At 48.0% G+C, this 71,771-nt stretch overlaps 1 protein-coding gene across 1 annotated transcript; it reads left to right on the top strand.

The window, feature by feature from the left end:
* The first annotated feature begins 13,095 nt into the window (after window positions 1–13,095).
* Window positions 13,096–55,020, top strand: IL2RA (interleukin 2 receptor subunit alpha). The gene is made up of 8 exons (XM_052651242.1): window positions 13,096–13,189; window positions 41,939–42,121; window positions 46,150–46,263; window positions 48,362–48,583; window positions 49,932–50,012; window positions 50,341–50,412; window positions 51,539–51,605; window positions 54,921–55,020. Exons 1-8 carry the CDS (start codon window positions 13,096–13,098, stop codon window positions 54,943–54,945), a joined length of 858 nt encoding a protein of 285 aa, XP_052507202.1. The 3' UTR covers window positions 54,946–55,020.
* The last annotated feature ends 16,751 nt before the right edge of the window (window positions 55,021–71,771 follow it).

Below are 71,771 nucleotides of genomic sequence, written 5' to 3'. Positions count from 1 at the left end.
TAAAGGTCTAGACAAAAAAATGATACACGTCTACGCACCCTCCGAATACCCCCAGCCCCTGAGCCCAGACGCAGCCCAGAACCTGCTCCAGGCAACTATTGGTAATTGATCATCACTGCCTTGAGAGAGAAAATGCATTATTATCCATCCCTGAACTAGAGCCACAGTGGAAGAGGTGAGGGGGCTTTTACTGAACTCTGTATAGCAAACACATCCTGCTCTCAAACAGAAAGGGAGAAAAGGAACCTCACTTTTGGACAACCTTGGTGGAATCCCACTGGAAAAGTCCTCAATAGCTGCAAAATGACAGCAAAGTCCCTTTTTAACCTTTTGAAATGGAGGACTTGGTTTTTGGTTCATGCAAACCAGCTATTCACTCCCTGTACTTTATGGGTGGGGCAAGTCACAGCTCCTTGGATACCATATGTGTGAGTTGGGGAGAGGAATCTGATGCATAGTGGGTTTTGTTTTTTCCATGGTACCCTTTGACTAGTGAGATCTGGTGGAAATTATAAACTGCAGAAATTCAACTCAGCGTCTCAATAACAGGATGCACCTGTAGATTTCGCAGAATTTGCAGCAGAATTCTCTCAACATGAGTTTGAGAGAAATAAGACTGTTTTCATAGTAACAACTGGGGCGAAATCTGAGGTTCTGTTATGTCCCTCTCAGTGACAGCAGGCATCAGCCATGGCAGATACCATCCACCGTCTAACAAGCATGGTTTGAAGACCTCCACACTGCAGCCTCTCTTGCGTGGATTGATTCAGTTTGGGGGATTATCAAGATGACAGATGTGTCTGCAGTTAGCTGGGGCTTTTCTAATCCACAACCCCCATGATTAGACTGCGGGCTCTTTGAGAGCAGGGGCCCTTGTAAATTTCCTTTTGCCTCTCCCAGTCCTCACCGAATTGAATTATACTGAAGAATGCTCGCCAGAGTGCACGAACTACAGGAGAGAGTAAATTGTGGGACTTCTACTGGAGATTTCAAGTCCATAACTAAGAGGTCAAAGGCAGAAATACCTGGGACACCACGCCACAGACCTGGGAAAACCACCTGTTTTTTCAGCTGGATAAGGCCTGTGTGTGCTCAGTTGCTTAGTTGTGTCTGACTATGAGGCCCCATAGTCTGTAGACCTCCAGGCCTCTCTGTCCATGGGATTTCCCAGGGAAGAATACTGGAGTAGGTTGCCATTTCCTCCTCCAGGGGATCTTCCCGACCCAGGAATCGAACCCAAGTCTTTCATGTCTCATTGTCATTGGCAGGCGGGTTCTTTACCACTAGCCCTACCTGGGAAACCTATATCTGCTATCTAAACAGCAGGCTCCCTGCACGACCTCTGCACTGCCTCTATCCAGGAGAGCAAAGTTTCTCTTCTCTTGGATTCTGACTCTGAGACCACAGCTCAGCACATTGCTCTGCTAGAGAAAGGAGGTACAAGATGAGAGAGCAAGGCTGCTTTTATGTGGTATGGCTGGGTGAGGCAGGGCAGCCCTGGTGGCTAAGCCGCCCTGCAACTCAAGTCATTCCCCTTGTGGAGGGCGCATCTCTTTCACCTTTGAGGAGACCCTGAGCAGGGCTGCGCCCTCATTTCTCAGATCCCCCCGGGTCCTGGCACAGTGCATGTTAAACTGTAGGTACTGTCAACTTCTGTTGACGCAGGACTTGACAAAGGTGAAATCCTTTTTATCCAAGTCTCACCTTTCCTCTTTCTTGAACTTCCCTTGAAGATGCTAGAAAAGAATAAAATGGTTAAAAACAAAACAAAACAAAACAAAGGCAGAGGCAGGAAAGATCAGAGAGAAATCATGAAGCTCTGAGCTAAACAGCTGTCTCTCTTGTCCCAATCTGTTGAAGAAAGCTCGGCATCGGTGCTCGGCATTTGCACCCATTCTCCAAGAGAAATCAACTCCAAAAGGCATAAGCAAGAAATGGGCACCAGAACCAAGATTTTCATAGAATGTTGGGGGGAAAGGGTTAATATTGCAAAGCGAATTGCAAAATCTTCCAGTGATTTTAAATTCCCCTTAATTTTTCACTTTATCCCAATCCCTTCTCTGCCACTTTCTCTCAACCCTACTTCCTCTTTGTCCAGCATTTCTTTTTTTTAATGGAGCACTTTTTCTGGGCCTTGACTTCTCTAATGCGCATGCTCATGCCCATTTTGCAAGCACACCTTAGAGAAGCGGCATTTTAATACCTGAAAACAGTAGTAGGTGGACTCAGTAGAGAGCTCACCTTAGCAACCTTTCATCTGCGGGAGGACAGCAACTCCAGGGATCAGGGGTTGGCCTCCCCAGGTGGGACTCTGCCTCACTGCAGTCACTTCTTTCTTATCTCTCTCTTCCTTGTCCTACCCTTTCTCTTACTTCATCCTTTTATTTCTGCGTTCAGTCTTTCATGATCCACTTCTTTCTTATGAAAGGCATGATCACTTGCCTTTCATAGGAGAATCTGTGCAACTTGGGACTAGGGGCACTGTTGAAATGACCTTTGACAAAGCCGTAACGGCAAGTAAAGGAAAAGTAAAAGAGAAGGGTTGATTTCTCACCATCTCTTCTTCTTTTGCCTGCTGCTCCTTTATCCCCCCTCCCCAGTCTAGATTCTGATAAACAGAAGCAGTTTGTTGTAATGCGTTCATTATAAGGGGTGCAGGGAAAGATTGGAGAGCCAAGGCTTAGGATAGTCTGGGTGATAAATGACGAAGTTCGTGTCTTCAAGGATGGAACAAGAGAGCAAGGATAACAGACAACCACGAGTGAACAACCAACTCCTCCCTATTGATCCAGCAGAACTCAGCCTTTTTGGCACCAGGGGCTGGTTTCAAGGAACGCAATTTTTCCACGGACTGGGTCGGGGGGGAGATGGTTTGGGGATGATTCAAGCGCATTACATTTATTGTGCACTTTATTTCCTTGTTGTTACATCAGCTCCACCTCTGACCATCAGGTACTAGATCCTGGAGCCTGGGGACCCCTGCATTAACCCACCTGTCTGCCACTCACCTAGCCTCAGCCTCATGCACCCGGGTCTGAACATCCTCGGTCTTCTTCCACCTCCTCCCTTGCTGCACCACTTCCCACTGGTGTCTTCATTACACACTTATTAGCATCTTTGCCTGGGAATGTTCAAGGGAAGGAAAAGGTGAAACTCAAATCAATGAATTTCACCTCTGCCAAAGTTCACAATGTCCATCCCCTACCTCTTGCCTCCAAATACCAGGATTACAAGCTGTGGTCATATATTCTGACCGTAACCCTTCTGCCATTCCAATTTGCATCATCCTCTCATTCAGGTCCTGTTATTTCCTGCCTAAAGAGCATCTCAGGATCTCTGTCCCTGCCAGCTCAGGCTAACTATGATGTCACTTGAATATGTCCCCCTCTGTTTAGACTTCGTCAGTGGCTGAAGTCCATACATCTCATTCTGTCCTTTGAGGTCCACCTCAGTCTAAATCCAGCTGACATTTCCACTCTTGGCTCCCACCCCCTGGTCTGTGTTGTTGTGTGTTAGTTTCTCAGTCATGTCTGACTCTTTGCGACCCCATGGACTGTAACCCGCCAGACTCCCCTGTCAATGAATTCCTCAGGCAAGAATACTGCAGTGGGTACCATTCTGTTTTCTAGGGGATCTTCCCAACCCAGGGATTGAACCCAGGTCTCACACATCGCAGGCAGATTCTTTAGCATCTGAGCCACTAGGGAAGTCCATCCTCTGTCTACCTACCTCTATTTCTATTCGACCATAGACCACGCCTTCTTACCCCCGTATCCACCTGCCATTCATCCTTCAAGGACAGTTCTGAGACGTTCCTGATCATATCAGTCTTCCTGAGTTTTTCTCTTCCTGAACTTCTATGTCTCTTATCATTATCACTAGTATTTATCACCTTTACTGCTACAAAATTGTCACAAACCTCAAAAAAGGCAGTCTGGGTCAGAAATGTGTTGTCTGATGCAATGAATGGTCTCTTCTGGGAAGTACTAAGTGTTTCTGATAACAGAATTGAGCAACTTCCTGAAAAATTAAGATTCAACTTGAACAGTTGACCGCCTCTCCTGGGAGGAACTTAGTTACCTTTAACCAAACTTTCCTTTCTTGAACATAATCTGTCTGTGTAATCTTTTCTTCCAAAAAGAATCTCCACCAGGAAGGAGATCTTTGACCTGGACTGATTGGAAATGATCTGGCAATAGGCTTGAAACAAACCTTCAATGTGTGCTCATGAAGAATGTGTCTGAAGTTGCTTTAATAGACACCAGTTGTATTCTTATAGGTATGTGTTTTAACAAATAGCCATTGGATACCCACGTGTCACACTCTGGGTTGGGTCGTGTGAATTCAGCTGCCCAGAGGCCTAGTAACTTGGCATGAAAATCTTTTCATCTAAGTCCTCAAAGTGACGGAGACTCTTCTGAAATGGACTCCTAACTTCCTGGGGATGTGTTGATGTATATTTTTTTCCAAGGGAAGAAATTAGAGATTCTATCAAATTCTCAAAAGTGTAACCACATCCCCCCAAAACAAAGATTAACCACCAGACCAGAGGAAGAAAAGGCCTATGAAGGTGGGGATGACACCGTCTCCCAGAGTAATGGAAATAAAAACAAAAATGAATAAACAGGACCTACTTAAACACAGCAAACGAAACAACAAACAGAATGACGACAACCCACAGGTTGGGAGGAAATATCTGTAAATGATGTGACCAATAAGCGACTAGTCTCCAAAATTTACAAATAGCTCATGACACTTAACAGCATCAAAACAAACAACCCACTCAAAAAATGGGCACAAGACCTAAAAAGACATTTCTCCAAAGAAGACATACAGATGGCCAAGAGGCACATGAAAAGATGCTCAGCATCACTCATTATTATAGATATGCGCATCAAAACTACAATGATATATCACCTCACAACAGCCAGAATGGCTATCATAGAAAAAAATCACAAACAATAAATGCTGGAGAGGGTGTGGAGAGAAGGGAAACCTCCTACACTGTTGGCAGGAACGTAAATTGGCACAGCCACTGTGGAGAACGGTGTGGAGGGTCCTTAAAAGCTAATAATAGAGACACCATAGGACCCTGCAATCCCACTCCTGGGCAGATGGAGAAAAACATGATTCAAAAGGATATATGCACCCCAGTGTTCATTGCGGCACTGTTTACAATAGCTAAGACATGCAAGCAACCTAAATGTCCATCCGCAGAGGAGCGGATAAAGGAGATGGGGTGCATATATGCCACAGGATATTACTCAGCCATTAAAAAGAATGAATTAATGCCGTTTGCAGCAACACGCATGGACCGGGAGAGTGTCTTACTGAGTGAAGGAAGTCAGACAGAGAAGGAGAAATGTCATATGACATCCTTTCTATGGGGAATCTAAAGTGACAGGATCCAGATGAACTTACAAAGCAGAGAGAGACTCACAGACTTAGAGAACTTACGGTGGCCGGGGGAAGGATGAGGGGAAAGGGATAGTTAGGGAGTTTGGGATGGACACTGTTCTATTTAAAATGGATAACTACAAGGACCTGTCGTACAGCACATGGAACTCTGCTACATGTTATGTGGCAGCCTGGATGGGAGGGGGCTTTGGAGAAGAATAAATACATGTATATGTATGGCTGAGTCCCTTTGCTGTTCACCTGAAACTATCACAAGATTGTTAAGCAGCTACACCTCAATGCAAAATAAAACGATCAAAAGTTGAAAGTTCATCTTGCTCAACACAGCAAAACCAAATGCTAGGACACTGAGGTTTGAAGCAGAGAGGGGTTATTCACAAGGCAGCCAGGTGAGGAGACGGAAAAGCAGATCTCAAGTTAGACACCCCAACGGCAATGGCAAGGGGCTGGAGCATTTCTGGGATGAAGACTGAAGGAGCAGGATGGTCTGAGGCATGGGGAGTGTGGGGAAAGACAACTGGAAAAAGGTGCCATGATTATCTTTCTGTGCAGGAGTGACTAAGTTACCTTCAAAAGGTCACCACTCTGACACTCACGCCTGCCCAGCTGAAGGGTCATTGGTTCCATCCAGTCTTAACCACATCAGCTTGAACTGGGCGCAGCAAACTCCAAATTCCTAGCCGACAACTTGGGCAAACATCTTATTGTTCAGGCTACATGCCACTTAGATGACACGCAAGTCTTAAAATGACCTTGATGAGGGAAGGCAGGTAAAATGAAATTCGACACAGGGTTTTGAGTCTGAGGATTAGAAAGTGATAGTCTAGCGTCTTTCCTTTGCAGTCATGAATCCACTATGGGGAGCAGCTCTGCTCTATGGAGCCTCGGTACAATATATACACAACTCACAACAGGGGTCTGCCCTCTTCTCCTGTCTCTGCCTCCAGCCGGTGCTGTCAAGGTCAGGAGACTAATACTGAAAGTTCAGCTCAGTGCAAACTGTGAAACTTGACCAAGTCATTTGTCTTGTATGAGTCCACCTTAGCGCCAGGAGCTGGTCTCCTTATCTTGTCAGAAAAATTCTGTGGACTTTGTGACTTTTACTCATATGAATGTAGATATTTCATCATCACAATCCATTAAGTACTTCGAGACTCTTTTTTTCCCTGCTGCTTTACTAGTGGACTAGGTGCTGCTTAGCTGCTTGAACTTCACCAAAGTCTTGGTTTGAAGGTCAGGGTGTGTTTACGTGAAACATTAATATTAGGAAGAAACCTCGATTAAATAACATGGCAAATAAATGAATCATTTACCTAGATTTAATGTTTAGAGTCCCACATTTTGAAAGGGTAAGGGAAAACATTTTTGGTTAGAAGCTCACAAAATGCTGGGGTTTTTTTTTCCATTTATGGTGAGTCAGATTGAGACTATTATGACAGCTCTTATGGGATTTGAGAACGGTTGAGTCCTCCCTAAGCCAACCTGTCGTCCCAAGGGAAGTCATTGATCCAGGTGCACATGATTGATCTGTCTGTGGGAACCAATGCTATCAGTCAGGGTAAGCTAAGTTGCTGAAACAAAACCTAACAAGAAAGCGACTTAGTATACTGCCGGGAGCCAGCGTGAGGAATTCCACCCGTGACAAGGTCATGCGGCAGAGCTCTGATGGCAAGGCTAATCAGACCTCAGGTTTTCCCCCTGGAATTTCCTGAGCATCCACCCCCCAAAAAATAAGAATCTGCCTGCTTTTCCACTCTTCTGACATTCTCTGGAAAAAGTCAATTCAGGGCTTTAGTCTTCTGCATTTGAAAGAGTGTTCAATCCAAAAGCCCCTCTGGTGGCTTTCTAGCCTGCCTGCAGGACTCGTACAGCTGCGTGTGTGATCGTTTGAGGCCTCCTGACCGCAGGAGGCACAGGAAGCTTAAAACATCCTAGGAATGTAGGGGCTTCCGAGGAGTCAAAGTCACTAGAATAGGACTGATTAAAGGTTTCATTTGTTGAGCCAATACTTGGTGCCAAATTTTCATATCCTTTATTTGTAGATATAGTTGGTATATAGAAAAACAAGTAGTAGACCTGGTATTAGCAACATTAGATCTTTGAGTTAAGTACCTTCTTTGTTATAAGCCACTTTTGTGCACCTTTGTTCTATAGAGATGTAACTTTAGCGCTTTAAGGAGATGCAGATTAAAGAAAAACACTTCAGGGGAAACGAGATTAACATTCATTAAGAAAGAGAGCCAAAAAAGTGTTAGCAAGCCTCTTGGCCAGAAGATAATGTAAATCACCTGAGACCTTTTGTATACAAAAAGATATACAGAAAGAGTCTGGGCTGCTAACGCTACATAATTTTGTATTACCCATTGATCTCTATGTATAATCAAAAGTATAAAAGGCCTTGAAGGACAATAGAAGGAGAGCCAGTTGCTGGACTGGTTTCCCCCGTGTCTCCTCTTTACTCTAATTTCAGGCTGAATTCCCATCTGGGGCGTGGAGGCTCACTATGTCTACTTACTTGTCCAGGCTTCTAAGATCCGTAAGAGAGAGAGCCCAAGGCGGGGCACTCTCCGATATTCAAACGGGCGCCGGCGGCCTAACGAAGATGGTGCAAGCTCTTTGTCTGCAGCTTTACTGGTTTTCCACGTAACCCAAGTTAATCAGCCTCTTCTCTCCACTTAATCTTTCTATTGCACTATTTCTTCCTAATCTAATCTTATATTAATAATTTATAATTATATAAATTTATAAGTTATATTAATTTATAAGTTTTTCTCGCCGACTCCATCCACCCTTCAAATTCCCTGGATCCACCGGGGCTGGACCCCGGCAGTATACCAGAAAATCCACTGGTTTCCTAAATGACAATTCTTGGGTAGCTGTGCTCCGGGCATTCAGAAACCCAGGGGGAGCACTCAGCTTCCAGGATGACTCTGGTCACTGCTTTCCAGCCACGGAATGAAGGGAGAGAAGGGAAACAGGCAGGGGTGCTGAACGCCACTTCTGCTAACGTTTCTTGGCAAGAACATCGCCACTGAACCACACTTAGCTCCAGGGGGCTAGGGAACGCGCTCTGATCATTCACTGGAGAAGAAGGGAAGGGTGGCCCGGGGGACCTGCTGGCTGTCTCCACCCTACCAAGGCACGTCGTCTCCATGACAACAGTCATGATGCGGTCGTCAGCCTACTGGTCTCTGGTGCCTGTCCGTAATTTCATCATGTGTTTATGATATTATTCAGTTTAATGAACCCCTACATGTATATCATGTTGACTAAGCTCTGTGACTTAAAAGAGTTTTACATGGTTGTCCCAGGAAGACTGACTTAAAAAGAATTTTTCATGGTTTTCCAACTTGGATTGACTTAAACAACACATCCTAACATTTCAAAGTGAAAATGAAAAGTTCCAACCTGAAATTTCTTACAAATGGAGAAGTGAGTGTCCCAAGGTAAACCACCTGATGTTTTTGGGAGCAGTGTGCAATTTCTACACCCTACCTTTTCCCTAACATTCCAGTGCAAACTAGAATCTTAAATGTGGCTTTCTTTCAAGGCTCTAATTCAGCAACACCACTCAGAAAAAATACAGTTATTTGATTAAAAAGAATCCCCAACCAGGCAACTGTAGGAAGAAAACTTCTAGTTGAACTAAAATAAAACCCACCTACTAATTGTGGGGTGAAATAAAGCTTTTACATTATTTAAAAAAGGCCCCATTTCACTATTTTTGTTTCCACAATAATGTATAATGTTTATACATCATTTTAAATAATAAGATAAAAGCCACTATGGAGAACAGTGTGGAGATTCCTTTAAAAAATTGCAAATAGAACTGCCTTATGACCCAGCAATCCCACTGCTGGGCATACAAACCAAGGAAACCAGAATTGAAAGAGACACGTGTACCCCAGTGTTCATCGCAGCACTGTTTACAATAGCCAGGACATGGAAACAACCTAGATGCCCATCAGCAGATGAATGGATAAGAAAGCTGTGGTACATATACACAATGGAGTATTACTCAGCCGTTAAAAAGAACACATTTGAATCAGTTCTAATGAGATGGATGAAACAGGAGCCTATGATACAAAGTGAAGTAAGCCAGAAAGAAAAACACCAATACAGTATACTAACACATACATATGGAATTTAGAAAGATGGTCACGATAACCCTGTATGCGAGACAGCAAAAGAGACACAGATGTGTAGAACAGACTTTTGGACTCAGAGGGAGAGGGAGAGGGTGGGATGATTTGGGAGAATGGCATGGAAACATGTATACTATCATGTAAGAAATGAATCGCCAGTCTATGTTCGATGCAGAATACAGGATGCTTGGGGCTGGTGCATGGGTATGATCCAGAGAGATGATATGGGATGGGAGGTGGGAGGGGGTTCAGGAGTGGGAACTCATGCACACCCGTGGTGGATTCATGTGAATGTATGGCAAAACCAATACAGAATTGTAAAGTAAAATAAAGTAAAAATAAAACTGTATTAAAAAATAAATTAATTTTAAAAAGATGTTTAACTATTTTGCTATTATTTTCTTATTGTGTTGCTAATAAAATAAAATGGATTTAACTTTTTTTATAATTATGAGAAGGGGTTGAGGGAAGTTCTGTTGTAAAGCAAAGAAAAAAATTACAACTTGCTAAAATATAACACAAATGAACCTATCTATAAAACAGAAATAGAGTCATAGACATAGAGAACAGACTTGGGGTTTTTACGGGGGAGGGAAGGATTGGGAGCTTGGCATTATCAGATGTAAACTAATATGTACAAGGTGGGTAAACAATAAGGTCCTACTGTACAGCACAGGAAACTATATTTCAAATCCTGTGATAAACCACAATGGAAAAGAATATGAAAAAGAATAGATACATACATAACTTTGCTGCACAGCTGAAACTTAACACAGCATTATAAATTAACTATGTGCTAGTAAAATTATAAAAATGACAATTCAAATTTTGATTATTTTATATAACAGTGAATTAATCTGTGAAATTAATGTTGCCTACCTACTTCAGTCCAAGTATATCTTTCAAATCCTGGTTAATATTTCCTTGGCCCTCACAAATTTTGTAAATAAATATCATTAAATTTAATTTTAAATTCACAGAAGAAAACTGATATAAAACTGAAGGTATTAGTAAACTTTAGGTAATTGTTACTTTCCAAGGAGAAATATTAATTCCAAAGACCCTCTAGAGTTAAAAAAAATACGAAACGCCTTCAAAGCTTGCATGTCAGGACTTTCCTGGTGATCCAGTGGCTAAGACGCCACACTCCCAATTCAGGGGATCCAGGCCCAATTCCTGATCCACATGCCGAACTAAAGATCCTACATGTTGCAATGAAGATGGAAGGTCCTATGTGCCATAGCTAAGACCTGGCACAGCCAAATAAAGAAATTAATTTTAAAAAAGTGTGGAGGTCATTCTGGTTTGTTTGCTTCTTCATTACCAATGTGCTCACTGAGCCTGGCTGGATTTCACATTTTGGCCTCATTTTCCTTTCATTGCTTTACTCTTGAATGTCAGGCACTAACCATTCTCTGCGCCTTCCCTTTCTGAATAATTCAGCCCTAAGTATCACATTGGCAGCCACTCTTCAATGCTTTGGGGGAGGGGATGTTATTTGGATTATATTTCCAATTTTTCTGTGTTTGTTTCAAAACTATACTTAGACATCTGTAGCCAGGAAAAATCTCCAGCTTAATAACTGGGACAGCCCTACAGACAACAGGAACTGCTGCTCTCATTCTGCGGGGTGAGAATGTTTCCAGCAGTAACGTTTCCAGGACAGGCGATCCTGTCACATTCTGACAAGTATTGCACTCCCAGAAAGAGAGCAGTTCATGCTTCTCTCTGCAAACTCTGGTATTTAGTCTGGAAACCACTTTTAGTTCATCTGCAGGTGGCTGCGGCTCAGTGGTAAAGAATCTGCCTGCCGAAGTAGGAACTGCAAAAGAAGCGGGTTTGATTCCTGCCTGGGTCAGGAGGATCCCCTGGAGTAGGAAATGGCAACCCAGTCCAGTATTCTTGCCTGGAAAATTCCAGGGACAGAGGAGCCTGGTGGCCTACAGCCCATGGGGTCACAGAGTTGGACAGGACTGCGCACTCACACACTCATGCACAAGGCTCTTTTCAGAGACGGTAATTGCTTTTCTTCCTTCCCTCCCTCGCTCCTTCTTTCCTTCCTTTCCTTTTCTTTCTTTCTTCTTCCCTGGGGCTCAGACGGTAAAGAATCTGCCTGCAATGAGGGAGACCTGGGTTTGATCTCTGGGTTCAGAAGATCCCCTGGAGAAAGGAATGGCAACCCACTCCAGCATTTTTTTCCACGTATTCCACATAGGGAGGAACCTGGAGAGTACAGTCCATGGGGTTGCAAAGAGTCAGACAGGACTGAGCTACTAAGACACACGCACCTTTTTTTTAAGTCTTTATTGAATTTGTTACAATGTTGCCTCTGTTTCATGTTTTGGGTGTTTGGTCCTTGGACCTGTGATTGAATCTCCACCCTCTGCATTGGAAGGTGAAGTCTTAGCCAGGGAAGTCCCAGTGATTGTCTTTCTTAGAGAATGTCAGAATATTCTTAGAGCTTATCAATAACACATATTGGAACTATGAACTGCTTTGGCATGCCTGGATAGTCTTCCTTTTGTCAATGTTTCTGCTTACTTGCTAATATTTTTTAAATTTTATTTTACTATAAATACATGATGACATGAATTTCTAGAGGGCAAAACATAGTCAACTATTCTGTGAAAATCAGAAGATAGCTCTGATCATTAAACAGGAAAGCAAGATTCAATTTTCCGGAAAAAAAGAAAGGAAAAAGTCCAACGTTGAAAACCAAAATCTGCTTTTAGTAATGATCTTTCAAGAGGAAAACACACCTGGTGGCAAAATGTCTTATAAAATGACAACTCATATTCAGGACCCAGGGCATCATGGTGAGAGAATTATGGCTAGTACTGATTGTAAGTCTTGGGAGAGTATTCAGGAGCTCTGAGCGTGGGGCAGTCTGTGCTTCGTCTTCAATTATCTGAGTATTGGAGGCCCTACCCGGAGACTCAGGGAACTTCTTCAAGGGCTCTGTGGTCAGACAGCTTTAGGAAATTCCCATCTAGGGCCAAGATTGCTTGGCATGACCTTGCGCCTCTCCATCTCGAGTGGCACCTGCCAACTCCCCAGGGAGCTGCGAGTCTAGGACCTCAGTTACACAGTGACATCAGCTTATGAAACTCTAGTTGAGACCACTGCCAAGAAGCACTTGCTCACCCTGCTTTAACGGCAGTGGGAATCTCCCTGTCCTTTTCAGGGGTAAGCCGAAGAACGGATTCATAAACGAACCCCAATCCTTCTCACCAACCCCAGCCCACACCTCCCAGCAACTGAACTTGAGAAAGAAATAAAAAAAAACCTGGTTAAAACCACTTCCTATATTTGAGACTAGAGAAGAGAGTGGTACGCACAATTTCCTGGCTGAGGAACCCAGGCTAATACTTATACAGAGCAAGCATTGACTGCCCTAGAGGCTGACGGACCGGCAAGGATGACAACCTGAGCGGACTCACCCTTCATTCCCCAGTCTCCCAGTGCGATGCCAGCAAGAGGCTGAAAGGAAACCCGGCACTCTGCAGAGCGACACTCTCTCTTCCCGGCCCCGATGTCGGCAGTGGTCCCAGGGGCCAGGAGGATGGCGCCAAGCTTGCTGATGTGGAGGTTCTTCGTACTCATCGTGGTACCTGGCTGCATGACAGGTAAGGGGTCACTGGTGCCTCTGCAGTCCTGGGAAGGCTAAGGATGTAGACCCTTCCCAATCACACAATACGAGGGGCATCTAAGTAGAAAGTACGGGGAGGGGACGGGACCCTGGGTTCTGCCCCTGTGTCCATGGCCCACCGGGGCCCCATTCTTTGCCTCAATCATCACCGACTTATAAAGAGAACTCGGAATGGGGAGTTCTTGTCACTCAAGGTCTTTGACAGTTGATTCTGGGAAGAACATAGCGGTGTGATATTTGACTGTTAACTGGATACTAATGAGCAGATTCCTCAAGAGATTTTATTTTCCAATGAATTTAGTTTTCCACTGCATCCACTGGCCGTAAGGATAATACTAGAAATCTGATAGAAATCTCTCTAATACCAGGTGAATGTGTCTCAGATGTCAGTAACTCATATATGAAGCACTGGGATCACTTAGGATCTCAGAAAAGTTAAGCTTCAAGGATGTGTACTTTTTTTATTACTGCCTAAGGAAATGATACCTAGGAAGCTCCTTGTATGTGCAACTTTATAGAAGTTTTTTAAAAAATATAAGCATATCATTTTGAGAACATTAATTCTTATCTTATGTGTCTGCTGCTGCTACTATGCATGTCTATATATGTGTGTGTATGTGTACATATATGAAAGTTTTGCATTTCATTCACCCTTTCAGAAAGATATTGTCAGTTTCTGTTTTTGTTTTTTTTTAAGAAATAAGAAACCACCAATTTCAGCTTCAAACCTCCTTCCTAATGGCATGTGAATTTTCTAAAAATGTCCTCCCTTGCTTATGCAGGAAAACATATCAGCATCTATAATTTAATATCTTTCATTTCTAGACATATAACAATGCCAAGTGGCCACAGAAAGATGTGCTAAGAAGTGAAATACAATGATGTCTAAGGGGTCTTTTTGGCCTGTTGAGGGGAAGTGACCAGTCACTGGGCTATGAACTGACCCAGGGGTAGGATCTTCATTACTTTAAAGTGAAAAGTGGACATGATTTTAGGAAGACTTATAATGTGACTTCTGCCTCCGCCGGGTCTTTGCAAAGTGAGAGGCAGGCCAAGGGAACAGAAAAGTCTTTACAGTTGACTGGGCCTCATCTCTAGGGAGCACATTTCGAGTAAGCACGTGTTACTGACAGGTGTTGGTGACTTATCTGAGAATGTGAGTGGTCTGATCGCAGTGCTCTGCCATACACTCACATCTTCAAAAATCTATCCAATGCCTCTTGGTCCCCTTTTCAACAGTACAGGAAATACAAACGTGAACAAAACGTAGCCTCACCTTAAAAGGGGTATAACCTGGTGAGGAGAAGAGAGTTATGACCCAGCGTGGGTGGGGTGGGATAAGATCTATGGGAGTGGGGGCCGAGAGTTATGACCCAGCGTGGGTGGGGTGGGATAAGATCTATGGGAGCGGGGGCCGAGAGTTATGACCCAGCGTGGGTGGGGTGGGATAAGATCTATGGGAGCGGGGGCCGTCTGGGAAGGCTTCACAAAAGCGCCAGCACAAAGAGTCCCGAGGGGCCAGTGAATTTCCCTCCACGGGGATTCCAGAGGGAGAGACCACGGGCGCAGGGGCGCGGCAGAGCGCCAGGGAAAGCCCTCGGCCTCGGGTGGAGAGGTGGGGCTACTGGGGATTCAGACTGGATGGCCCCAAGCTGAGGATTTTAAATTTCATTTGAGAGTCAATCAAAGACAATGAGAAAGTAAAATTTACCATTTATAGGGTACTTTATGGGGCTTCCCAGGTGGAGCAGTGGTAAGGAAGCTATCAGCCAAAGCAGGAGACACAAGAGGCATGCATCCGATCCCCGGGTTGGAAAGATCCGCAGAGGAGGGCATGGCAACCCACTCCAGTATTCTTGCCTGGAGAATCCCCATGGACAGAGGAGCCTGGCGGGCTACAGGCCATGGGCTCCCAAAGAATCGGACACAGCTGAGCAACTGAGCACAAAGTACCTTGTATAGGCCAGACACATGTCTTCCTTCCACCTTCATAGTCCTTTTGCAAAGTGGATGTCACCAACCCACGAGATGAAGAAGACCCCAAGACTCAGAGGCCACAGAGCCAGTGACATGGCCGGGACTCAAACCCGGTTCTTTCCGCTGAGTGCTCTTTCTGTTCACTGTTGGACAGGGCCCAAGCTCTATGGAGGTGACTCCACAGAGAAAGGTGGGCAGACAGGGCGTGCAACAGCCTCTTCCAGAGACCAGTAGGACTCAGCAGCCAAAGAGAATGACAAGGGCTCAATTTCTGGGATCCACGCATGGCTTAGGAACCTCTCCAGGGTCAGAAATAATCTCCTCTCAGACTTTTTCCTCTCAGAGGAGCCCAGTCTTAAAATAAACAAATCTTATTCCTAGGAAGGGAGAGGTCACTGACAAAATCAATCAGACTGTCAACAGATGCAATTTCTAGCTGATTCATAAGGCTGATTTTCATTCTGAAAATTTCCAAAGCCACCATTTAAAACTGTGAGGGCTGCTGACAGGGAGTGTATTGGTCAACGTGGGTGTTTTTAGTCTCTGTATTACTGGGTCTTGGGATGTGGTTGAAAAGAGACTTCTCCTGATGTTGCCAACAGGCACGTTATTGATGGTGCCTTTCTCAGCACTGTGGAAATTCTGAGAGTTTATCTGTGCCTTCATCATCTTTCTTTCATTCTAGGAATTCTGTGATCAAATCTGCATGCCCTAGTCTCAAAAACACACACACACAGTGTGGAAACCCATGAAGATGATATTTTCGTCTAATTATCCCTTCTTGTAAAGATGACTGCCCACACTGGAATTTCCATCTTCACATTTGTCATTAAAACACAAACGCTTAACCCTTCACATTCAATCATTCAGTTTCTCTAGATCCCAAAGTGTTATTACCACATGTTCCTTGCTTATCTTTAAGATATGCCTTGGAGAAGGTTGCGTATATAGATAGATGGATAGATCATAACCGTGTGTGTGTGTGTGTGTGTGTGTGTGTGTGTGTGTGTGTGTGTGTGTGTGTGTGTGTATGGATTTGGTAAACTTAGGGAGTATCTCATAAAACAGCTGCTACTTTCTTTAAAAACAGCATTTCTTAAATAGGCGGTGCTGCTTACCACCTGTACCTCTGCTCCTGTTGAGATCTGAGAGCATCGAGGCACCAGGAAGAGCTGGCTTCGCTGACAGTCAGCTGCTGTAAAGAATGGCCGATGTGCAAGGAGAAGAGTTCCTAGCTTCTTTGAGCAAAGCCTTGAGTGATCTGGAGGCGCCTGTGCCACCTCTTGCTGAGATCGTTCTCATCAGAGCGACAGTCACCCTCAAGTCGGGCTAGCCCTCCCCCCAGCCCTTCCTCACTCCCTGCCCCCCTCACCGCCTCATGACCAGCAGAGAGTTCCTTTGGGAAGTGGGGCCATGTCCCCCGAGGCCAGGGCAGAGAAATGTTAGGAGGAAGCTGAATTTTGCGGAGGGGTGAAGGGCGTGATTTGGGGGCAAACTGCTGGATCTCCGTGGGCCTCAGTTTCTCTGTAAAATGAGAAGGTTGATGGGGCTGATCCTGAGACTGCCTTCTGGTTCTCTTGCTGTATGTCAAGAATTCTGAACAGGAAATAAAATAAGCTCTGTCAAAAAGCCTTTGCAAGCTGGGGTACTTTCAGATGAAAAAGTTTCCAAACCGAAGACATATACAGCAGGGTCCGGGTTGAGAGGACTTCGGAGGCCCAAGTGCCAAGGCTGACGTGTCATCTGGGTTATTTCCAGCCTCTGGGAGGTTCCGCCCTGCGCTCAGGCCAGGCTTCGGGGAGGGTGACGGCTGTAATACCGCTCCCTGCTGGGGAGGCTTCTGCTGTTTGCTCTTGGGGCCTTTTTGCCCTCAGTCGATGTCCTTGCTTCTCGTAAGGGAGGGCTTACGTGAGCGGGAACTTTTTTCTCTTCTCTTCATCCCAGGCCATTCCCTGGGAGGAGAGGAAAGAGGATCTTCATTCAGTCAATTGCTTCAAAAAGCTATAAGCCCTTGCATCCTTGAAAGCGGTTAAATTGAGGCTTCCTAATCACTTCGGGGGAGCCGCAGAGGGGCACGCGTGCTGGCCAGGAAGGCAGTCAGGCAGAATTTTGGCTCTTCTCTGCTCCCCTCCAGCCTCTGTTTCTCTTAATACTGATTTTCGTTCACGTGTTTGGCTGCACAGGTCTTAGTCGTGGCACGTGGGCTCTTTGATCTGTGCTGAGTTCTGCGGCGTCTTTAGCTGTGGCTGTGAAGTCTCAGCTGCAGCATGTGAGATGGTTACCTGCGGCACGTGGGAGCTTAGTCCTGACCTGGGAGGGAACCTGGGCCCCCAGCATGGGGAGCACGCAGTCATAGCTACTGGGCCACCAGGGAAGCCCCTCCAATTCCTGTTTTTTAACTTCCCCTCTGAGAAAATGAACATATGCATATGGGATGATACTCGTACTTTTCGCACGTCAGAGCACCCAAGCGCGTACCCGTGGGTCCTTGGCCTTATGAGTGATTCTCGACTTTCGTTCCTCGTCTGCTCCCTGCCCCAGTCTTTGGGTGGCAGCGAGAAACCGAGAAGGAAGGACACTTGAGCAGGAAGGGGGTTGAGGCTGGGTGGGGGAGGTTGGCACTGAAGAGGTAAGACCTGGGCCGTGGATTTTCTCTGGTGAGCGCCCTGGAGCTCAACAGTCAGAGGAAAGGGCCCCTCCACCCTTTCCTCCCCAGACAGTCCTGGGCGCCCTTTCTCCGGAAGTATCTGAGCAGAGCCTAGAAGAACATTGGTCACAAGTGGTATGAAGAGCTGGGCAGGGGGGCTCAAGGGATGGCCTCTGAGCCCTTTGGACTCAGGACCTAGAATTCCTGTCTCCAGGCTAACAGTGTGCATCACCACAGCCCAGCGGGGCCCTCTGAAGTCACAGTATTGCTAGCTGCTCAGTTGTGTCCGACTCTGTGTGACCCCGTGGACTGCAGTCCACCAGGCTCCTCTGTCTGTGGGATTCTCCGGGCAAAAACACTGGAGTGGGTTGCCATGCCCTCCTCCAAGGGATCTTCCTGACTCAGGGATCAAACCCACGTCTCTTGCATTGCAGGTAGATTCTTTCACCATCTGAGCCGCCAGAGAAGCCCCTGAAGCTATAGCTGGGGGGTTCCCTAAACTTCCTGCGACCCTGCTGTCTGTTGCTCTTCATCCAGGCATGTATCAGGGGAGGAGAGATTGGAGGCCACTAATGAGCACCCTCATCCGCCTCTTTTGCTACCTTTTCTAGTAAGTTCTTCAGGAAGTTCTGCTTAGGTGGAGTCAGCTGCTGTCCCAGGTATTATCAAGGGCAGGGGCTGGGGAGGAGGTGGTGGTGGGAAACAGCCCAGAGATGGCCTTACCACGTAAAGATGGCCCTCATTTGTTACTTCTGTACACGTCCTGAAACTCCCAACAGGAAGAGCAATGTGATAGACACACTCTATCTAGCTCCATCTTTCTTGAGTAGCGAGTCCTTGAGCAAATCTGGGGAGTGCTGCTACATGTTTCCTTAGAAAACTTTCTTATGCACAAAATTTTGAGAGTAATATTTGGGGTAATAACCTCCCTGTCAACCAGGGTCTCCAGGTAAGACCTCCCATGAGGTTCTTTAATATCTGAATAGCCATACTCCGAGCACAGAGAATGAGACACAGGATGTTACCCTCACTAGTAAGGGAGATGTAGCTGGCTTGGCTAAAGTAACCTAAAAGGCTTGGGTGCCTGGACAAGATTGGAAGCAAGGGTTGCCAAGGAAAAACCAAAGACACCAGGGAAGCAAGAGAAGTGGAGATCTAGGACTAGAATCCAGGCCTGTCCTATTCCAGCACAATATTCCCCATATGTCTTCACATCAACTCTCAGTGACATCCATCCATCCACTTCCCATCCATCCCCCCATCCTTCCTTTCCTCCTTCCTTCTTCCATCCATCCATCCATCCATCTCTCCATTCATTCATCCTTCATTTCTTTCATCTATCTATCCATCATCCATCCATCCATCCATCCATCCAGCAATCTATCCATGCATCAGGATTACTGAGAAGGAAAAGGTCTTTGCTCTCAAACTGCTCCTGGCCTAAGACTGGAGATAAGACGTCTGCTGAGCAACTCCCACCTTGAAGACTTGCCAAGGGAGACAGCAGTATTTGACAATGACTCAACAGCCGTCACTGAATCCCCCCTTTCCCCAGGCTTTCAAATAAGTCACCCATTTCGGGGAAAACAATACTAGAATCATCTCTGGGCCTTTTAGGTATTTTCCGCTCTAAGATTACTTAGGAATTTTCCGGCTTTTGACTTGTTTGGAGCTTACTCTGGGATTTGCTTCCATCAGTGAGAAAACACAAGTCTAACTGGGAAATGTATTTAGAGCAGCGCTTTCTGGCATGAATTACACATTAAATGTGCATCTGGGGAACTTTCACAAATGATGTCCAAGTCCCACCCAAGACCAGTTAGGTCAGACTCTCTGGGGATTAGAACTGGACATAGGCCAGCATTATTTTTAAGCTTCTCAAATGATTCAAGATGCAGTTAGGATTGAAATCCACAGAATAGTGATTTCATGGTTGGTCCGAGTCCATTGTTTTATTCCTATTCACTGGGAATAAATGCCCTAGCATAGTACTTCCTGAAGTTCAATGTATTACAGATCACCTGTAATACAGGTGAGGCAGGGGGCTTGTTGTGAGACAGATTCTGATTCAGGATATCTGGGGTGAGGGAGGAGATTCTGGTGCAAACAAGCTCCTCCATGAGATCCAAGTGCCTGGTGCCTGAACCCCATTTTAAGTAGCAAAGCTGTCATGGGACAGAAGAAGCGGGTGCTGTGTCCACCCCACAAGAACTTCCAACAAAAATGGGAAAACCAGTCTGGGAAAGACACAAGATTGAACATAGCAGCGTGGTAGGTGGCAGAGTTGATGACACCATGGCATCCAGAGGTGCTTCCCGGGGCATTCAGAAAGCCTTCTTGGAGAAGGTGTCTCTGAGCTTGCACTTGTAAACCTCAGGAGCTGGCTGAGGGGTGGTGTTTCCCAATGAGGTGGCTAACGCTGTATATGTGAGTCATGATCCTTGAGCAACAAACTGAAAATTGAGGCGTTCATGAGGGCAAAGAAACAAATGCCCCACGTTTCAAATATTTCCTACTCCATGTTGGTCGCTTGCTGAACAAAAATGAAGCTCAAATGCCTAGTGATCCTATAAAAACTAGTACTTCTGTTCTGACAAGAGGCATCTGGGTTCTTGCCCTCTCACTTTGATCCTCTAGTAACACACGTCATTGGGGTCTGGAGTCTGTACTCTCACAATGGGCCACCGAGTCAGCATCACTAGGACCTCATGACACCTCTGGGTAACAGTCAAGAAGTCCGGGGTCTTATTTCCCCACATTCAAATTTTGCCCCGACCTCTGTCGAGCGCCAGGGCTTCCATCCTGACTGCCCAGGTGACCTTCTGCCCCTAACCCATCCTGTCCACACGGCTTTCCATCAGCCACGGTGCCTGCAACGGCTCAGCTCAGGGTCAGGGACCCAGGAGGATTTCAGGCAGCAGAAACTCTAAGGCACCAAGGTGTGGCTGCCCCCGGGTGGGGTGACCAGAAGGCCACTGAGAATGGGCGGGGTGGCCGGCGCAGGCCAGTGGAGTCGGGCCTCCGGCTGCCCTCTTCCCCACCCACCACTCCGGACACAACGAAAGGGCCAGGTGGATCAGGAGACTAGGAAAAGTGAAATGCTTCTTTCTGAAAAGAAGAAAGAGAAGCAGGTTTTTAAAGAACACAAAGTGCGTGTGCTAAGGAGGTGATGGGTCCCTTTACTCTAAAGAGCATGGAAAGCCCGCTGGGCTCCAGGAGGCCCTCGGGAGAGAGGGAGAGGAGGAAGGTGGGCAGAGCTGTGAACTGCAGAATGGCTGGCTGGTTGGCCCCGCACAAACCCTGATCCCAGCACCCACTTTTCCCTTTGAGGTTTATTTTGCCTTCAGCCTTGTGCCAGGAAACACTTTTGGAGGGTGCTGCACTACAAAGGCTTGTGGAATCTTAGTTCCCCAAACAGGGACTGAACCTGGGTCCAGGCAGTAAAAGCACCAAGTTCTAACCCCTGACCCCCAGGAACGTCCCCAAGAAACGTCGGAAACACAAGTGATAACGAGAAGAGCTCATACTTACAGCTCTCTCACAGGCACTACGTGAAAACGTTGTGTTGCCTCTGTTAATCCTCAAAATCAGGTCCACTTTGTTCTCACCCCCTTCTCGTACCCAGTAAACTGAGGCTCATGGAGGTGAATCACTTATCGCATGGAATGCAACTGGGAGTGTTGGGGTGCCGGATGGGAGCAAGGCTGGCTCCATGCAGGACCTGCATTGTTGATGATTCTCGTAAACTGCTGTTAATAAAGAAGTTTAGTTTCTCCTTTTGAAAGTCTGCTCTGAGTAGGCCCCACTGCCCCTGTGGTTGTCGATAAATGAAAAGACTGTTCCGACCGCATCCAACCCCAGACACCCAGTAGCTGCCTGCCGTCTTCTCGAGCGGCTGGCTTTTCAGTCCCATAGAATCCCTGAAGTTTAAATTCTCTAAATCCTGCTCTCCCCTCCTCCTACCTGCCAAACAGTAGCTCAGGGTGTCTTTCCTGCATTTGACTGGGCTTCAAAGAAAGCACTCGATTCAAGCCACGTCTGCCCCAGCCGCCCACGAAGCAAGGAAATTCTGAGCACCTTCAGGCATGAGTCAACATCACCATGTTCAGGAATCTCTGCCCACAGAATCACCCACTCTTCTGTTTGGGCCGAAAATAGATACCTCCTTCAGAAGCCTCCCTGCTTCTGTAGCCTTAGCAATAAGAAAACAAAGGCCAGGGTAGGTGTGCGTCCAAGGCATGATGGAGGGAGTTCTCTCTGCTGTGAAGTTCTCTGGAGTGAAAATACTGTTGCTGAGCCGGACACGCAGGACAGGTGTGGCAGGTGGAGGGGGGACGCAGGAGGGTGGCTGGAGAGGGTCATTCCTTTGTTCATTCATTCACTTGGCAAACATTTACTAAGCAAATACTATGTATCAGATACAGGGTTGGGAGATGGGTGCAACCCAGCCCTGGGTCTCCAGGAACCCTCCATCCAGCAGGAGAAAAAATATATCACACAGACAGTGCCAACCGAGCTGAGACTCAGAATGCAAATACAAAGAAAGAGTGGATGGCCACACAGACAGGCATTTGTTCCTATGCAAGTCCGTGACATTGTCACTCAAGAACTGCCTCACTGTCCTAATACCTGGGACAGAAACAAGGGCTGAAAGCATTGCTCTGTCGTTACTAATTACTAAAGCTACTGAAATCAAACACTGTGGATTTTGAGTTTAGAACAGCATAGTGAGAAAATGTGCAGAAGCTTTCCTTTGCTCAAGAAACTCCCTGAGCAAGAAAATACGAACATTTTTGGTGGGAGCAGTTCCTTTCCTTAAAGGAGAAACAGATGGCTCCCACAGCCCACGGGTGTTGTAGACACACCATTAACATGCAGAGCTGACAGACGGCACCTCCTCACCAGTGTGTGAGCCACTTTCCAGTTTCAAACACCCAGGAAGGACCTGCCTCTCCAAGAAAGGGATGAAGGGAACCCAGTCAGTCTGGTTGTGCTAGGTATTTAAAAGGAAGAGTGTTTTTTTAAACTATATATGTGTATATATATATATACACACATACACACACATAGACACACACATATATATATTGGGTTCATAAAAAAGTTTGTGTTTTTCTGTAACATCTTTCAGAAAAACCTGAATGAAATTTTTGGCCAATCTGATATATACAGGTTGTATACACATGCTACGTATAGTGTATACATGTATACACATACATATATGTACTATGGATACATACGTGTATGTGTGTGTTTATGTACATATACGTGTCTCTCTATATCTATGTTTGTTTAGTCGCTAAGTTGTGACCAACTCTGCAACCCCATGGACTGTAGCCCCCCAGGCTCCTCTGTCTATAGAATTCTCCAGGCAAGAGCCCTGGAGTGGGTTGCTATTTTCTTCTCCAGGGGATCTTCCTGACCCAGGGATTAAGTCCGTATGCCTTGCATTGGCAGGCAGAGCCTTTACCACTGAGCCACCGGGAAAGCCCATGTGTATACATACATATACACAAATATGCATATATACACCATGTGTATACATACATATACACAAATATGCATATATACACTATGTGTATATACATACACACATGATATATACAGGTACATGTGTGTGTGCGCGCACTGTATACATGTATACATATATGTGAGTCTAACTATACACATGTATACAATGCGTATATTTCAGTTCAGTTCAGTCACTCAGTCCTGTCTGACTCTTTGCGACCCCATGAATCGCAGCACGCCAGGCCTCCCTAAGTTCACCCAAACTCCTGGAGTTTACCCAAACTCATGTGCATAGAGTCGGTGATGCCATCCAGCCATCTCATCCTCTGTAGTTCCCTTCTCCTCCTGCCCCCAATCCCTCCCAGCATCAGGGTCTTTTCCAATGAGTCAGTTCTCATGAGGTGGCCAAAGTACTGGAGTTTCAGCCTCAGCATCAATCCTTCCAATGAACACCCAGGACTGGTCTCCTTTAGGATGGACTGGCTGGATCTCCTTGCAGTCCAAGGGACTCTCAAGAGTCTTCTCCAGCACCACAGTTCAAAAGCATCAATTCTTCGGCAGTCAGCTTTCTTCACAGTCTAACACTCACATCCATCCATGACCACTGGAAAAACCATAGCCTTGACTAGATAGACCTTTGTTAGCAAAGTAATGTCTCTGCTTTCTAATATGCTATCTAGGTTGGTCATAACTTTCCTTCCAAGGAGTAAGCGTCTTTTAATTTCATGCTGCAATCACCATCTGCAGTGATTTTGGAGCCCCCCAAAATAAAGTCTGACACTGTTTCCACTGTTTCCCCATCTATTTCCCATGAAGTGATGGGACCGGATGCCATGATCTTAGTACATATGTATACAATGTGTACATATATATGTGTATAACTATATATACATAGTTTCATGAAATGAGGGCCTTAGAGTGAATCGGTCTATCTCCTCAGAGAAAGACTGTGACACAGTTAAAGGGCAGAGGAGCCGTTTTTACAAGTTTTGCTTGAAATCCCCGTGGCCTGGGCTGACGTCAGCCTCTTCCTGCCCAGGGCCCTGTGAGTTTCCCGGGAGTTTCGGGGAGGCTGTGCTGCGGGCGCCGGTCCTGGCTGTGGCAGGCTGGCGGCTTCCCCAGTGGGTGAAACCAGTAGCGCCTGCAGACCCAGCTGAGTGTGGTATCTGTTTCCGGCCCCTGCGGTAGTGACACCTCTGCTCAGCGTCTGATTTAGAATAAAAGGATCTTCGTGAAGAGAAAACTCCTTATTTCAAGTGGAAAGCAAAACAAACAACTACCAAAAAAGTTACAAACCCCAACACCTTTTAACAATACGAGGGCAGTTTCCGCTGACATCCTGCTGACACCCAGGAGAGTGCGGGGGACCGCAAAGGGTGAGCGTTTTCAGCTCAGATGTGCTAACAGGCCTTTTATTTCACTTTTGACTTTCAACGCCTTTCACTCACCAGGCCATCAAGTTTCACTTTCCCTCTCCCAGGGTTTCCTGTCTCGCTCCTCCACCCTGAGTTTGCAGTGGGCTCCTGCGGAGGGACTCCCACCCTCCTGCTCCTCCCGTTCCTCCTGGGAGAGGAGCTGTGGGCCAGCCAGGCACCCGGCTGTGCCTTCTACACCTGTGATCTTACCGAAGTCTCACAACAACCCTGGGAGTCAGGTACCACTGGGATCATTGCCGTTTTACAGACGAGGAAACTGAAGTTGCTAGGCTTTCATTCACACACCCCAGAAAGTGACGGAGCCAGGCTACCTGCTCCATCCTTGTACAGAGGAAGAAGGCAGTTAACCGGTCTCATCAATTTCCCCTGGGCTTCCTAGGCAAGTTTTCTGTCTCTTATTTTAAGTCACTCTTTGATTCACTCCCAAGTTAATTCTCTTGAAAGCAACTTTCACAATGCCTCGTCCCTGATCAAAGACCTCATGTTGTTCCCCCACCACCTGTGGGGCATGCGTCCTCTGCCTGGCATCTCGTTTCTTCTGACCGGGTCCATCTGAATGTCCCCTGCACATTGGACCCCCCACAGCTCCGCCCACTCCAGCAGGCAGAGCTCCTGTTGTGCAAACATAGCTTCCTCACCTACAGTTTCAAAGCCTGGCACCTAGGGACACCTCCCCTTTTATAATCTACCACATCTCATCTGCCTACTTGGAATTATTCCCAACTGGGAAGCACCTGGGGAGAGTAGAAAGGGCTCAGGAACTTGGGATTTCACAGGGCTTGGATTCAGAACCTGGCTTGAACTTGCGTAATCCTGTTTTCCTGTAAAACCATCAGTGGGTACCATTCTCTGCCAGCACTAGCAGGGTGGGGACAGCTGATGGACAGGTGTGGCGAGTGCAGGTGGTCCGGGAAGGCAGAGTCATGCCCAGCCCCAGAGAAAAGGGGCAAGGAGGCTTCCCAGAGCAAAGTGACAGGGAAGGGTCCTGCAGGTCAGGCAGGAAGGGGGAAGCAAAGTCTAGAGCGAGTTAATGACAGAGGACACAGCACGGTCCTGCTGGCTGGGGAGCACCGGTGGGGTGGAGCTGTGAGCTGGCCACGGAGCCGGGCCAAGTGCAGGGGCATGGGCTGTACCTGGGGAGGAGCCGGCGCCACAGAGCAGCTGCAGGGATGGGGGCCATCTGGGCTTGAGGGCATCAGCCCTGTTATCTGTGTGTATGACTGATGGCAGGTGGCACGGGGGAAGGGGTGTAGCCCCTGAGGGTGCTGAGTGACCTGGGGGTGAGCCGGGAGTGGGCCGGTCCTTCAAGCCTCCAGGGGCCTCAGCTGCCGTGGGACGAGGCAGCCTGCCTAAGGTAATCAGGATGCAGTAGGTGCTCAGTCAGCATGGCTTGCTGGGCCTGCGATCTGCACGGCCGAGAGCCAGAGCACCTCTCCACAGGCTTCCCAAGTTCAGCACAGCCAGCGCTGGGCGCCCCGCCCCCCGCCCCGCCGGCCTGCTCGTCCTCCGTTATCTCCAGTTTTAATGAAAGATGCCGCCACCACCACCACCTCCAGCTGCCCAGGGAACATGCCCCGAATCCCGGCCCCTTTCGCCTCACTGGCCCCACACTCCTTACAAAGGCCCAGTCCCTGGGGAGTCCAGTCTGAACCATCTCTGCATATTAGCGCCCACTCTCCACTCTCCAAGCTCCAGCCCCCCGAACCCCAGCCCGAGGTGCCCGAGACGGCCTTCCTGCCTCACAGGACACACGGGGGACGGGGCGGAAGGAGGTCAGAGGCTACCGTGGCCACAGGGACAGGAAGTAGCTGAGACATGGGAGGAAAGGTGGGCGCACGCGGTCATGGGTGCCTCCCCCTGAGAGGCTGCGGATCTTGACCTCGCGGAACTGGCTGTGTGACGCTGGGCAGGACACTGACGCTGCCGGCTCACTGCATCGTGTATAACACGGAGCAGCAGGGATGGCCATCCAGTCATTAATCACACTGAAATGCTTCTTATTTACAGATGAGAATATCAATAACACTGTAGCATTCTGTATACGTCAGTTTATTGCATATTCAATGTCTTGCTCATAGTAATGGACTATAAAGTAGTCGTAGTATTAATTATCATGAATGTTCATAACAGCCTACTACTGAGGGGACCGGGGAAGCCAACTGTGTGCCTGGGTCAGTGGCCAGCATGCAGTGACTGCCATGTCTTGGATGGAGCGGGCACTTTCTCGGTGCATCGGAGATGACAGAGAGGCTAAGTCCCTTTCAGTTCTGCCATTCTGTGGTTAATAAACGCCCCAGAGCAGGGTGAAACCCCATCCCTTCCACCCTGTGCTGATCGAGCCGGTCAGGCTCCCCGCCAGCCAGCCTTCTCCCCTACTGCGTCCCGTCCGTTCACCAGCAGGACTGAAGGCATCGCTCATGCCACGGGAGGAACTCTATGCAGTTCACGCTGCAATGACTACATCCTTGACGGCTCCCATCTGTTCTTTTCAGCACAAAGCAATTCCCCTTGAATCATGGTTAACAGGTCTTAGTTCCCACGTCCTTAGAAAATGCTGCCACCTTGGATTTAAATTCAATAAGAGGAAGCCCAACATGAAAACCCCTTATAAATTCATCACCTGTGGTCAAACCTAAGTTGGGTGTCCCTTGAAAGGAACAGTACTCGCCTATGGCTTTGATCAGAGACCACGATTTGCAGGTGCTGCCTATGCGAGTTTAGGGAAGGCAGGAATTTAAAAATATTTGTATTTATTTATTTTGCTGTACTGGGTCTTAGTTGCAGCATACAAACTCTTAGTTGTGACCTGTGGGGTCCAGTTCCCTGCCCAGGGATTGAACCTGCACCCCCTGCCCTGGCAGTTTGGAGTCTTAGCCACTGGACCAGAAGTCCCTAGAGCTGATACTTTAAAAGGTGCTCTGCAGAACTTGGCTCAGACAGTAAAGAACCTGCCTCCCAATGCAGGAGATGCAGGTTTGATCCCTGGGATGGGAAGGACCCCTGGAGAAGGGAATGGGCAACCCATGCCAGTGTTCTTGCCTGGAAAATCCCGTGGACCGAGGAATTTTGTGGGCTGCAGGCCGTAGCGTCCCAGAGTCACACATTCACTTCACTTTCTGGGGGTCTTGGAATCTGTTTCCTTCAGTGCTGGCCTATAGTGGGGGACAGCCCAGACTGAGTCCACAGAGTAAACTCATCAAAAGCCTTTCAGTCGAGGCTGCCTTTCTGAGGCCAGTTCCTGGAGTACTGGAGAGGGCTCTGGGCCTCATCTACGCCAGGCCTCGTCTACGCGACAATCTTAAACACCCTCCTCCCGACTGTGTGGCCACCCCCATCATCAGTTCACTCTGACACAGCCTTACCCTCCCCTTCTCTGTGGGGCCTCGCCTACTGATGTGTGGATTTGGGGAACACGCTCCGGCTGCTGTTGGTCTACGCTGAACCGGTCTTAGGCTAGTCACAGTAGACAAGCAGTCAGGGCTGCCTCCAAAGCACCCAGAACCTCAGAACCTAAATCAGTACCTTCCCTACAGCTGGCCTGTGGCCTCCGTTTCCGTAGTGGGGCTGACGTTCTCCATGGAAAGGCTGGTCGCCATCCAAGACACACAATGACGTCTTCGTCTGAGCAGGCTGTCCTAGCAGAATACCACGGCCTGGAGGCCTTAGAAAAACACACTTTATTTTACCCCTCACTTTATTGCTGGGGGCTGAGATCTGAGATGGGGGTGGGGGGTGGCGTGATGGGGTTTGGGCGAGGGCTATGGTTTCCCCCCAGAGGATTTCTCGTGACTCTCCTAGGGGACCCAGACCCACCTAGGAGGGTCCAACCTCACGGCCTCAAGTCACCTGATGCCTCACCTCCTGACACCATTTCACCCGGCAGGAAGGTTTCTTCATATGAATGTGAATCCAAACACTTGTTTGAAGCGGAGTGTATTCTTGAGAGCAGGCAGGAAGAAGCGTGCCCAGAGTGAGGGGTATGGGAGGCACCCTGGGAGGTGGGGGTGGCTACTGGCAAACCTGACCCTCATCTTCCCAGGACACATGGATTTGGGGCGCCTGACCCACTCCGGGCCCACGCTGGCGCGGCCAGCCCCTACACGCGGCCTGAATGGGGTGTCGGTTCTGACGAGTGACTCTTCCTTTTGGATGCCTCCATGTTCTCCTTTGACTTTCTTCTTCTTTCCTATCTTTCCCCCTGGGTCTTGAGTTTCTACCCAGCATCGCACCTTTGTGCCTGGCATTCTTTAAAATAGTGGAAACTGTGGCTACGGAGTTGAAAATCTCCGTGACTCCGTGGTCTAAATTCTCTGAAGGCTCCCCTTGGGGAAGACGGTGGGTAGGATTCACCAGCGTAGCACATTTCTGCTAAAACCATTATTTCGTCCCAAGAAACAGCTTTCAAAGGTTTGAAGGAAAACTGATTTTCGATTTCAGAGAAAGAACATGGGTATATTTCTACACCCCTTGTTTTTCTTATCTGACAACGTTTTAATTTTCATCGGGTTGACATTCTGCGGTAAATGTGTGGTTAACTCTTTCACATACAGAAGTTCGTTATCAGCTAGGCCTCCCAGGGACAAAACCACCCCCCTCAACATTTCATTCGCAGAGCATTTGAGACCCCCCAAACGCGACGGCTTTGACTTAGGGACAGGAATACTGCTGCTTCTGTCTCCTTTCTTCTCTTCTAACATAAAGAGAAGAGAACTCTTTTCCCACCCAGCCCCCCGTTTTTCTTGGTCACAAGTGTTGATTAAGGCAGAAGGTGTTCTCATTCTTAAGTTGTGGAAACTCTGACTCTTTGGTCTGAGAGGCCCCGCCGGGGTCTCAGAAACTGTGGGTCAGATACAGAACTCACGAGCGAAGGATGCTCAGTACCAGAGAACCAGCTCAGCCGCACTGAGTGCCCCCTCTCCCCCCACAGAGCACACAGCACCCCCGCTTATCTTATTCCCACCTGGGGAGTCGGGCGACCTTTTCTTTGACGCTGTTAACCTACCTTAACCCCATCCGCACCCCCAGCCCACAGCCTGGTGACCCTGAACTTGGTTTTGCCACATTTCCCTCAGCATGTGGGGGATTCCCAGGTGGTGCAGTGGTAAAGCATTGTCTACCTGCAATGCAGGAGACATTAAGAGACACAGGTTCAAGCCCTGGGTCGGGAAGATCCCCTGGAGAAGGAAATGGCAACCCGCTCCAGTATTTCTTGCCTGGAGAATCCCATGGACAGAGGAGCCTGACGGGCTACAGTCCACGGGGTTGCAAAGAGTTGGACATGACTGAGTGACTGGGCGTGCATGCCTCCGCATTTACGCTGAGTGAAGATGGATCTGTGTTGACTGAATGAATTAATGGACCATATTATCAATGTGATTGCTGATACACTCAAGCATTCATTCAGGGCCTATGGCTGCCCGCATTGAGGAAGTAGTTTAAACAAACAATAGGTGACATGGACGGCCCCAGCAACAATCAGAAATGACCAGAAGTTTCGAAACTCAACAGTGGTGAGCCAGTGGGCAGGGGTCAGGAAGTTGACCGTACTTTATTAGACATGTAGGCCATTGTGAACGCAGGTGAGAGGAAGGAAACAGATCCAGAATTCTCACAAATAGTCTTAGAAGATAAAAATCGAAAGAATCTCCATTGCCTACGGTGCTAGTAGTCACTCTGTGCTCTGGGATGCTAGGATGCTTGACTTTTCAATGCTTTTTAATTTTTAAAAGGTATTTATTTATTTGAGCATGTTGGGTCTTAGTTGCATCATGCGGGATCTTCTGTTGCAGCACACAGATTCTCTAGCTGTGGCACACAGGCTTGGATGCTCCTTGAGAGCCCAGTTGTCCCACAGCATGTGGGATCTTAGTTCCCTGATCAGGGATCTAACTCTGGCATTGTAAGGAGGATTCTTAACTACTGGACAGCCAGTCAACTCCCTGACTTGATGGTCTTTTTCCCTTTTCAGCTAGCTCGGATAAGCCTCATTGGCCATGATACTGCCACTGTGCAAAACTGGTGACATTTGAAAACACATATTGGAAGCAGGGAAAGTTGGGAGGTGGAAGGAAATGATAAGATGCTCTGGCAGGTCTGCATTCGGGAGGGCTGGAGGTGAGGGTGGACGATACAGGAGATGGAGGGGGCTACGTATGCCAGGGTCCTGGAGAGGTCCAAGCAATAACTCCTGGGGAGGGATTCCACCCGATGGCAAAGGTGCGGGGAACCGAAGGGACTGAAGTGTTGCCTCATGGGCACAAGAGGGCCGTTAAAAGAAACAAGGACAAGAAGGACTGAAGGTTGTTTGAGTGCATGTTTGTTTTTAACTTTTTATTTTGGGAGAATTATAGATTTTCATGCAGTTGTAAATGACAAGAGATCCAGTACAGCCTTCATTCAGCCCTCCCCACAATTATAGCATGGTATCACAACCAGGAAGTTGACCTCACTGCAATCTCTCAGTCTTGCTGACCTAACAATCTGACATGTTCTCATTCATGCATGTGTGTCTTTATTTCCATGCGACCTTCCCACGTGCGTAGATTTCTGAGACCGTGAGCAGAGCCAATGTACACAAAAGTTCCTATCCCAAGATCCCTCCCACTGCCTTTCTGTGACCACAGGCCACCATCCTCCCTGACCCCTGGCAGACACTGAGCCACTCTCCATCTCTATGATTTTTGTCATTTTAAGACTACGAGATAAATGGAATCACATGATATGTAACCTTTGAAACTGGCTTTTTTTTCACTCAACCTAATTCCTTTGCGATCTACCTTTCTGCACATAATTCCTTTTCCAATCCATCTTTCTGCGTTCCTTAGCTGGCATTGTCCAAACATTATCCAAAAAAAGTGCTTCTCCTCCTCACTCCATGCCATGCTTTTTCCGTATCACTATCGATGGCAACCCACTCCAGTATTCTTGCCTGGAGAACCCCATAGACAGAGGAGCCTGGCAGGCTATAATCCATGGGGTCACAAAGAGTCAGACACGACTGAGCAGCTGGAACACACGCAGATTGTTTGCTAGCTTTTTAAATCATTTCATTATTTTATCACTACCACCATTGCTTCTTTTGGGTTTACTGGACACACTGTCATAAAATTTGCAAGTAGAGATAGTTCTGCTTCTTTTCTTTCTAGTATTTAGGCGGCTACGTGTTCTTTCATTTGATTGCATTGACTAAAACCCCAGTGGCGAGTTAAGTAGAAGAGGAAATAGTAGGTTTTGAGCAGAGCTGGAGCACCAGAGGATGAAGGCACTGTGTCTCGACGAAGCTCAGGGCTAGAGGTAGGCTTCTGCATGGAGCAGCGCAGCATTCTTGCCAAGACCTCAGCTCAGAAGCCCAGACAAGCCTCTAGTCCCATCACTGAGGGTCCTCTAGCCATGCGACCTTGCTGGGCAACCTCAGGCAATTCTCCAAACCTCGCTGTGCCTCAGTGTCTCATTTGTAAAATCGTAGGAATCATGATAACATCTTCTTCATGGTGTAGTTGTCAGGATCAAATCAGGACATATTTGTGAGGGCTTGTCATTGTTACTTTCAGACGAATTATTAACATGTACTTTTAAACTCTCCCAGTGTTAATTCCTAATGTGGCAAACAATGATGGATATAATCTACAAAAACGAAAGCTTTGGGGTGGGGCCCTCAGTAATTTTTGAAAGCATAAAGAGGTCTAACACCAAAGGTTTGAGAATCACTGTCTTTGTCATATTGGTTGTTTAAAGAATTGAAATATGTCCAAGTTTGTTGGTCAATACCTGCTCTTTGCACTTCTCAAATGATTCATCTGTACTCCTTCCCCTGGCTTCTCCCACACATCAGCAACTGAAGGGTCACCCTGCGGCAGACGGGAGCTGTGGGATGCTGGCTTCACCCTTACACTGGCATCCCTCATGCTGATTCCCGACCCCCTCTATCCCGCTTGTTCAACACTTTGAATCTCACGCCTACAGAGAAACCAACCTCGTCACCCTCTGTGTTTTTGTGGTGACCTGGGTCCATGAAAACCTTTTCTCCTGCTGTCTTCTTCATCCCTGCTTCTTCTGACCCATTTAAGTTTGCTATTTGAAATTATTTCCTGAAAGTAAAAGTGGGATCTTTTTTTAAAGGTAGGCATGAGGGGGCTTCTTTGGTGGCTCGGTGATAAAGAATTCTCCAGCCAATGCAGGAGACAAGGGTTCAGTCCCTGTCCAGGAAGATCCCACATGCCGCGGAGCAACTAAGCCCGTACTCCACAACTATTGAGCCTGTAATCTAGAGCTGGGAAACTGCAACTACTGAAGTCTGTGCCCTAGAGCCTGCACTCTGCAACGAGAAGCCTGCGCATTGCTAGGGAGCAGCTCCCACCCACCACAACTAGAGAAAGCCTGAGCAGCAGTGAAGACCCGGCACAGCCAAAAATAAAGAGATATTAAAAAGAAAAAGAAAAGAAATAGTGTGAGTTGCTCAGTCATATAAGACTCTTTGCGACCCCATGGACTGTTGCCTGCCAGGCTCCTCTGTCCATGAGATTCTCCAGGCAAGGAGTGGGTTGCCATTTCCTTCTCCAGGGGAATCTTCCCAACCCAGGAATTGAACTCAGGTCTCTTGCATTGCAAGCAGGTTATCTGCCATACCAAAAAAAGAAAACGTAGTTCCTTTCAAAAAAAAAAAAAAAGGTAGGTTTGAAGGCAGCAATAGTGGGATTTCCTGTGATTCTGGTCCCTTCGCCTTGAGCTGTGTGACTTCAGGCAACTGACTGAACCTCAGTTCCCTTATGTGTAAGGTGGGGTGACAGTCTCTCCCTTTGAGGGTTGCAGTGAGCATGGAAGGTAATCTCTACAAGGGAGCAGCCACAGGCGGGGCTCAGGTGTCACAGCTACTGTTATATAAATAGCCCCAAATGGAGGACGTGAGCTCTGAATTCTTCAAAGATAATGATCTGAATTCAACCACAACACTTCACAAACACTTCCCAGTGACCCAGATAGTGTAGGCAGAGCCCTGCCTCCAGCTAGAGGAGCTTCCACCGCTGGTGACAAGCGCGCTTGCTCCTGACGCTAGCTATGCGGGGAAGCACTGAACTAGAAGTCGGGCTCTGTTGCGTCCCAGGTTTGCAGCTATTTGTCGAATGGAACAAGGCCTGTTTCCTTAATCAACAAAAGGGCAGGTTAAGCTTAATTATCGCTGGAGTTTCTCCCAGCTCTCAGATCCTGGGATCCTATTGAGATTAATGGTAAACATGTCCTGTAATATTTTAGTTTTCACCTGAAATGCCTGCTTTTGCTGAGGCTCAGACTGCTGGGTGGGCTCCCCAAGGAATTTGGAGACTGTCTCGTACATTTAGATAAACCTCTGAATATTCATTGGAAGGACTGAGGCTGAAGCTGAAGCTCCAATACTTTGGCCACCATCAGGTGCCCTGATGAGGTGCTCTCATCAGGGAAAGACTGAGGGCAGGAGGAGAAGGGAGTGACAGAGGATGACATGGTTGGATGGCATCACTGACTCGATGGACAGGAGTCTGAGCAAACTCTGAGAGATAGTGAAGGACAGGGAAGCCTGGCGTGCTGCAGTCCACGGAGTCACAAAGAGTTGGAGACGACTTAGCGATTGAACAACAGCAGCAAATCTCGAGGTTCTTCTTAGATTTGACACAGAGAGTGTTTTGAGGTCAAGAACCACCGCATTTCTTTATCCAGTGCCCCAAACTTTAATGGTTCCTACCTCCCTTGTGTAAAGCTCAGTGAACCGTCACCTAGAAGTTCCTGTGCTTGGTGAGCTCTTCTGATGTCTACCCCCAGTCTCGAGCATGTGGACGGCCAGGCAGATGGGCACAAAGATGAAGCCAGGCCCTCAGAGCTGGCCTGGCTGTTCGGGCAAACACAACTTGACCTTGATTCACTCACAAAGTGAAGAATCTTATCTCAGACCTTGTCCACATCCTTTGGAAGCCCCTTCCCTTTCCCTGTCTTTCACGTCACTCACGCAGGCCACAGGGGCCATATGAGTGCTCTTTTGTTTTCAGCAACATCAGAAAAGAATAATAAAAATAAATCACCTAGTCCACAACTGTTTTCACCCATCCACCTTTCCTCCAGCCAAAGGAGTTCTCAGTGCACTCTCTCAGGTGCCCTTCCTGGGAACAAAGTGTTCCAGAAGCAGGTTTAGCGGTGCCTAAGGACCCCGCTGGTCGGCCCCTGGGGGAGGTGGACCCCTGGGGAGGGGGCATCCACTGCTAGATGCTGAACTCGGCTGCAGCCCCCAGCAGCTTCGAGACACTTGTGAGAAATCGTCCCAGCATTCACACTCACCCTATCATTTCAACAAGCCTCCCGCAGGCCACATGTCTGCATGTCAAAGTGTGAGAGGCTCTGCTGTGCACAACTGAAGCAGAGTCCTTCTGGCCCTAGAGAATCAGACTTCCCGCTCAAAGGACCGACTTCCCTCCAGGTGCTGGTATTTCTGGGTAACTCGAGGACACAAAAACACCTCAGCCCAAAACTCATCTTAGTTCTTTGCGGTTGCCATTGTTTAGTCGCTAAATCGTGTCCGACTCTTGGTGACCCCAAGGACTACAGCCCCCCAGGCTCCTCTGTCCATGGGATTCCCCAGGCAAGAATACTGGAGTGGGCTGCCATTTCCTTCTCCAGGGGATCTTCCTGACCCAGGGATTGAACCCGGGTCTCCTGCATTGGCACTTTACTACCAAGCTACTGGGGAAGCCCAGATCTTAGTTCTATTCTCTTCTAAAAACAAAACGGCAAAACACGAAGGGTGGCTTTATGTTGAAGGGAGTGGCGTTGAAAGCACATGCGGAGCGAGAGAAAGGGTGTCAGGACCCCACCTCCAATTAGGAAGCCTGGGTCTGCATCTCTTGTCACTCCTACCGGGTGGCCGGTCACTTAGAGGAAGGGAAGTGACTGCCCTGCATCACCAAGTTTCTCACCTTTTATTGGAAACCCAAGCAGCGGGAGCTGTCCTCTGGAAACAGCAGCAGATGGTTGATGGTCTGGTCTAACGTCCAGAAGGAGAGAGCAGGACCTCCCTGGTGGCCCAGTGGAAAAGAATCTGCCTGCCAACACAAGGGACACCGGTTCAACCCCTGGTCCAGAAAGATCCCACCTGCTGCAGGGCAACCAAGCCTGTTGGCCACAACTACGGAGTGCCTGCTCTAGAGCGGGTGAGCCACAGCTGCCGAAGCCTGTGTGCCTAGAGCCCGCGCTCTGCATTAGGCAACGCCACAGTGAGCAGCCTGGGCACCCCAACTTGCCACATCTAGAGAAAAGTCCACGCAAAGCAATGAAGACCCAGCACGGCCAAAGATAAATCCATAAATCTCTAAAAAATGAAAAGAACAACAAGAAGAGGCAAGAAAGGAGAGAGCAGACGCCTGGGAGACAGAATAGCTGGTCTGAATCCCTGGACAGCCAGTGGATGCCTCAGCTCTCTCTCCCCCTGCATGGGTGTGGTGAGATGGAGGAGGTGAGGCTCCAGCGATCCACTGGAGGGAAAACAAAACAACGGAGATGAAAAGCAGTGAGTGTCCCAGGGGCCCCCACCCTCGTCCACCTTCCTCCCAGACCTGCGTGGTGACACAGCCCAGAGCAAGGCAGCTCTCAGTGACTGTTGCCAATGTCAGCTGGAGATGTTGAAAGTGCACGGATTCCAGCACTTTAGTTGAACAGGGAATTCCCGGAGGCAACAAACCTACAAATATCCCAAGAGGAGCTGCCCCTGGGCCACTGTGGATGGAGGTGGGGTGGGTGCAGGGCAGAGGGACCCGTGTGCGGGGTCCCTCCTGCGTCTTTCCGGTTACCTGTCTTAGCTAAAATCTGAAATGAGACAGGAAACACTTTCGACATCAGAAGAGCTCAATTTTTACTCTCCAAGTGAGAGTGGAAGCGCTTGGGGTTTGCAGGATTCGTGATAATCACTGGCTCTCTTTCTGCCTCTGCACACACTGAAGGTAGGAGGTGGCCAGATCACATCAGTGTTCCTCTGAGCCCCTGGTAGGACCCCGCCTGGACCCCTGGTCCAAGCTCTGAGCATTCACCCCAAGTCCCAGCGCCAGACTAGGAATGTACACAGTTCTCCTCCACTCCAGAAGCAGCACACACTTTCAATCCTCTCTGAAGAGAAAATAACATCCAATTTAGAAATGTACTGATGCTTTAAAACGACAGAGAGAAAAGCAGTTCCCTTCCCACTTGCAAAAACTTTTTCTGTGTTTGCCTCCCGAGTTGGGGAAATGGGCAGAGTAGAAAGCAGAGAAAGACTTCTGTTAGAAAGGCAGAGCCTCCGGTGGAAACAGGAAATATATTTGGAAATGTGGGTGCAAGAGTAAAGACAGAAAAAGCCCCTTTGCTGAACTCAGAGAATTTAAGAGTAAAACTAGGGAATGAGGCAGCTGCCATGCTGTGTGAGAAGAAAACTTGTAAGGATAATATGAGGAAAGGGGATGTAAAGACATTTTGCTGAGTCACATAAACAGAATTGTCCTTCGATACTCTTCTGCTTCCCTGGTGGCTCAGATGATAAAGAATCCGCCTGCAATGCAGGAGACCTGGGTTTGATCCCTGGGTCAGGAAGAGCTCCTGGAGAAGAAAATGGCTACACACTCCAGTACACTTGCCTGGAGAATTCCATGGACAGAGGAGCCTGGTGGGTTACTGTCCATGAGTTCACAAAGAGTCGGAGACGACTGAGCAACTTTCACTCACTCACTCCTCTGCAAGATTTCAGGAGAGAAGAGGAATTTTCCATTCTTTTTTTTTTTTTTTTTAAGATGTTGTACTGCTGTTTCTTTTATGACCAGTCTGAGAAGGACTTTTAAAAAATCCCAGATTTAATCCTATTAAAAAGAACACCCCACCCTCTGTCTGCCTTTGCTGAACACCCTCCCACTCCACCTTCTTTAGATGACATCTGGATCCAGTCTTTGCATGGTTTCCGGGCAAAGGGTTATAGTCAAGTTCTTTACTAGTTCTTAGGTATAGATCAGGGAAGTTCCATTGCTTCCAGATTTCAGGAAAGATGCTTTGATAAAAAGCAAGTCTGTGGGAGTAAGAAGTTCTGGAACTCTCCCTTGTCCCCACATGACCTCCTCGATGCTCAGGCTAATTTATGATGATCCCGGAAAGTTCCATGGCCTAATTAAAAAAAGCATATCACCATGTAAATAGTTTTTAAGGACACCAAGTTGTCCCAAGGGCAATTTGCCTGGTTCTTTTCCAGTTTCTGTGTTTGGAAACTTTCTTGGTTTGTGACTGAGTTGTCAGATTCTGAATGCATCTGAGGTCAATCCTTGATTCTTTGTGCTAGTGGATAATTGTGAGAGTTGCTCGGTATACTTCTTACTGATTTTTTGGAAGTAAAATTACTTGCAGTGAAATGCACAGATCTGAAGTGTACGATTTTGATGAGTTTTGGCCATGAACCAAAAATGTCAGAAATGGAGACCTGATTGAAATAAAAAGGTGTTTATTTGGGGTTTGGTAGGAATACCCCAGAGAAGCCCTTGACCAAGGGGGAAAGGGCAAGGGTGGTGAGAATTGGGAGATTGGAAATGACACTATTGATACTCTGTATAAAATAGATAACTAATGAGAACCTACTCTACAGGGAGCTCTACTCCAAACTCTGTGGTGACCTAAATGGGAAGGAAGTCCAAAAAATAGGGGATCTATGTATATCTACACCTGATTCATATGTTGTACAATAGAAACTAACACAGTATTGTAGTGCAATTAGACGCCAATAAAAATTAAGAAAAGAAGCCCGTGAATTGTCTCCCCACTCCACTCCCAACAATAAAACAAGAGAGGCTTATAAAGGGAAAACCCACAAGGTTACAGTTAGTGACTTGACTTGTTTACCAAGAATTATAGCTGGAGCTGGCAAGCATAAGGGTGCTTGTTAAGTACCAATCGGTTGACATCTGAAAAGGCTGCGTGCACAGTTTCAAGGGGGGACCTTGAGGCCATCAGTTTGCAGCTGCTGGCAGATACTGCTTTGAAAACGGTTGGTGGTGTCCTTAAGTTCGGTGCAATTCAGAGAAAATTCAAGTTCTTAGTGCAGGGAGGTGTCTGAGAGCCGGTCTTCCATGGCTGCTGACTCCACTTTTGTCTGCCTGAACTGGGATGAGTCCATTACAATTTCAATTTGTCATCAGGACGAAGATGTACACCCAAGGACCCATCATTTCCATCACCCCACCGGCTCCTTGCAGTCAGTCCCGCCCACCACAACCCTGGTTTAATTTCTTTCTGTACACTAGTTTGTCTTTTCTTAAACTTTATATAAGTGGAATCAACGTGCGTGTGTGTGGCTTTATCTTCTTTTGTTCAACATAATGTTTTTGAGATTCCTTAAAGCTACTACAAGTGTTTTCATAGACACAAGATTTCACTCCTCCTGGATAAATACCCAGGAATGGGATGGTCAGATCGTAGGGCAGCTATATATCTAACTTTGTTTTTAAAAACTTTGAATTTTCCAAAGTAACAGTGTTATTTTCACTCCCACCAGTAATGTCAGCAAGTTGCAGTCGCTCCCTGCCAACATTTGGTATTATCAGTCTAGTATCTATTTTACCCATTCTAATGGACTCTGTTACCAGTGGCTTCTGATTTGCTTTTCCATGATGTCTAATGTGGTCTTGAGCAGCTTTTCAAGTGATTACTGATAATCAGATATCTTCTTTGGAGAAGCGACTTGAACAGTCTTTGCCCACTTATTTATTGTATCCATCATTATGGTATCATACAGAGTAATTTCCCTAAAAATCACTCCCTAAAAATCCTCTGTGCTCTACATATTCATCTCTCCAGCCTCCCTGCTGCTGCTAAGTCGCTTCAGTCGTGTCCGACTCTGTGTGACCCCATAGACGGCAGCCCACTAGGCTCCCCTGTCCCTGGGATTCTCCAGGCAAGAACACTGGAGTGGGTTGCCATTTCCTTCTCCAATGCAGGAAAGTGAAAAGTGAAAGTGAAGTTGCTCAGTCATGTCTGACTCTTAGCGACCCCATGGACTGCAGCCTATCAGGCTTCTCCGTCCACGGGATTTTCCAGGCAAGAGTACTGGAGTGGGGTGCCACTGCCTTCTCCGTAACCCGTGGCAACCATTGATTTTTTTTTTTAATGCCTTCATAGCTTTTCCTTTTCTAGAATGCCTTATAGTTAGAATCATACAATGTGTGGTCTTTAAGATTTTCTTCTTTCACTTAGTAATATTCATTAATTTCCTCTATGTCTCCTTCTGGCTTGATAGCTCATTTCTTCTTAGCTCTGAATAACATTCCATTGTCTGAATTTACCACGGTTTATTTGTCCGCTCATTTACTGAGGGACATCTAAGATTGCTTTTTCTGGACAGAGAAAAAAGGAGCTGAACTAGCATCTATTCTATGACTATTATGTGCTGGGTGCTCTGCAAGTTACCTTGATATGTTATTTCACATAATATTTAAAACAAATCAGTTAAATAATAACTATTATACAAATGTTACAGAAAAGGAAGCTGCGTCTTAGATAAGTAACTACAATAAAACTGTGTGGCTAGTAAGGTGGTGGAGCTACAATTTAGAGACCCAGCTTCCTTCCCTTTCCACCACACTACATTTCTTGCCTTATTATGATTATTACAATTACCAGAATTTAATTATGTGATGGGCTTCCTAGGTGGCGCTAATGGTAAAGAACCCGCCTGCCAAAGCAGGAGATGATAGGAGACGCGGGTGCGATCCCTGGGTCGGGAAGATCCCGTGGAGGAGGGCATGGCAACCCACTCCAGTATTCTTGCCTGGAGAATCCCATGGACAGAGGAGGCTGGTGGGCTATGGTCCATGGGGTTGCAAAGAGTCAGAGACGACTGAAGTGACTCAGCATGCACGTTACATCTCAGGTTCCTCTGCAACTGCTGGCCCACTCGGCCATTCAAGTTGCTGTTGTTCAGTCCCTTCTGGGTTAGAGGTGGGGCAAGCTGTTCACATTCTCCTCATCCTCTTGGGGGTGTCAGGAGGGTCCTGCATCCTGGATGGGGATAGGGGGTGGTCTCCAGGTCGGTGAATGGCTGGGCAGAGCGTGAGGGCTCAGAGAAGCTCCACCCCACGCTGAGTGACTGACTCACAACTGGCAGACGGGCCTCTGCGGCCGCGGGTGCAGCCACCTGCCCAGAGCCGATGCCCTTCCCCTGGGTGGCAAGGCCAGCTGCGGGCAGCCCTGACCACCTCACTTTCTCCCATTTCCTGTGCCGTCCTGTCCACCTCCTCCACACAGCCTATGACTTTTTCCTGAAAAATCTCATCTCTTGAAGCAGGGCAACGTGTCTAGAGAGACACACAGTGGAATCCCTGTTCCGATGAGAACAGCACGTTTCCCTCCCCATGATAGCTGTGTGTTCGGCCACTCCTTCAGGTGTCTTTAGTGGGAAACCAGTGACGGTTTTTTGGGCCAAGGGTGGATCAGGTTTTGTGGTGTGAGAAGAAATCTGGTAAACTCAGAGGTGGGTAGATGGTTGAGAAACACATTTCCTACTCAGCACACACTGAGTGAACACTTAACAGATATTTCTCCTCCAAGAAACGATTTCTCAACAGATACATTTCATCCCTCAGTTAAATCCGTGTGGCTTTCCCCGCTGCCTGACTTTCCTCATGTTAGTGAAGTGCAAGTCACTCAGTCGTGTCCAACTCTTTGTGACCCCATGGACTATACCCTGGAATTCTCCAGGCCAGACTACTGGAGTGTGGGTAGCCTTTCCCTTCTCCAGGGGATCTTCCCAACCCTGAGATTGAACCCAGGTCTCTCTCATTGCAGGTGGATTCTTTACCAGCTGAGCCACCAGGGAGGCCCTTCCTCACGTTCCTTGTAAACTATGCTTGCTTGGCGGGAGTCGTCAGAATAAAACCCCAGCTGTTTCTATTCATTTAGTTTGAAAGACACTGTAGCTTGGAGAAGAACTTGGCTGAAGTTAAATTTTGAACCATCTCTGATCTAAAGATTTCTACAGAACCTTCAACAGCCTGAGTTTCTTTCCAGGAGAAAGTGGGGTACATGCCAACCCCTTAAATCAAGGGAAGAAAAGTGGGATTTGATCGTTTTGATGGTTGACTGTGCCCGTGTTTGGAAGCTCCTGGATTACTAAGGTGCCTTTTTGTCTTGGCAGAGGCTTGTCACGATGACCCTCCGAGAATCAGAAACGCCATGTTCAAGGCCCTCAGGTACGAGGTGGGCACCATGATAAACTGCGACTGCAAGGCAGGCTTCCGCAGGGTGTCGGCCGTCATGCGCTGTGTGGGGGACTCCAGCCACTCTGCCTGGAACAACAGATGCTTCTGCAACAGCACCTGTAAGAGTTTCCACTGGTAACCCGGAGGGAAGGAGAAAAACTGTAGCAACGAAGGAGGCAGGGCTGCAACTTTCCTTGGAGGCTGGTGTGTTGGGTGGGGGGGGGGGAGGGGAGTAGAATTCCTTTACAATGTTGTTAGTTTCTGCTGGATAAGGAAGTGAATCAGCTACAAGTATACATATGTCCCCTCCCTCCTGAGCCTCCCTCCACCCCTCATCCTACCCCTCCAGGTCACCACAGGGCACTGAGCTGAGCTCCGTGTGCGGCACAGCGGCTCCCCACTAGCTGTTTCACACAGCCGTGTATATATGTAACTGCTACTCTCTCAGTTCGTCCCACCCTCCGCTTCCCCTGCTGCGTCCACAGGCCCGTTCTCTGCATCTGCGTCTCTGTTCCTGCCCTGCAGATGGGTTCGTCTGTACCGCTTTTCCACGACTCAGAAAGACACGTGCGCCTCAGTGTTTACAGCAGCACTATTCACAATAGCCAGGACATGGAAGCAACCTAAACGTCCGTTCACAGAGGAATGGATGAAGATGTGTTACATATATACAAGGGAATTACTCAGCCGTAAAAAGGGATGAGATCGGGTCACTTGTAGAGATTTGGGTGGACCTAGAGTCTGCCACACCAAGCCCTCAAGGAAACCACACTTTAAGAGGGCGTGGGGGGGGGGGGGCAGACATTACACTAATAATTACTAAACAACTGAAAATAAATGTAGATCATAGTGATGTGAACGTAGCGCATGCAACGGAGCTGTTCTCCACAGCAGCTGCCATTCTTCAGTTCAGTTCAGTCGCTCAGTCATGGCCAACTCTTTGCAGCTCCACGGTCTGCAGCCGCCAGGCTTCCCTGTCCTTTCCCAGCTCCCAGAGCCTACTCAAATTCATGTCCATCAAGTTAGTGGTGCCAGCCAACCATTTCATCCTCTGTCGTCCCCTTCTCGTCCTGCCTTCAATCTTTCCCAGCATCAGGGTGTTTTTTTTTTTAAGAGTCAGCTCTTTACATCAGGTGGCCAAAGTATTGAAGTTTCAGCTTTAGCAGCAGTCGTTCCAATGAACACCCAGGACTGATTTTCTTGAAGGTTGACTGGTTGGATCTGCTTGCAGTCCAAGGGACTCTCAAGAGTCTTCTCCAACACCACAGTTCAAAAGCATCAATTTTTCGGTGCTCAGCTTTCTTCACAGTCCAACTCTCACATCCATACATGACTCCTGGAAAAACCATAGCTTTGATTAGACAGACCTTTGTTAGTAAAGTAATGTCTCTGCTTTTTAATATGCTGTCTAGGTTGGTCATAGCTTTTCTTCCAAAGAGCAAGCGTCTTTTAATTTCATGGCTGCAGTCACCATCTGCAGTGATTTTGGAGCCCCAAAAAATAAAGTCTGACACTGTTTCCACTGTTGCCCCATCTATTTCCCATGAAGTGATGGGACCAGATGCCATGATCTTCATTTTCTGAATGTTGAACTTTAAGCCATTTTTTTCACTGTCCTCTTTCATTTTCATCACTAGGCTCTTTAGTTCTTCACTTTCTGCCATAAGGGTGGCGTCATCTGCATATCTGAGGTTATTGATATTTCTCCCGGCAATCTTGATTCCAGCTTGTGCTTCATGCAGCCCAGCAGTTCGCATGATGTACTCTGCATATAAGTTAAATAAGCAGGGTGACGATATACAGTCTTGATGTATTTCTTTCCCAGTTTGGAACCAGCCCATTGTTCCATGTCCAATTCTAACTGTTGCTTCTTGACCTCCATACAGATTTCTCAGAAGGCAGGTAAGGTGGTCTGGTATTCCCATCTCTTTAAGAATTGTCCAGTTTGTTGTAGTCCACACAGTCAAAGATTTTAGTGTAGTCAATAAAGCAGAAGTAGATGTTTGTCTGGAATTCTCTTGCTTTTTCTATGTTCCAACAATCATAGGATGTTGGTAATTTGATCTCTGGTTCCTCTGCCTTTTCTAAATCCAGCTTGAACATCTGGAAGTTCTTGGTTCATGCACTGTTGAAGCCTAGCTTGGAGAATTTTGAGCATTGCTTTGCTAATGTGTGAAATGAATGCAATTGTGTGGTAGTTTAAACATTCTTTGGCATTGCTTTTCTTTGGGATTGGAATGAAAGCTGACCTTTTCCAGTCCTGTGGCCACTGCTGAGTTTTCCAAATTTGCTAGCATATTGAGTGCAGCACTTTAGCAGCAGCATCTTTTAGGATTTGAAGTAGTTCAGCTGGAATTCCATCACCTCCACTAGCTTTGTTCGTAGTGATGCTTCCTAAGGCCCACTTGACTTCACATTCGAGGATGTCTGTTCTAGTTGAGTGATCACATCATCGTGGTTGTCTGGGTCATGAAGATCTTTTCTGTACAGTTCTTCTGTGTATTCTTGCCACCTCTTCTTAATGTCTTCTGCTTCTGTTAAGTCCATACCATTTCTGTCCTTTATTGCGCTCATCTTTGCATGAAAAGTTCCCTTGGTTTCTCTAATTTTCTTGAAGAGATCTCTAACCATGTCCATTCTATGGTTTTCCTCTATTTTTTCGCATTAATCACTTAGGCAGGCTTTCTTATCTCTCCCTGCTATTCTTTGGAACTATGCATTCAAATGGTATATCTTTCCTTTTCTCCCTTCCTTTCACTTCTCTTCTCAGCTATTTGTAAAGCCTCCTCAGACAACCATTTTGCTTTTTGCGTTTCTTCTTCTTGGGGATGGTTTCGATAACTGCCCCCTGTACAGTGTCACAAACGTCCTTCCATAGTTGGCACTCTGCCTATGAGATTTAATCCCTTGAATCTATTTCTCACTTCCACTGTATAATCATAGAAAGTGAAAGTGAAGTCTCTCAGTCCTGTTCGACTCTTTGCGACCCCATGGACTGTAGCCTACCACAGTCCTGCATCCATGGCATTTTCCAGGCAAGAGTACTGGAGTGGGTTGCCATTTCCTTCTCCAGAGGATCTTCACGACCCAGGGATTGAACCTGGGTTTCCCACATTGTAGGCAGACGCTTTACCATCTGAGCCACCAGGGAAGTGGGATTTGATTTATGTCATACTTGAGTGGTCTAGTGGTTTCCCTAGTTTCTTCGATTTAAGTCTCAGTTTTGCAATAAGGAGTTCATGATCTGAGCCACAATCAGCTCCTGGTCTTGTTTTTGCTGACAGAATAGAGCTTCTCCATCATCACGTGCAAAGAATAAAATCAATCTGATTTTGGTATTGACCATCTGGTGATGTCCACATGTAGAGTCGTCTCTTGTGTTGTTGGAAGAGGGTGTTTACTATGACCAGTGTGTTCTCTTGGCACAACTCTGTTCACCTTTGCCCTGCTTCATTTTGTACTCCAAGGCCAAACTTGCCAAACTGTTACTCCAGGTATCTCTTGACTTCCTACTTTTGCACTCCAGTCCCCTATGATGAAAAGGACATCTTTTTTTGGTGTTAGTTCTAGAAGGTCTTGTAGGTCATCATAGAACCATTCAATTTCAGCTTCTTCAGCATTAGTGGTTAGGGCGCAGACTTGGATTACCATGATATTGAATGGTTTGCCTTGGAAGCAGAGACCATTCTGTCTTTTCTGAGACTGCACACATTGCCATTCTTTAGGATGCCCTCTGACTCTTAAATGACCTGCCTTCGGGAGGCAGGAGTGGCTGAGATTGCTCCTCTGCCTGCCACACTCACCTGCATGCATGGCGTTGACAGGCTGATGGCCAGAATGGGGTCCCTTTTGGGGAGACACACAGGCACAAACCATTCAGCCAGAAAAGCTTGGGTCCTTTGGAAACACACTGTAGGCTGCTATTGTCACGTACAGGAAGCCTGCCTGGCGGGCTGGTGCTCTGCTGCCCGTGAACAGGCCCTCTGAGAGCCCCCTGAGGACAGGGTGTGTGGGGCTCATTTTTATAACCTCAGCATCCCCCAATACTGCCTATCATGTCACAGGCCCTAGAAAGATGTTCTTTCTGAGGGTTTTCTCTTTTAAACACCTGAGAAGTTATATTCTTCATTCCCTCCATACTCCCTAGCCCCTGCTAAGAACCCAGTAAAACAAGTTACTCCTGGATCCGAAGAACAGAGGGAGAGAAAACCCACAGATGCACAGAGCCAAACGCAGCCTCCGGAGCAAGCTGACCTTCCAGGTAGGAGTGGACCTGCTCTCTCACAGACACGCTCAGTGCGCCCCTGAGGAGGAGAGTCTGGCCTGTGGTCCTCTCTCCTGAGGACACCCTGGGGACCGGTACCGCGGTGCGGTGGTGGCAGGCTGCCGGCTCAGCATCTCGAGCCCCTCCTACAGCAGCCAGCCTGGGCTCTGTGCGTCCTCCAGGCTTGGGAACTGGCCCAAGAGGGCTCAATTCAGTTCAACTCAACTCACTTCCATTCAAATAGCATTTGGGGGCCAACTGCCCCAAGCACAGTGGCCAGAAAATAGCAATCTGAGTCGCCAGTACTTCTTGGCCTCAAAAGATGTTCTGTGTTTCCCTTAAGGAAGAGACACTGAACTGTGAGCCAAGTAATTGACTTCCAGACGTCTCTATTTCCAACGGGACAGGGTTCGGAGGCGGGTGGGGCCACACTGGCTTCTGGAAGCTGCGGACAGAACTTGAGCTAACGGGCTGTGGACAAGCCAGTGCTGTGTCACCCAGCTACTGCCCCGACTTCCCAAAATTAATACGGTGGAAGTCAGCCTTGACATCAGGAAGAAAGGAGCCCGTTAGGGAAACCTGAGCTTTGGGGGGCCCAGCTGACCTTTCAATACCCCGTGCCCTATGCTGATTGTACAGCCTTACAAAGAACTTTACGACTTGACATATAATCTCATTCCAACCTCAGAACCCAGTGAGTCAGGGGGCAGGAAATATTCCTTCAATTTACTGATGGAATTGAGATGCAGAGACAAGTAAAGACATGGCACAACTCACAAAAGGGACTGAAATAAGGCCTCGGGTCTCCTGAACTAGACCAGGGGTCTTGGTACGATTATTTAAGCTACTTTGAATTTATTTTCAGCTTTTATTAACAAAAAATAAAAAGAGAACGACTAATCTGGGGAACCTGCTGCAATACGCTGTCTCCTCTCCTTGTCACTGTGACTTTGTTCTGGAGTGAGGATTCAGAACACATTAGTTGCTTTCCTCTCCTTCTCGCCTCCCATATTGCACAAGTACTGAAAGTTTTCTCAAGAGGTCAGTGTTTACTCTCCTTACTCAAGAGATAGCCAGCTGCCTCTGGCTAAGGGACGCAGACTGTCTTAATTTGGAGGTTTTCACTCGAAAGAAGCAAAACTAACTCCAACAGGTCTGGACGGTTATGAATTTTACTGACTGGAAAGGCAATTTGATTCGAGACTTGAACACACGTTCAAGGATGGACTGCAAGATGCTGTGCTGAGCAGACCCCTCAGGATGGGACCGCTAGGCCTCCTGCTGCAAAGGGTCATGAGGGCAGTGGAGGGGTTATGTTGGATCCTTGGGGTTGTGGAAGGTCAGAGCATACACACAGCTTCACAGTTCTGGGCTTAGAAGGATCTGTGGTTCCATGTGTCCAGATCTGGGGGGCAAGGGATTAAATCAGGACAGGACATGATCTGTGGGGTTAAAGGTCAGCCAGGCTTTGGTTTTAGCTGGATGAGGGGAAAGTTACTGGACATGGGAATTTTCAGAGGCCTTAAAAGGGCAAGCTTCAGGCATGGCTTGGTCAGGGACCAATTTCTCTAGGATCGTCTTGGTGCTTCCCTCCCCCCAGCTTTGGATTTGTCCCAGGTACTTCTCCATGGCTCCGAGACAACCACTTGGGGATGTGCTTCCTCACTTAGCAGTCGAGATCTAGGTGGTCTCCACATCTCCTCGGCCCAGACTGGCTGGAGCCTGCCCTTAACCCTTAGCCTGTCCACTTAGCAAATCTCTCCCTGTCAGCAGAAGCTCATTTCTCTGCGACCCCAGAGCGAGCACCTGTGTCTCGAGTGTCATGCTCCCCACGTTCTCCCTGCAGAGGCTCCCCTCCCTGATCCACTGTCTGCTCACTGCAGGGGAGGGGGACTGGGTCTTCATGCCTTTCCCAAAGTGCCTAGCAAAGGCCCTAACAAATAGATGTTACCAACACTTATTGGAAGAAAGCGGGGGAGGGGTGGAGGAGGGGGGCCAAAGAAAAGAAGGACTGTGGTCTGGTCTCTAGGAAGAGACAGCCTGGCCTCACAGCATCTCCTCAACTTGCCTCTGGAATTCCCTTCCCCTCGTCCAGGTCACTGCGAGGAACCACCGCCATGGGAACATGAACTTGAACCTTTGAAGAGAGTCTATCATTTCACGCTGGGGCAGACGGTTCACTACCAGTGTGCCCAGGGATTCAGGGCCCTACACACCGGTCCTACTGAAAGCACCTGCACGATGATCCACGGGGAGATGAGGTGGACCAGGCCCAGGCTCAAGTGCATAAGTGAAGGGGCGAACAGTCAGGCTCCAGGTACAGAGGTGCCCCAGCCCAGGGCCCACCCGCCTTGGCGGCTTCCCTGAGGCAGGCCCGGCTGGGCTCCCTGACACACCCGCCACGTGGTCCTGGGCGAGCTCCTTCCTCTCCTGGGGCCTTGGTTTGTTCTCACTCTAGAAAACAGATGAGATGAACTGGAAGGTCTCCACACCCTGGGGTCCCCCATTTCCTGATGGGGATAAAGAGCAGGATCTGAAAGAGGAAGACAGGTGTCTGCCGGGGGCCCCCCCACCCCTACATGGCGCTGCTCCCGTTTCTAGCTGATCCTGAAATTCCCCCTCTGCCTCTAAGCTACCAAGACCTCCTCATTCCAAAGGGGAAGTCCGCCTGCCCTGCATACGCCTCCAACTTGCTGATGTGTAACCTAAATCCATTCTCCTTCTGTACCAGGAGAAAGCTACCCCCCTTCTTATGTGAGTCCCACCTGAGCTTTGCCAAAGTGCAGACGTGCAGGGCAGGGACTTTTCAAGCACAGACACACATGCACACGCTTGTATGCTCGTTCACGCACACGGACAAGCCACCCACGTTGAATTCTTCTGCTACTGAAATCGTATTACCATATCTACAATCAAAAGGCCCCCCATTGGGCCTTAACTGTCAGTGGTTTCTTTGCTCGCCCCCATTGCCCAGGCCCCACACCTCCCTCTTGGATCTTCTGGGGGCGGTGCTATGTTTCTTTCCCATAGCCCGCCCCCCGTGAGTCACGCTGCCCACCAGGCGTGTCCACGAGCAATGGGGAATCTGTCACAGAGGAAAGCTCTCCTTTTGTGCATTTCTACTTTAATCGGCTTCCCAGGTGGCCCTAGCGGTAAAGAACCCACCTGCCAATGCAGGAGACATAAGAGGTTCAATCCCTGCATTGGGAAGATCCCTGGAGAAGGAAATGGCAACCCACTCCAGGATTCTTCCCTGGAGAATCACATGGACAGAGGAGCCTGATGGGCTACAGTCCATAGGGTCGCAAAGAGTCCAGCATGACTGAAGCGACTTAGCATGCACACACTTTGCTTAACGGTTGATGGAATTTGTATTAGCGTGACCCAATTCCAAGCTGCAGACGGCAACCAGAGCTGAGTAGGAAGTTTGGGGAGAAAGCTGCTCAGAGCTCCAAGAAGAGCCAGAGTCAGGGTCACAGGTCCCTCCCTCCCGCTCTGCTGGGCTCACTGACCAATTCACCGTGACTCTGATGGGGACCGCAGAGCCGAGACACACCTCAGCTACCATGTCTGGGGTCAGCTGAGGAGGCGGAGGGGGTGGGTGGGAGACCCCAGACCCCCACTCCTCACCTCTGCCCCACAAACATCCTTCTTCTCTCCTCCAGATGAAGCAGAGCCTCTGGAGAGCACGGAAGCTCCCCCTGGGAGTGGAACTTTCTTAACAACCAGGACGGCAGGGACCACAGGTACGGCTGGCATTCTTGGAGGATAAAAGCTTGGCTATTAAACTGTGGGGTGGGAGAGGGAAGAGCTGGCCTGGGAGCTGCCCCCGGTGCTAGAGACGGTCCACATCCGCACACGACCTCCCAGGCCTCAGACACGGGCAGTGTCGCCGGTGTCACAGGATAGGCAAGTTGGAGGGCAGCAGCTCAAGGCAGAAGATGTTCAGAAGTCCGGCCAGGGCTCCAGCGGCCTCCGAGACCCCCACCTCCAGAAGCCTGGACTCTCCCAGCCCCAAGCAGCCCCAGGCAGCCCCACAGCCAGCATCCACAAGCTCCTCCCCCTCTCTTGCAGATTTCCAGAAGCCCACAGACGTGGTTGCAATGCTGGATACGTTCATATTTACCACCGAGTACCAGATCGCAGGTGGGTAGTGACCCAATGGAAGCCTACACATTTGCTTGGTGGGTGGTGAGCTGCTCGGTGAGTTAGTCTAAATGAACTCTTTATACGATGTGTATAAAACTCAAAGACGAATCCATAGCATAACTTGACTCAGAGTCACAGGCACGGCTATGGTGAGTCAGCAGTGAGGCCCAGCCTCAACCAGCTCCCAGAGGACAAACACCCAGCACCTGGATGTGAGTGGAGGGAGGTGGCGTGCCCAGCGCAGGAGAGAAAAAACACGCTAAGACCACTCCAGCTGCCTTCTGGTGGGAGCCAGAAACAGGCTATGAGGGAAACAAACAAACAAAAAGCCCAAACACCAAATGGAGCTCTTAGAGTAGAATGCTGGTTACCAGGGCCTGGGGTGAGGCAAAGAGAAGACAGTGACAAAGGGCACGGACTTCGTCAGCAGAGGAGTCGGCCTGGGGACGGTCAGGGTGTGGGGATTACCACCAACGATGCTGTGTTGCGGACTTGAAAGTTGCTAACAGCAAATCTTCAATGTTCTTGGCACAGAAAAGAAATAGTAATTACAATATATTTTGCAATAAACGTGCACACCTTAAAATTACAGCCTGTTACGGGGTCAATTATATCTTACGGGCGGATGGAGGGAGAAAAACAGGCTTTGAGGCACCATAGACGGCTGGCTGGCTGGATAACCGCCAGCTCCAGGGCAAAGGAAAGAGTGTGTGGGAAACAGAGATACTTTCAGGAGACGCCATGTGTTTATCACTTACGGTTATACTCACCGTGATATTTCAACATTTCTTTCACCCCCTGCGGGCCTCACTCAAGGTCTTTTTAACTGAAGCTGGGCCTCTGACCCTCTCTGAAGAGGGTGCCTGTCAGCTGCTCCCCGAGAAGGAGGGGAGCTCCCCTGGGAAAGGCTGGGCCCTTCTGGTCCATACCCCAGGTCCTGGTCTTGCAGCCTCCAGGGAGCCTGGGCAGGAGGGAGCTGCGTTCTGAAAAGGGGCGGCGGAGACCGCCGCGCTCACCTCCCCGGAAGCACTGAGCCTGTGCGGAGGGCTGGGGGACCGACACGCGGGAGGGGGGCTCTCTCAGCCCCCGGGGCCGCCTCCCTGACCTGCTTCTCTGTCCCCAGTGGCCGGCTGCATCCTCCTGCTCTCCAGCGTCCTCCTCCTGAGCTGCCTCACGTGGCAGCGGAGATGGTGAGTAGTTGTGAAACAAAGAACTGCCTGACGCTGTGTGAGTCCCCCAGATGCCCAGAACTGCAGTCTTCCGGGAGACGGGAGCAGACACCGCAGCCTGACCCAGAGAGCTGTGCCAAGCGTTAGCCACTCAGTCGCGTTCCGCTCCTTGCCACCCCATGGACTGTAGCACGCCAGGCGCCTCTGTCCATGGGATTCTCCAGGCAAGAATACTGGGGTGGGTTGCCATTCCCTACTTCAGGGGATCTTTCTGACCCAGGGATCAGACCCCGGTCTCCTGCATTTCAGATTCTTTACCGACTAAGCCACCAAAAGCCTTCCTAAAATCCAGTGTCATCTGAGAGCGCCCTCTTGTGGCCAAATGAAATACTACCTTTTTTTTTTTAAGCAATTGCTAGCATTCAGAAAAGTAAGATCACGGCAGCCGGTCCCATCACTTCATGGCAAATAGATAGGGAAACAATGCAAACAGTAACAGACTTTATTTTGGGGAGCTCCAAAATCACTGCAGATGGTGACTGCAACCATGAAAGTAAAAGACGCTTGTTCCTTGGAAGGAAAGCTATGACCAAACTAGACAGCACATTAAAAAGCAGAGACATTACTTTGCCAACAAAGGTCTGTCTAGTCAAGGCTGTAGTTTTTCCAGTAGTCATGTATAGATGTGAGAGTTGGACTATAAAGAAAGGTGAGCACGGAAGAACTGATGCTTTTGAACTGTGGTGTTAGACTCTTGAGAGTCCCTTGGACCACAAGGAGATCCAACCAGTCAATCCAAAGGAAATCAGTCCTGAATATTCATTGTAAGGACTGATGCTGAAGCTGAAACTCAAATACCTTGGCCACCTGATGCAAAGAACTGACTCATTTGAAAAGACCCTGATGCTGGGAAAGATTGAAGGTGGGAGGAGAAGGGGACGACAGAGGATGAGATGGTTGGATGGCATCACCGAGGCAATAGACACGAGTTTGAGTAGGCTCTGAGAGTTGGTGATGGACAGGGAAGCCTGGTGTGGTGCAGTCCTTGGGGCTGCAAAGAATCGGACACAGTTGAGCTACTGAACTGAACTAGGAGCTAGTGATGAGATGGAGCTGGCTTACAAAGGCTCCTGAAAGCCAAAAGTTAGGTGTTCTGGAGTTTTGCAATCTGCTTTTAAGTTTAGTCATTATTGAAAACTAAAGTATTAAGCTTACAATTAAATAAGTTAAGCAGTACAAAGACAATATTCAAAATTAATCACTTTCTGATTATTTTATTGCATGTGACTACTTTATTCTCAGGGCTGTTTGCATCTGTGTACCTGTGTTGAGGAAACACTGCCTAGATGATGACTTTACACTGTGCCTCTCTCCCCAGCTCTGTATCAAGGACATATTGACACTGGTGTTGTGGGGTTTTTACACCATGGAGGTGAGCAGACTGTTTCCGAGAGCTGGTTGTTAAGCATTTGCCTGCATGCCAGTTCCTGCAGCCTCACTCCATGGGAGCTCTTAGCCAAGTAGGAGGTAACCAGATGCTGCTGAGAGCTGTCTGACAGGGTTGTCACTAGCCACATGCAGATACTTCAGCTTAAACTTAAATAAATTAAATATGATTAAAAGTTCGCTCTACACGTGGCAGTAGCCACATTTCAGGTGTTTGATAGCCACATGTGGCCACCTTGTTGGACAACACAGATACGAAACACTCCCATCTTCGCAGAAAGTTCTTACAGCATAGTGCTGGCTAGAAACTAGCAGTTTTCAATTCAGGAAATCCCCTTGGCACAGCTAGCTGTGCTATGATTTTTCCTTTTCTGCAGCTATTGTCTTCTACTCCCCCAAAGTTTTATAGAACAGCTCCTGTGTAGACGTGGGTCAAAGGGCACACACTTGCAGTTAGGAGATGGCCAAGTTCTGGGGAATCTGACGCAGCAGCTTAGGTGGCTACAGGCAACAGCAGTGTATCTATACACTTTAGAGTTGCGAAGAGACTAGCTCCTGAATATTCTCACCACCAAAAAAGAAATGACAACCACGCGATGTGATGCAAGTGTTAGCTTAACAGCAAGGTGGTTATTACATCACAACACATAACTGTATCAAATCAACACACTACACCTTAAACTTCCACAGTGTTCATTGCCAAATATCTCTTGATTTTAAAAGGACTCAGAGACTATCTCCTGTGTACCAGGCACTTGGTAGGGGCCTCAGGATGATTAAGAAGGGCCCCTGCTCTCAGGAGCTTATAGACCAGTCAAGGAGAAGGGAAAATAAAAGAGAGAGACTTGAAATGCAATTTGTGAAAGCCTAAGACTGAAGTGTTATGGAGAATGAAGAGACAAATGACACACGTCATCCTACATGGGGGCGCCCAACAGGCTTTCGGAGCCGGTGGCGGCAGACAGGTGAAGAACAGAAGGAGCAGCTGCAAGGCAGAGGGACAGGAGGGGAAGGGAAGCGTCCTAAAGGGCAGGAGGCTGTCTGTGAGGGTCTGGCCGTTCTCCGCACTGAGGGGTACAATGCACGGGGCAGTGGTCGCAGTGCCCTGATGTGTGATGGCCAGAGGCCACATCCTGGAAGATCAGGCCAGACTGGGGAACTCAGCCCCATCCTGAGGGCAGCAGCAGCCACAGAAGCTGGTGTATGGCATAAAGGGTAGCATCGGCCTTTGAATGGTCTAGCCACCAGAAAGGCTGGATTGAGGGTGGTAACAGTGGTGGCAGTTTGATATGTTACGCTGGAATAAATCCACCCAGGGGACGAGGAGAGCATGGAGCAGGTCGGGGGCATCAGCTAAACCAGAGGAAAAGAATGGAGAGACACATAAAGGAGTCAGGTTAGCAGAGTCTGGTGGCTGATTGGAAGTGAGTATGAAGGAGGAGGATTGACTCAAGATGATGCAGGTACCCACTCCCCAGGGACTGTCATCACCACCTACAGGCCAAGTTGCAAAGTGAGGATGTGCACCCTGTGAGGAGCAGCCCCTGAGCACAGCCTATCTCTCAGCCCCTCCCCAAGACCCACCAGCTCCCCCACCTGTAACCGGCCAGACCTCAGGCTTACCTTCAGCCCCGCAGGCTGCGCAATGACTGGGTCACGTCCCTGTGAGCTGCCGGGGCTCAGTCAGTCAGCTGGGGCTTCAGTCCCACGGGGCTGCCGGTCTTGACCTCTAGAGGGATCATCAGTGGGATGGTCAGGGATCCTGAGGTGGGACTTAAAGCTAGCGGGTCAGTGGGGCTTTTGTGGGATGCTCAACCCACATCCATTTAGTGAGATCATATTGGTTTTGGTGCAGAATTCCCCCCATGACTATGCCTTGTATCACCACAGGAAGAAGAACAGAAGGACAATCTAGAAAACCAAGGGCCAGAAGAAGTCAAGAACAGCCCACAGATGTCACGGACCACAATCAAAATCAAAGAAGCTAAACACTCATCCAAGAGGCATCTCCTGATCCGGTGGGCTCTGGAAAGCTCTGAAGTCACGTAACAGAACACTGGGCAACTGCAGCCCCATCGTGAAGCCAGCTCTGTAGTATCAACCCTTGAGGCTGACCCGTGTCTAGGCAGCAAGTCCAAGGTCGCTGGAGGAACGGGGAGAGGCAACCAGAACTCTTGCTCCTGTTTTCACGTATATGTGATCACTAGACCACAAGTAGCCTGGAGCTCTCTCCACACCATGTAGAGTGTAAAGAAGAGCAGTTTCATGCTAAGCGCATCCCAACTTCCCAGGTTAGAAATCCCAAGGAAAGCCCTAGCACTGATGTAAACAGACACACATGCTCTCTGCCCAGGCGAGTGGACTTTGTCCCGGAATCCACATAAGTCCTTTCCAAGCCTCTGGTGACCAGCCCACTCTCCTGCTCATATGCCCCCAAAGGAATCCTTTTGACCCTAGCCCAGTCCTCCAAGTTAGCACCCTCTACGGAACCTTCCAGTTTGAGTTTCTAAAGAACAGATTCCCTGGGGGAGCAGTCTTTGGGTGACCGCCGAAGACAGCAAGCAAACCCATGGAACTGTTGAGCTTCAGAGTTTGAAAGGATTTCCCTGGAGTTAATGCCAGGAGAAGGGGGAGAAGCTGAGTCCCAGGTAGTGGGTTATCCTTAACATTTAGCTTCAGCTGTTTGTGACTGGCTGTTCTAACAGCTTTTTCTTTGGAATTGCTATAAATTATGCTCTGCATTCAGCTGCCACAAATTTGATGTTTACAGACAGACACACAGTGTGTAAATGTGTACATTTGCAAAGAGGTGTCATAAAAACACTGATAAGGAGGCAGTACATTCAGTGTTTATGGGAGGAAAGAAAGAAAGAAGGATGGGGCGGGGAGCTCATGTAATTACGGATGAGGTCACATCAGTGACCCTCACACTGTGAGGAAATTAAAATTGCCTGGAGAACTTGGTGAGACCTGGAAGCCTGGGCCCATCTCCAAAGTTTCTGAGTCAGCAGGTCTGGGGTGGGAACCGAGAATCCACATGTCTAATAGTTTACAGGGGATGCTGACAATGCTGGTCTGGGGACCACATTTTGAGAATCACCGGGTTTAAACCTCTCCATACCTGCCGACCCTCAACCCCCAATGGAAAAGCCAGACTTGGGGGCTGAGATTTCAGTGCAAGTTCAGACTCTTGCCCAAGATATCAATTCTCATTCAGTTGACAGATGTCCTGGCTGAACAAAATCACATGATGAAGGAGATTAATGAAAAATTTAAATCAGCAGCCAGTTTTCATTTCTGAGAGGGCAGGCAGGAAAGTGTTACCAAAAAATGCACAGGTATCAGCAGGTCTATATCCAGGTTAAAAAGTGGTTTTCTGTCCTTTCTGTGACCAACCAAGTACAATCAGACTCCATCGTCAGCATTCCCTGACATGTATGTTTTCTGGGAAAGTAAGGTTAGGATCTGGAATTTCAGACCAGGGAAAAAAAAAAGTTTTTAACCTTATTTATCTGACTTGAGTAAAACTGGATTATCATTATTCACTGTGCGGGGGTGGGGGGGTGGGGAGTCTGTGAGATCAAAATATTTTCATAATACAAGTGATCCTTGAAGAACATGGGTTTGAACCACGTGGGTCCGCTTACATGTGGATTTTGGTCAACAGTAAATCCTGCAGTGCTATTCAATCCGAGGTTGGTTGAATCTGTAGATGCAGAACCAGGGATGTGTAGAAACCATGGGTATGAGGGACCAACTATAACTTGTGGGTTTTTTAACTGCACAGAGTGGGTCATTGCTCCCAACTCCCAGGTTGTCCAAGGGTCAACTGTGAGCAAGATGTGACTTGCCTTTTCCTCTCTCACTCCCTTACAAGCGCGTGGTGGGGCTTTCCAGAAGCTACCTGATATATGATGATGTCATCGCTCTGGTGTTAACAGAAAATGAGTTTATTACTCAAGGGCACCCCACTCCAGTACTCTTGCCTGGAAAATCCCATGGGCGGAGGAGCCTGGTGGGCTGCAGTCCATGGGGTCGCTAAGAGTCAGACACGACTGAGCGACTTCACTTTTCATGCATTGGAGAAGGAAATGGCAACCCACTCCAGTGTTCTTGCCTGGAGAATCCCAGGGACAGAGGAGCCTGGTGGGCTGCCGTCTATGGGATCGCACAGAGTTGGGCACGACTGAAGTGACTTAGCATTGAAGAATTAATAAATAATATTTTTAAAATTTCTTGGTGTTTTAGCATCTAAGTATGCTAAGTATCACAAGATGTAACTATATAAACAAAAAGTTTTGGGAGCCCTCAATACTTTTAATAACATACAGAGGTCCTAGAGAAAGTTAACAAGCACATCCTCACCGGTCATTTCAGCAAGGTGAATCAGGTGTACATGTGCACACATACACAGGTGCGTGCTCACATACACAGGTGCGTGCTCACACCTGTGTGCAATGGAATATTACTCAGCCATAAAAATAATGAAATGGGGGAGGGTGGAGTGCAGAAAAAATAAAATAAAACAGTGAAATGATGCCATTTTGAGCAACATGGATAGACCTAGAGATGATCATACTAAGCAAAGTAAGTCGGACTAAGAGAGACAAGTATTGCATGATATCACTCATATGTGGAGTCTAAAAAGATACAAGCGATCTTATTAACAAAACAATATGTTTTGACATATTGTTTTCTATGACAGACATAGAAAACAAACTTATGGTTACCAAAGGGGAAGTGGGGAGGGATAGATTAGGAGTTTGGGATTAACATATAAATACTACTATATAGAAAAATAGATAATTAACAAGGACCTACTGTATGGCACAGAGGACTCTACTCAAAAATCTTCTAATAAACCTATAATGGAAGAGAATGTAAAAGAAGAACATTTGTATATATATACTTGAAACTAACAGAACATTGTAAGTCAACTATATTTCAATAAACATTTTTAAAAAAAGAAATGCAAATCGAAACCACAATGAGATGGTTATACCCAATAAGACGACTTTAAGGAGAAAAGAAAAGAAATAACAAATGTTGACAAGAATATGGAGAAATAGGAACCCTCATACATTGCTGGAGGGAATGTAAAATGGTGCCCCCACGGTGGTAGTCGTTTCTGAAAAAGTTAAACGTGGAATGACCACATGGCTCAACAATTCCACTCCTGGGTATATTACCCAGGGGTGAAGAAAACCCATGTCCACACAGAAACTGGTATAAGGCTATTTATAACAGCATCACAGCCAAACAGCCAAGAGATGGGAACAACCCAAACGCCCACCAGTGGATGTGTGGGTAAGCAAACCGTGGTTTCTCCACACACTGCAATTCAGCCCAGTCACAGAAAGGAGTGAGGCCTTCAGAAAAGGCTGCCACGTAGATGAGCCTAAAGAACACGATGCTAAGTGAAGGAGGCCAGACATAAAATGCCACGTGCTGTATGACTCCCTGTATACAAAATGTGCAGAAGAGGCGCTCCAAAGAGACTGAAGCACACCACTGCTCACCAGGGCTGGCATGAGTGGTTACGTGCCGGGTGCAGGGTAGTACATCTTCCCAGGGGACGCAGTGCTAAAGAACCCGCCTGCCAATGCAGGACTGGAGAGACTGCAGGGACGATCCCCTGGAGAAGGGAATGGCTCCCCACCCCAGCATTCTTGCCTGGAGAATCTCCATGGACAGAGGAGCCTGGCGGGCTCCAGGCAGCATGCGGACATGACTGAGCGATTAAACAACAGCAAAAGAGCCCAAAGACCGGCATGTCTAGGATCCTATTTAAGAAAAAATCTGAAGGGAAACCCAGAGAAAACCCAGGGAAAATCAGGGGAAAAAACAACTACACCACAGGCAGTTTCACCCTCTGACATCCCAGGTATTGTAAGCATTAAACACAGCCTAATTCCTACACCAACATACAAAGCCTCACACCCAAGGCCTGCTTACCTCAGCTCCTGTTACCTGGGACATCATATCCAGCTCTCAGAAAAAAGTACAAGCATGCTAGGGAATTCCCTGGTGGTTCAGTAGTTAAGACTCAATGCTTTCACTGCCAAGGGCCCTGGTTCGATCCCTGGTCAGGGAACTAAGATCCCACAAGACAAGCAGTGGGGGGGCGGGAAAAAATTACAAGGCAAGCTAAAAGGCAGAAAGCACAGTTTGAAGAGACAGAGCCAGCATCAGAACCAAATACAGACATGGCGGAGATGCTGGAATGACCAGGCTGGGAATTTAAAACCACTGCGGAAAATAAGTCGTTCTAACAGATTGCTGTTAGTTAGTTAGTTTAGTTAAGTCGCTCAGTCGTGTCCGACTCTTTGCTACCCCATGAACTGTAGTCCACCAGGCTCCTCCGTCCATGGGATTCTCCAGGCACGAACACTGGAGTGGGTGGTGCTGTGCGACTCCCTAAATCCATCTTTCCCTTAGCCCCGGGTTTTAGCGGGATACAGTCCTCTCCCAGCTGAGGATTACATTTGCCAGCCTCCCTTGGGGTTCAGTGGGTCCCGTGACTAAGTTCTGCCCCAGGAGGTGTGAGTGTAGTGAAGCAAGCAGTCTCTAGGATGTGCCCTTGAAGAGAATGGGTATGTCCTGCCCCTCCTTCACCTCCTCCGCTGGCCAGCAGGTGAGCCTTGATGGTGGGAGTCAGACCAGGAGTGGGATCAAAACTGAAATAAACCCAAAGGAGCCAGGATGTCTGACATGGCGGGGCCGTGCCCGGACTGCTTATACTTGTGCTGGATGTGAGGCAGAAATAACCTCCCCTGGGGGCAGATTGGGAGTTTGGAATGGACATGTTCACACTACTGTATATAACATTGATCAACAAGGACCTGCTACATAGCGTAGGGAACGCGACACAATACTCCGACACAACACTCTGTAACAACCTAAATGGGAAAAGAGTTTGAAAAAGGATAGATACATGTATATGTATAACTGAATTACTTTCTGTACACCTGAAACGTATGCAACATTGTTAATCAATTGTGTGCAAACATAAAATTTTTGAAAAATAAAATGCAGATGTAACATTTATAACAGTTTCTCTGGCGTCTCCTGCATTGGTAGGGAGATTCTTTACCACTGAGCCACCTGGGCAGCCCTTATAACAGTTATAACTACCAAAAAGAAAGAAAGGAATACTCTCTGTGATGTCTGCCCTTGTTAGAACAGCTATATCAACACCCCATAACATCCACCCCTACCAATATCAGAGACAGGCATGCCTCTCCCCCAAATTTGGCCTATAGGGTCTTATCAGTATCCAAATATTTTCAGTGGAAAATGAGACAAGTATGATCATGCAACATTTAAACAAACTTTCAAGTAAGTACATGTTTGCTGTTCATAAATATTATCTAAAAAATGTCTCCCTCCAGGAGGTAAACAAGTACATCCAAGGAAACAGCATTGACACTCTGTACTCATTTGACTACTTCCTTATTCATCTTCAGAGAATGACTGCAGTCTGCAGTGTCCCTGAAGGCTTTCCAAAAATGTGGGCTCACATGGGGATGTTCCAGGCGGACGGTCCTTTCCGGCTAAGCTAGGGATCAGGAAGAGGGAGGGCTGAGATGTGCAGAGCCAGTCCCCTCATTACTCCATTCCTCCTGTGAAAGAGTGCAGTGCAAAACGTACGTCTTTTCCTTTCTACAGTTTCTTTCTACAGTAGTAAGTGATCCTACTTACATGAATTATCCTAATGCTACGAGGGTGGGATAACAGAGAATTCCATCTGGAAAAAACTAGGCTAAGAACTACCTTCAAGCAGTCAGGCAAGATGGACGGCTACTAATTTCCATTGGTAGAGTCGGAAGAGAGAATCTGGCTTAAGTCCTTTAGATCACCTTGAAAGAACAGACCCCAATATGAGAAGTTATAAACTACCTGAAATCTTCAGTGGAGTAGATGCTTCACAGCCACGTGATTAATTGAGAAGGTAAACACCACTGATCAGCAAGGGAGTACAAGATGTAGCTGCAGATAGGTGATGACTTCCTGTCCTTGCAAGCCCGGGCCTCTACTGTGAGGGGCTGTGTCTTTGCAACTTCCCACTTGCTCCTGCCTTGGCTGTGGGCTAGGTGGCCATCGGGAAGTCCAAAGAAGAGTTTGGAAGGCCGATGAAGAAAGAGAGGCCATAATCCTTCCTTTCAGCTTCTCGTGGCCTCTCCATCAGTGAGAGATGGCTGTGGGCTCCAACAGCGTTTGGCAGCCCCGGTACAAATAGCAGTGGTTGACTGCCATTGCAGGCTCCAAAATAGTTTTGCAATTACAGCAGCATTTATTTCAACCGCAGCAACAGTCTCCTTCAGAATTAGCCAAAAGTCTGCTTACGTAATCCCACATCTTCCCTGTGTTCCTCCAGGGTTTGCTTCCTGATGGCTTCCCCGGAGTGGCTCAGACCTTAAAGAACCTGCCTGTAATGTGGGAGACCTGGGTTCAATACCTGCGTCAGGAAGATCCCCTGGAGAAGGGAATAGCAACCCACTCCAGTACTCTTGCCTGGAAAATTCCGTGGACGGAGGAGCCTGGTGGGCTGCAGTCCATGGGGTTGCAAAGAGTCGGACATGACGGACTAAGTGACTAACACTTCGCTTTCTGAAATTAAAACCTGTCCTATTTTGCTCCTTTAGTTTTAATGCAACCAGATCCTTGTATTAAATAAGCTCTGCCTAGGCTTCCACTTCAGGCCAAGATGGCGAAATAGGAACTGAATTTACCCTCATGCCTGAAACAAACAAAAATGGGAAACAACAAAATGAGATAACAAGATTTTTTTAAGACTTTTTTTTTAATGTGGATCATTTTAAAGTGTTTATTGAATTTGTTATCATACCGCATGTCTTGTTTATCTTTTTTGTCCCTGAGGCATGTGAGATCTTAGCTTCCCGACCAGGGGTCGACCTGCACCCACTGCTCTGGAAGGCAAAGTCTTAACCACTGACCACCAGGGAAGCCCAGCAATGGTTTTCAAGACATTGGATGTGCTGCAGTGAAGGATTCCCATCCCTGAGGGGTGAGAAACAGACAGGACAGCCTACGCTGGCCCAGCTTACGTGTTACATTTCAGGCCAGGTGTGGGGAGGAGATGCAGCTAAGTATCCCGAGAGAGCCAGGCCTCAGGGCTCACAGGGAGGAGGATCCAGCAGAGAGCAGCACTGGGAGGGCCCGGAGACCGCCGGGTTCCGGAGAGACGGCACTAGCGCCCTTCCTCTCACGAGAGTGCCGGCCACCGGCTGCGTGAGGGGCCGCTCAGGCCAGGAAAGGGGCCGCCTGAGGAAGCAGGGGGACAACACTCAGCACACGGGAGGTCACGGGCAGCGCCCGCTCCCACCAGCCTGAGACCTGGGGGCAACACTCAGCACACGGGAGGTCACGGGCAGCGCCCGCTCCCACCAGCCTGAGACCTGGGGGACAACACTCAGCACACGGGAGGTCACGGGCAGCGCCCGCTCCCACCAGCCTGAGACCTGGGGGCAACACTCAGCACACGGGAGGTCACGGGCAGCGCCCGCTCCCACCAGCCTGAGACCTGGGGACAACACTCAGCACACGGGAGGTCACGGGCAGCGCCCGCTCCCACCAGCCTGAGACCTGGGGGACAACACTCAGCACACGGGAGGTCACGGGCAGCGCCCGCTCCCACCAGCCAGCCTAAAGCTTTCCATAACTCCTGAGGCACTGGGTAGGACGCTCGGAGCGGCCACACCGCAGCACTGTGGAATAACAACCTCCAGGCTACAAGCTGTGTAAATCCTTCCTGACACACCTTAGAAGCAAGATGTAAAGGGATCAAAGCGTATCCACGCATTTCACTGCACCCTGGAACTAAGCTCGAGATTGTTTGCAGGAATGCAGAAAAACATCCAGCAGCCAACGAGATAAAATCCACAAACCAGTCAGGATGTACGGGCCATTCCAGCAAGCGGGAGTACGTGACTCACAATGAGTAAAGGTCAATTGATCAAAACCAAAGCCGGTGACCCATTAAAATGATAACAGTAACTGCATTCCATCTGTTTAAAAAAGCTAAAGGAGGACTTCCCTGGTGGTCCAGTGGCTAGGAATCTGCCTGCCAATGCAGGGGACACGGGTTCGATCCCTGATCTGGAAGATTCCACATGCCGTGGAGCAACGAAAGGCTGTGTGCCTGGAGCCTGCGCTTGGCAACAGGAGAAGCCGCCGCAATGAGAAGCCGGCATACCGCAACTAGAGTAGCTCCCTCTCGCCGCAAGCAACTAGAGAAAAGCCCAACCACAGCAGCAAACACCCAGCACAGTCAAAAGCAATTAACTAGTTTTAAAAGATTTTTTAAAAGCCAGAGGAAAGATTATATATGTGAAGTGGAGATATGGAAGATGGGCAGGGAGGGGCAGAGTAAGGGTTACAAAGGGCTTTTGTGTGATTGTGGGTTTACAGGTGCGGACATGTCAAAACCTACCCAACCGTATGCTTCAAATTTTAACCCCCTCCAATAACATGCTTTCTGAAAAATTCACCTCTGTTTGAAGTTCCTGGTGGGGTGGCAGGGTTTGGGGGGTTCGAGGGGAGACTGGTGTCTGAATGAAATGTCTTCTGGCCTCACCAGCCTGCAGGCTCAGATGAAGCCAGGCTGCTGGGGATAAACCATAATGCCTTGTTCTTGCTCCACCTGCTGGTGTCGGACTTCAGCCCCGCACACACCCACGGCACATGCACGCACACACACCGTCTCCCTTAGAGTTCTCGCTTCACCTGCTGGTGTCGGACTTCAGCCCCGCACACACCCACGGCACGCGCACGCACACACACCGTCTCCCTTAGGCATCCTTGGGGATCCCCAGGATCTGGCTGTTAGGACTGCGTCTGCACTAAAGCAAGTTCTGTGCACCCTGGAATCTCCTGGAGTCTCTGTGAACCCCAAGTTCTCAGCTCACACCTAAACAGCTTTCCAGGTTCTCATCCACGGCCAGGGGGCCAGACCACCAGGACAACCTCAGACAGGCACTAGCCTGTCCTCTCTTCCCCCATGGGCTTGTCCCCGGGGCCCACTCCTCCAAAACTGCAAATAGACTCCTGCTTACTGTCCCTAGAGGTGCAGCAGGCATGCCCCGAGAGGGGTGGATTTCACTGGTGAACTCAAGGGAGCGGGACATCCAGTCCACAGAGATCAGGACCACGGTGCTTAAACTTCTCCTAGGCCTCTGGAGTTTCAGCTTGCTGTGTGTTCATTTTACAAATATGGAGCACCACTCTCTAGGGAAAGCCAGGCAGACAGCTTCACAGCCGGTATGATAGGGTCATACACAAAGGAGGACGTTTTGACTGTGTTAGAAATGAAAGGCCTAGACTGTGTTCCGCACCCCGCAACCACCGACGCTGGGACTCGTGAAAACAAAGTCCCCAGATGCCAGTCTGGCTCAAGGAAACTCCACCAACAGCGTGGGACAAGAAAGGAGGGGGATCTCGGGACAACCGGGAGAGTGGGTTTCCTTCCCTATGCCCATCGCCTCCCCAGCCCACGGGGCAGAGGAGAGGGCAGGGGAGGGGCGAGCTCAGAGCCCACGGTCCCCGCGCTGGGGCGGGTGGGAGGCTCTGACCCAGGCACCGTTAAACTGACACAGTGACCAGGGGCCACTGCCGAGGGACAGGGGACGGCAAAGGTCCTGGTGGTCTTTCCATGGGGCACACGTGTATCAAACACCTTCAGGGTACGTACTTTTTACATGTCAAAGAAAACCAACAAAACTGTTTAAAAAAAAACAGCCTAGGGGAGTCTGACTGTTTTGGGAGGGGCAGCCAGGACACTAATCCTGTGCCCCTAGAAGTGGGGAAAGCCGGGGAGCTGTCAGAGATGGCCCAAGTGCTGAGCTCCCCTCAGGGCAAACGAGGCCCAAACAGAATCCAAACGTCCCCAGGTGCCCGGTGCACCGCAGGCAGGGGCCGCACACTGTCCAGGCCTCAGTCCCCAGGTACCCAGTGCACCGCAGGCAGGGGCCGCACACTCTCCAGGCCTCAGTCCCCAGGTGCCCGGTGCACCGCAGGCAGGGGCCGCACACTCTCCAGGCCTCAGCAAGGAGGGAGCCTGGGTGCAGGGAGGGAGTTAAGGCTCAGGATATCAGCAGATCTCCTGCAGGGCACCCCCCGCCCGCCCCGGAACTGCTGGGACTGGAACAGGAAACCCCTACTCAGCACCTGGAGAGACCGGGGCAGAAATCGAAGAGAGACATCCCCCCGTCCAAGGAAGAAGGGGATGAAACTTGGACCCAGTTAATAATTGACCTGCGAGCTGACTGAAGTGGATGGAGGGACAGCGTGGAGTGGGTGAGGTGGAATGGAATGTACCTGGCAGGTCAGAGGTTTAGAGTCAGAAATTATTGTCACACATTTCAGAATGGATGGAGCCTCGCCGAAGAGAAATACAGTGTGTTTTTTCTTTCATAATGTCTGTGTTCCTAAAATAATATTTCATTTTGATACTTAAATAAATTATATATGCAAGATGTTAAAAAAGAAATTATTGTCACAACTCTAGAATGCTTCTGCCACCTAGGTCCTGTGAGGGCAGACGTCTGCTCACTTAGTAGGAAATCAGATGGCATCTCTGCTCCCCAAAACTACACCTGCAGGGTTGGCAGGCTTTTCCTTCCCTCTTCTCCCATGGTTCCTCTCCCTAGAGATGTCTCAGTCATATTACAGTGACAAACCATGTGCTGGGATCCTTCAGTTCAGTTCAGTTGCTCAGTTGTGTCCGACTCTTTGCGACCCCATGAATTGCAGCACGCCAGGCCTCCCTGTCCATCACAAACTCCCGGAGTTCACTCAGACTCACGTCCATCGAGTCCGTGATGCCATCCAGCCATCTCATCCTCTGTTGTTCCCTTCTCCTCTTGCCCCCAATCCCTCCCAGCATCAGAGTCTTTTCCAATGAGTCAACTCTTCACATGAGGTGGCCAAAGTACTGGAATTTCAGCTTCAGCATCATTGCTTCCAAAGAACACCCACGGCTGATCTCCTTTAGAATGGACTGGTTGGATCTCCTTGCAGTCCAAGGGACTCTCAAGAGTCTTCTCCAACACCACAGTTCAAAAGCATCAATTCTTCAGCACTCAGCTTTCTTCACAGTCCAACTCTGGGATCCTTAGAGACAAGGATATTGGAGAATAAATAAACTGCAAATACATTTTTGTTTTTCCTGTTTTTTTTTTTTTTTTTTCCTGCCACACTGAATGTCTTGTAGGACCTTAGTTCCCCAACCAGGGATTGAACCTGTGCCCCCTGCAATGGAAGCGTGGAGTTCTAACCACTGGACCACGAGCTAAGTCCTTTCTTTCTGCTTTTTAACCATGTCCCTCCATCCTCTTCTGGTTTGCATAGTACCCGATGTGAAGTCTTCAGAATGCAGTATCTTCCTTATGGATCGTTTCATTATTTCATTCTGGATGACTTTAAGGTTTTCCCTATATCACTGATTTTCAGCAGTTTGACAATGACATGCTATTTGTTTTTATTGGTATTTATCTTGATCGGGGTGCTTTCAGCTTCCTATATCTGGAGTTGGTTGTTTTTCATGCACTTTGGAAAATGTCAGCTCTTATCTCTTCTTCCATCTTCCTCTCTTTCATCCTTCGAGGGCTCAGTAACATGCGTGTAAGGCTATCTTGTAACTACCCTGTGGCCCCGGGATGCTGTTCTTTCTTGTTCTCCCTTTTCATACCCTATGTTTCAGTGTAGATCATTTCTATTGACCTTTCCTCAAGCTCATTGGTTCTTTCCTCTGCTAATAAGCCTGTTGAGGAATTCTCATATCTCATATCATGGTTTCATTAGTCTGCTAGGGCAGGCCTTATCTCCAAATGCAGTCACCTTGCGGGGTTAGGGCTACAACAGCTGAATCTGGGGGGAATTTAGCCCGTAAAAACAATGTTCATTTCCAGAATTTTGGTTTAACCGTTTTCTCGTGTTCACTTTTCCCACTATGCCCTTTTAATACATTAGTCACAGTTCTTTTTAAAGTTTTTGATAATTTCCACATCTGCACCACCTCTGGGTCTGGTTCTGTTGACTGTTTTACCTCATGTCATCTTGTTTTTTGGGTGGGGGATAGCTTGTTATTTGGATTGAATGTTAAATTTTCTGTGTGCAAGAATAGTAGAGACTGAAGCAAAGAGTATTTACACCCATCAATGGGCATGCATGTTCTTCTATCAGGCAATTACAGCAGCCCACAATGTATTGCATTTTCTGTACCTCTTTAAATAATTTTATTGAGGTATAAAATCCACTCAATTTTAAATTACAATTAAATGACTTTAGTAAATTTACTGAGTCGTTGCACTTCATTTTTATTGTGTTTTTCAGATAATGCACCTTCTTTCACAAATTGAAGGTTTGTGGCTACCCTGCAATCTGTGATTGGTCATAGACATAAGATTTTAAAATGTGTGAACTGAACTCATTTCAATAAAGTAATATTTCTGATTTTTAGCATGGTGGAGGAAGCTGAGTGGTTGAATAAAAAGATTACTATATATTAGATGTTGCAAAGCCTATAAATGGGTTTTCTTGGGCTTGCATGGTTGTCTTGAGTTTTTTCTAAAACAATAATCACTGTTTGTAAACCAAGAGTTATCACACAAGGACTTATATGTTGGACACACAGAGCTTACAAAGCCTGCAAGAGCTTTCAGCTCACTTCCTCTCATGCCCCGAACCCTGCTGTCTGGCCATTGTGGGCATTTATTTGGGTTTGAGATTCTGGGCTAAGTCATGAATTTGCATTTTTAAAACCCTAAGGTTCTGTCACTTTCTTCCTTGGTTTTATCCTGAGTTATTCAGAAATGAACCAAAAAACAATGGAGAGAGCAGGAGGCTCACGAAGCTGGTCCTCGTCTTCAAGCTTCCTCAATGGGAGATGAGACAAGGGAAGAAGGGACAGGATGAGGGGCAGAGAGGAGGGGCAGGTGTATTTCTGAAGATTAAGGAAGAAGCCTCAGGGCAACTGGCCACGTTGGGCCCTTGGGTGGATGAGGGACAGGAGGGGATTCTCATGGTGTAACTGAAAATGAAACACAAAGGCAGTTCAGCTCGGGGTGGTTTGCTTCATGAGTTCGGCATCTTAGTTGGCTGTAATCTTGCTGTAGGAGGTAATGGTAGAAATGGGAAGATTGGTCCCAGCTGTTGGGACGTTACCCAGGGTGGGGTTTCTATTCTCACCATCTGTTCATGGGGCCTCACTGTCCATCTTCTTGGGACTTTGGCGTGATGAGCGGGGGAAAAAAAAAAAAAAAGACTTTTGAAAAAAACAACTTTGTCTTTCTGAGTGGCTGCTGAGACATTGTATGCTGTGATAATCCTTCTCACACCCAGAGTCTGGACATCCGGATAAAGACCCAAATGGAGGATATCACTCCAAGTTCCCACTTCAGTATTCTCGGGGCGCCTTCTAAAGTTACCGCTTACAGGGAAGCCTGTGAAAAATTAGTGACCTCCGCCCAAGGACTTCATGAGTAATAGATGCTTGCTCCCCTCCTCTCTACCTCCTGCTCACTGCGGCCTGGGATGGGGAATTGTCTTTCCTGGAGTCAGCTGGAGCCAGTTGTACGCCCTCCTCACTTTTGGGATCTGTAAGTGATGATGAGTCCTTGCCTCCTTTGTGTGGATGCACTGAGACTTTGCCTTCAATCAAGAGGCCCCCGTGGATTTTACTTCCCCAAAGCTGGAGCTGGGATGCTGAGAAGGCTCCTCGCCAACCCCACGAGGGTGGCGGGTGCAGCCTCCTTCAGCAGACCACTGCCTGCATGCTCGTCTTCTGTTACACCCGCTGGGCTCCTCGGCTGTCTGGCCCCCACCTCGGCAGATGGCTCGACTTAGTGTCATAGATAATATTTCTCCCAACCCCTTTCCGGCCCCTAACTTGTACTTAACATTTCTTTACAATCATCTAGGGCAGTTTATAAAGGACAATGCGTTACATATTACACATTATATGTCCCATATGTAACACTTATCGAGTGTTATATGTGGGGCACACAAAATGGTTTTATTAATTCATCTGATTTTCACGGCCACCCTATGGTGTGGATCTTATTATTACCACGTGTGCACAACTGGAGAGAATGTGGTTCAAAGTCAGTTAAAAAGCAAAAGTTCCAAGACAAATCAAACGAAAATGAACACGCAGATACAGAGAACAGAACAGGGGTTACCAGAGGGGAAGGGGTAGTGGAGGGTAAAATGGATAAAGGGGATCAGCTGTATGGTGATGGAAGGAAAGTAAATTTTTGGTGGCGAGCACTCTGCAGGGTAGACAGAAGTAAAAACAAAACATTTTACAAGTGAAACTTGCTATAAGTCTTGTCACCTCAATAAAAAGATCCAAAACAATGTTGAGTCAAAAAAAAAAAAAAAAGAAACTGCAAAGAGTTGTTAAACACATGCTCCTCTGACATGTTTAAATCTTTAAAATTCAAAGTCCATCACTCCATTTTTCACCTACAAAAGTGATTCGAGTATGGCTATGAGACTACAAATGAATATAATTGTGATATCAAGAAACAGACTAGGGGACTTCCCTAGCAATCCAGCGGTTAAGAATCTGACCTCCAATGCAGGAGGCCTAGGTTCGATCCCTGGTCAAGGAACTAAAATCCCACACTCCAGGGGCAACTAAGCCTGAGCATCGTCACTAGAGAGGAGCCTGTGGGCCGCAACGAGGATTGTGCAGTGGCCTGATGCAGCCAAAGCGAAAATGAAACAAGCAAATAAAAGGGATGGATTGGCCGCTCGGAGATTTCTGCTACTGAAGACTCATCACAGGGAAGAAATTAAGGGGTGATTTTCCCTGAGGGTGAAAAGGCTTTTGTGTTCCAGAATCTGGGCTCTCCCAGGGATGCAGTTTATAGACTGTTAACATCTGTTTTGATGTTAACTTGTCTGATTAATAGCTGGGTACCAGGGAGGTGGACCCACATAGGACTCTTCTGGATGAGGACCTCAGCTAATTGAGAGCATCTGCTGAGACTGCTCGTGAGGCTGCGCAAAATGGTGTATTGAGGGGAACGGAGGTGGAATCCCCAGAAGGGGTCAGAGAGGCCTGCTGAAACCGGAGGCTGGAGCCTGGGTCTGGACAACAACTATTCAGAAATAACCAAGAAGTCAGAGGTGGCAGGCCTCCCCTCTAGTTTTCCTGAAAAAACCCATGGGAAGGAAAGAGAGCCATTGCTTTTGGAGGGGTGGGGGGGTGGAAGAGGGGGGAGTCATATCGGATTTTTGTTGATCTTGGCAAATGGAAGCTTGGGGCCAGATAAGAAGACTTACAAAAATAGAAAATGTGGTATTTTTTATATTCTGAAGATTGAGAAGCAATTCCTTCCTCTTACAGCCAGCATTCGTCTTTCTGCTCTTCAGCAAGGCTCCCCAGTGCGTGGACTTATTTGCTCTCAGTCCCTGTATCGCAGTTTGCTGCCTTAGTTTCCCTGGGCTGTCTACTGCTACATGCCTGTACACTGATCCCTACAGATTTCCCTCGTCTTAGCTCCTAAGTCAGCATCTCCCAAAGTCAAGGATGCTATCCCTTGGTGAGCAGGGGAATAACCACCCCCAGTCTGGGGACCAGTTGTGCCTGGTCTTTAAATGGCTCCCACATCTGGTAGGAAGGACAGCCTGGTGCTGTCCTTCAAGAATCTGAGTGTGTCCATGCGACCCAACAATTCTGCTCCTAGGCACACACCCAAGGGGACTGAAGACACAGATTCACCCAAAGGCTTGTACATGAATATTCGCAGCAGCACTGTTCCTAACAGCCGAAAGGTAGAAACAGCTCAAATATCCATGTACTGGCTTATGAATAAACAAAATGTGGAATATCTAGTTAATGGAATATTATGTAGCCCAAAAAATGAATAAAGTACTGATACACCCTACAACACGGATGAACCTTGAAAAAGTTATGCTGAGTGAAAGATACCAGACACAGAAGGACATACCTTATGATTCCATTTATGTGAAAGATTCAGAACAGGCATATCCATAGGAAAAGAAAGATGCGAGGTTAGCAGGGACTAAGGAGAGGGGGGAACTGGGAGTAACTCCGACAGGCACTGGGTTTCTTCCTGGGATGATGGAGTGTTCTGGAATTCACTATTGGTGATGGTTATACAATGTCATGGAGAAGACAATGGCAGCCCACTCCAGTACTCTTCCCTGGAAAATCCCATGGATGGAGGAGCCTGGTAGGCTGCAGTCCAGGGGGTCGCTAGGAGTTGGACACAACTGAGCAACTTCACTTTCACTTTTCACTTTCATGCATTGGAGAAGGATATGGCAACCCACTCCAGTGTTCTTGCCTGAAGAATCCCAGGGACAGGGGAGCCTGGTGGGCCACCATCTATGGGGTCGCACAGAGTCGGACACGACTGACGTGACTTAGCAGCAGTAGCGGCAGCATACAATGTCATGGGCTTCCCAGGTGGCGCTAGTGGTTGAAGAACATGCCTGCCAGTGCAGGAGATGTCAGAGATGCAGGTTCAATCCCTGGGTCTGGAAGATCCCCTGGAGAAAGGCATAGCAAGCCACTCCAGTATTCTTGCCTGGAGAATCCCATAGATAGAGGAGCCTGGTGGGCTACAGTCCACAGGGTCACACAGAGTCAGACACACCTGGAATGTCTTAGCACGCACGCATACAGTGTCATGAATAAAAACAAGTGAATTATACACAATAAAGTGGTGAATTTACTGTTATATGAAT

Source organism: Budorcas taxicolor, chromosome 13, assembly GCF_023091745.1.
Source record: "Budorcas taxicolor isolate Tak-1 chromosome 13, Takin1.1, whole genome shotgun sequence".
Lineage (NCBI taxonomy): Eukaryota > Metazoa > Chordata > Mammalia > Artiodactyla > Bovidae > Budorcas > Budorcas taxicolor.
Note: the sequence above shows the minus strand (reverse complement) of the source record. Positions and strands in the feature narration are given on the sequence as shown.

Bases quoted from the DNA above. Each gene is read 5' to 3' on its own strand.
- IL2RA (XM_052651242.1), top strand. From the start codon at position 13,096: ATGTCGGCAGTGGTCCCAGGGGCCAGGAGGATGGCGCCAAGCTTGCTG. The intron at 46,264-48,361 runs GTAGGAGTGGAC...CCCCTCGTCCAG, and splicing joins GGAGCAAGCTGACCTTCCAG to GTCACTGCGAGGAACCACCG. The intron at 50,413-51,538 runs GTGGGTAGTGAC...CTCTGTCCCCAG, and splicing joins CACCGAGTACCAGATCGCAG to TGGCCGGCTGCATCCTCCTG.